Source organism: Rattus norvegicus, chromosome 18 (assembly GCF_021556685.1).
Source record: "Rattus norvegicus strain SHRSP/BbbUtx chromosome 18, alternate assembly SHRSP_T2T, whole genome shotgun sequence".
Lineage (NCBI taxonomy): Eukaryota > Metazoa > Chordata > Mammalia > Rodentia > Muridae > Rattus > Rattus norvegicus.
The window spans coordinates 17,734,276-17,806,364 of NC_141551.1; positions in this window are offsets into that span (position 1 = coordinate 17,734,276).

Genomic DNA, 72,089 nt, shown 5'->3' on the forward strand with positions numbered 1-72,089 from the left:
TTCTGAGAATTGAACCCATGGCATCAGGCTTGCATGGCAAAGCACTTTTACCCACTGATCCATCTTTCTGGCATTTCACCTTAGTCTATGAATCTCTCAATGAGCTTGCAGCTGGATGCTTCAGATAAGCTCTCTGCCTATTAATTTCCTAGGATCTTCCTACCTGACTCACCCCCATGCTAGTGTTACAGATGCATACTTCCAAGGTTCTTTTCTTTAACAGGTGTGTTGAGTAATCTAAGATCAGGTTCTCTTGCTTGTGCAGCACTACGCACTGAGCTATCTCCCAAGCTCTCAATTAAGTGTTTTTAATTTCAAAAGGAGAAAAGATAGAGGAAAATACTGAATAAGCTTTTGTCTGTTGTGTCTGACAGAAAGGAAAAGAGAAAAGTTAAATTTTGGCTATTCTTAGAAATGATGACCTGACTATTCTTAACCTAGGCAGGTTAGAGATGGTCCAGAGGAGGGGAGCAGTTCTGAAGATTTTCTGTGGTGTCTAAATCTTCTGTAAGTTTTCTTACCTTTTTGTTGGTTGTCTTTTTTTTTCAACATCGACCACAAAGCTTTTTTTTCAAGGAAAGAGTGGAAAGATATGTAGCTGAATTAAAATTGACAAAACTGGGCAACTCAGACAGGGCAGCCTCAGGAGCAACCTTTAACCACAAAAGAGATATTGAAGGCGATACAATCAATAGAGTGCCGTGGATGCAGGAGGAAGATGATGAAACCTATCAAATTTGATCACTTGGCAGGGCTGGTCAGTGTCAGCTTCTTAAACAAGGCTCACCAATGTCACCCTCCACTCAGAGTTTTCCGCAACCATGCTAATTATATTTGTGGGGTCACAATGTTTCAGTATTAGGAGGGAATACTGTAGGCTGTCTGGCTTGCACTGCCTTGAGCAATTGGGAACCTTTGGGTTGTGTCCTAGATGTGTATATTTTCTGAACTTCTTGGTTTTAGAACTTCCATTTCAAATGTCCATTTCAATCAGCCATTACTCGCCTCTCTGAAGGCATGTCCAATCATTCGTTAGTTTGGTCTGCTGTAATTTATCCAGTCTATAGTAAGTTTCAGCAAATCTGACCAAGGATCCTTACTACTTCTCCTTTCAAGAGGTAGAGTCTGTTTCCCCATCTTAGGCTCTGATGCGTTCTAAAAGCACAAGGAGATCCACAGACATGGTCCTTTAAGTCATGTCTGGGTCTAAATGTTGAGAGCATCCAGAATGGCTAGAAGAAAGTGAAGTTAGCCTCAAATACTGACACTCTGTGGTTAGGAAACAAAGGAGCTTAAAATAAAACTTTCATACAATACATTTTGTGAGTCATTTATTGTATAACACATGCCAGTGATCACATGACTTACAGACAAGTACAGGAAAGATTTTAGAAGAAAGGAGAGTGAAATCTCTCACCCTGAATCTCTGAGATTTTTCAAGAAGGACACCACAACAGTTTAAAAAGAGGTAATCTTCAAATACTCTTGGTAAACAGCCCCTGGTAGGTGGGGAGGAGTTCCACTTAGTCACACGTCTACTGTATAAGAAGAGAGAAATTAAGAACCCATGTATAAAGCAGGACATGGTAGCAGGCTCTTGCATTCCAATCATTGGTAGACAGAAACAGGCAGAGCCCTACAGCGTTCTAGACAGCCAGCCTAGCGAAGTGGATGTGCTTCAGGCTCGATGAGAGAGCATATCTGATAAAGCATGATAGAAACACCTGACATAGGCTTTTGGCTTGCAGGATCACAGGAACACATTTTGACACATCCACTTGCATGCATTCATATATCCACCACAACAAGTACATGTGCCCCACTACCTACACAAAATGCATCATATATATCATATATATGATATATATATCATATATATATAATCAAAAAAGATCATTGACTATTAAAAACACCATAACATTTAGGCAAAACTTATGGTAATGTGGAAATATTCAATGGCTCTTCAAAAATATCCATCCAACAAGTCATTCTGTAAGCAGGCAATAGTGGTTGGAAGAATAATAAAGTTAGAGTCAGCTTACAATTAAAGGAGCAGTCTCTGACACTGGGAAGGTATGCAATTCCGTGTAGTATTAGATATGCATTTTCAGCAGAGTGAATAACGTCAGTATAATCTTGGCCACACTTTTGAGACTACCTACATTCCCTTGCAAATGATCTGTGAATTATAATTTGGCTAGCTGACTCATTTGCCCACAACTTGAGCACATGCTTATCCATAAACACTGACATCTCATCTACTTAATAGTTCTATTTCTTATAGCAAATAAGTGACTCAGGCTTCTGGGTTTTACCGATTGTTCCTCTAAAGTTGATGAATGCATTTGGTGTGTTGTTAGCCTGGTGTACTGATCTGTGAATTTACCAAATCCCTTTTTTCCTTGAGCTTCAGTACAGATATTCAGCTGTTGATATTTGACCTCATGGGTATCATTTCTCTAAACTGCAGCCTATCCCAGAGCCCAGATGCTTAGGTCTATGATCCGTTTTATGTTTTTTAAGTAGCTAATTTAATGGTGGCTAACATTTCTTGAGGGTTCACTATTTATCAGGCCTAGCTGTAAGGGATTTATACGGACCCCATTAAAATTTAAGAATTTAACATGTAGAGAGGGTTTTTTTGTTTTTATTAAAGTCATAGAGGTAGAGAGAATAGAAATGGAAATGAGCCCCAAGTGGTGTGACTCACAGCATCTTTCTCTTTCTGTCACGTGATCATGTTTACCCAAGAAGCCATGGTCTTCATCATCTTATATCTTCTGTTTTCATCACTTTTCTGTTACTGTGATAAAATACACTGACAAAAGTGATTTGACAGAAAAAGGTTAATTTCAGCTCTCACCTTCTACGAGATGAAGTCCATTATGATGGGAAAAGTATGGAGGTATGCAGTTAGGCATGGGGCTGTGAACGAGAGTGGCTTGCTGGTCACATTTTAACTACATACAGGAAGCAGCAAGTGAACAGGAATTAGGGATGGACTACAAAAAATGCCTCAAGTCTCATCTCTGGTAATCTACTTTCTCCAATGAAGGTCAACCTTTTAAATAGTCCACAACCTTCTAAACAGCACAACTGAAGACCAAGGGTTCCAACACATAAGTCTAGAGAGGGCATTTCTCATTCAAACCATGTCTTCTATCTCACAAAAAAATCCAGAACATCTTCAGATATCTGTCAGTTTAAATCTGAAACCCTTGCATCTTTCAAGGGTCTCTGTAACTTGATCTCAACCTATGGATAAGACTTCTACTCCCAATGTTTCTCTGAAATCTAATAATGTTACTTTATGAAATACTTTACATTCCAGACATCATCCTCTGGGGTGATAATCAAAGATGAGTGAAAGTCTGTGTTACCTAAGTGTCAGAAGAAACACAAATTTGTAAAATATAACTAGCAAGACCATGCAGAGAGGAAATGATACTATGAATATTTACAGCAGATGACTTCACTTCTGAATTGGGGACAGAGGTGACAAAGGGGAGATAGAGTGTAAGGACATCTTGATGAGGACTGTGTTAGGACTGAGAGGAAGGATAAAACAATTCATTACAGATAAGAAGAACAATATAAGCAAAGACAAGATCTTAGAAGAGCTGTGGTTATTATGGGAGCAGAAAATGAGCGAGTCTGATAAGAGCAAAGAGGGTGACTGCAATTAAGGTGAAGAACATACATTGCTGTTCCGTGGTGGATAGGTTAGAGGGCTTCATTAGTAATGATTGGTCTGCTCTGAGATGAGCAGTATATACTATGATTTTAGTTGGACTTGTGAACTCTGGGGCTCTTCAATCATGTAGGTAAAGCAGTTAGAGAACACTAATTTTTTTGGCTTCCTGACAAATTTGATAGAGAATAGTGGGGTTCTAAGGCACTAATTTGTGTTTCCTAAGGTGCTTTCAGTAACCACCCTAAATTTCAGGTATGTTTCACTAACCACTTTAAATCCTTTTCAATGGACGGCATCTGGGCTCATACATGTTTGCATACAAGCATAGATACATTTTACATATTTGCAAAATCCAACACATTTTTAAAGACTGAGACTTTGTGATTATGCATATACCTTGGAAACACACTATACATACACACATGTACCTTGCATACATATTACACACACACACACACACACACACACACACACACACACACACTATATTTTTGAAAGTGTCTAGAAATCAGATTTCTAGAAGCAGAGTTAAAGATGGTTTGAGCCACCATAAAAATTCAGGGATCTTGACTAACTTTTCTAATGGAGCAGGAAGTGCTCTTAGCCACTGACCTTCTTTTCAGTCTCTTTTGGAACACTATCAATATATCACAGTTTTACGTTCCCTTCTTTGGGAATCTTCCATCTAAGTCAACATCACCGTCTATCTTCTCTTCCCATTAGGGAATATTACGTAGATAGAACTCAGACCTAGCAGTTGGGAAAATGATCTCCATCCTTTGTGGCTGACAAATAAAATGACCCCAGGTGAATTATAGATTGTCATCAGCATTTCACCTTGTGTTGAGTGAGGCTCATGGTGTTTGACTTGTTTCCTAAGATCATCAAAAGAATAACATTTGAAATGTAAAGAAAAGATACAATTAAAAAACCATTTTCTTAAAAAGTTAAAAAAACAGAATATATACACATATATACATATATATATATATATGAATATGTTGAACTGGTTTATACACTGGTTTATGTTTTTTATCAGAGTGCTGTCAGAACCATGACAGATTTGTAATTGCATAATTTATTTGTACCTTTGTATTTGGACACATGTGATCTGAAATAGAATATCTTTACAATTTCCTCTAATCTTAAGAGATATGATTAAAAAAAAGAACATGTTTTAAAAATTCAGAAGCACAGTCTAATCACTAGCTGACCTCAAAATAGCTGTTGATATGTTAGACTAAGAGTTATTACCACTGATCAGTGACTTTGGCCTTTTGTTTATTTTGAATTGAAACCAATGAGATGCAGAAGATATAAGAGGAAGTGATCTCATCTCTGTTCTGCCTAAAGGTAGGTCATATGTTTCCCTTTGCAGAGGTGCCTTTCTCCCTTGTGAACAATAGGAGTACAATTTTCCTTGTTAGGGATAAAGCAAGACTTCAGAACACGCTGAGATAAACAATCTTTATCCATAATACAGCGCATCTTTTACCATTTCCCAAATTATCAGCCTGTGGAGCTAACTGCCTTTGCAGGTGGGCATCACTTTTCTGGGTAGTTTCCAAGCAGATAAAAATATTATCACTAAAGAGGGATTATTCTCTTCATCAATTTAATTGACTTGCACAGATTCACTAATTCAAAAGGGCAGAAAGAGAACTTTTGCCTTTTCACTTGTATAGAGGTCTTAAAATGAGAATTCGGGTAACAAGGTGCTAATGTGGATTCAGGAAATGAATGTGTTATCTGAGTCAAATCCATTACCTTCTGTTTGCTTCTACTTCGTGGTCTTTGGAAGCCATATTTTAGAGTAAAGCGAGATTATTCTGCAGTTTATTCTGACAATCCTTTCCATACACACACACATCAACATGCTGATGATTGTAACAAAGAAGGAACACATGAAGCAGAGAGAGTGAAGGAGAGAGAGTAGTTTGAAACCTAGTGCACTCCTTACAGCAAAGAGTACAGATTCAGGCCGAGACAGTGGCAGAGGAAAACTGCAGGAGTGAGGGCTTCATCGTGACTTTCTTGGTAAGCTTATCTTTGGAGATCAGTAAGATGCTCTCTTGATTCATTCTGTCATTTGTCCACTCTGATTTTGGCATCTACCTTACTATCTGCCACTGTCTTAAAATTCCCTCCTGACTTCTCCATAAATTGGGGAATATTGTCCCTTACCACCATGAAACTCAGGATCTAGACAAAGCACCTTAAATGAAAGACCCTATCATCTTCTCTTTCAGGCTTTAAAATATAAATTTTCAAGAGGGCAATGGTTGAGGGGTGCAGAGAAAAATGGGAAGGAGGCACTGTACTCAGAAGAGAGTAGATACATGAATAGAAGCATTGAGGGTGGGAGAAGTCTGCTTAAAAGAGCTGTGTCTAGTTAAATGTGAGAGACAAATCTATTTTTTCTTATGTCTCTATTGGGACAGGGATATCTGTTTGTGGAGATAGTTGGTGAACTCCTGGAATCCCAAATATGTCTAAAGGAAACCTGTTTCCTTTATCAAATAAAATATTAAGAGGGCTTTAAAAAGCCAATGAGAAGTAGCCTGAAGAAGGTGATGAAAAATTAATTTTAATGCATGGGAGACTAAGTAATTTACTTATTCACATCTATCAATTTTAATATTTTAGTATTCAATGTGAATAGGGGTGCCTCCCAATAATAGTTTTAAGAGTTGCTTCTTTTTTTGGCTTACACACTCCTATTCCGATTTTTTTGGGGGGGATTATCATTTCTCCTAGTAACTTGATGGAACAGTTTGTGAAGATCTCAGGTCACCTAAAACAGGAATCTGCTAGCCTGATCAGCTTTAAAAGTCGTACGATTCCGCCAACAATGGAGGAGTGTTCCTCTTTCTCCACATCCTCTCCAGTGTCTGCTGTCACCTGAGTTTTTGATCTTAATCATTCTGAGTGGTGTGATGTACAATCACAGGGCTGTTGGGACTTGAATTTCCCTAATGACTAAGAATGTTGAACATTTCTTTGGGTACTTCTCAGCCACCCTATCTGCCTCAGCTGAGAATTCTTTGTTTAGTTTTGTATCCCATGTTTTTTTTTCTTTTTTTCGGAGCTGGGGACCGAACCCAGGGCCTTGTGCTTGCTAGGCAAGCGCTCTACCGCTGAGCTAAATCCCCAACCCATCCCATGTTTTTAATAGGGCTATTTGACTCTCTGGAGTCTACTTCTTGAGTTCTTTGTATATATTGGATATTAACCCTCTATGGGATGTAGGATTGGAAAAGATCTTTTCCCAGTTTGTTGGTTGTCATTTTGTCCTAACGACAGTATCCTTTGCCTTACAGAAGTGGTACAACCACTCTAGAAATCAGTCTGACGGTTCCTCAGAAAATTGGACATAGTACTACCTGAGGACCCAGCTATACCACTCCTGAGCATATACCCAAAAGGTGCTCCAATGTATAACAAGGACACATGTTCCACTATGTTCATAGCAGCCTTATTTATAATAGTCAGAAGCTGGAAAGAACCTAGATGTCCATCAATGGAGGAATGGATACAGGAAATGTGTTACATTTACACAATAAAGTACTACTCAGCTGTTAAAAACAATGGCTTCATGAAATTCTTATGAAAATGGATGGGATTAGAAAATATCATCCTGAGTGAGGTAACCCATTCACAAAAGAATACACATGACATGCTGTTATTGATAAGTGGATATATTAGCCCCAATGCTTGCAATACCCAAGATACAATTCATAGACCACATGAATGTTTCAGTCCTTCTTAGAAGGGGAAACGAAAGTACTCACAAGAAGAAATATGGAGACAAAGTGTGGAGCAGCAACTGAAGGAAATGCCATCCAGAGACTACCACACATGGGGATCCACCCCATATATAGCCACCAAACTCAGACAATATTGTGGATGCCAAGAGGTGCATGATGACAGGAGCCTGATATAGCTGTCTCCTGAGAGGCTCTGCCAGAGCCTGACAAATACAGGGGTGGATGCTTCCAATCAACCATTGAACTAAGAATGGGATCACCAATGGAGGAGTTAGAGAAAGGATTGAAGGAGCTGCAGGGGTTTGCAACCCCATAAGAAGAACAACAATATCAACCAAACAGACCCCCTGAACTCCCAGGAACTAAACCAGCATCCCAACAGTACACAGAGGATTGCCTTTTAGGGCATGAATGGGATGAGAGGCTCTTGGTTCTGTGAAGGCTTGATGATCCAGTATAGAGGAATGTCAGAATGGGGAGGTGGGAGGGAGTGGGTGGGTCAGTGGGAGAGCACCCTCATAGAAAGCAGGGGGAGATGGCAGGTTTCTGGAGGGAAGACCAGGAGAGGAGATAACATTTGAAATGTAAATAAAAAAAATCCAATAAAAGAAAAAATGTCAAAAAAGGGAAAAAGTTGTAAGATTATTAAATAATGAATGCAAGCAGTGGAGGAGACTGAATCAGCTTTGCAACAAGCTGGTTTCTGGAGAGGTTCCTGAATTCCGAGAGCCTCTCCAGTCTTGCAGACAGACCATTGTGTGGAGAGGGAAATTGAGTCATTTAGTCATTAGTTCCTCAGATATCAGCCTGAGAGGAGAAGCTGTCTGCCTTTTTCCACAATTTAGACACTTATCTTACAAATTCACCAAGCTTGGTGATTTCTGAACAATGCCAGCTGTTAGGGAGCCATTTCCCTGGCATTTTCCCCATAATTTGATTTGAAAGAAAAAGATTAAACTCAGTCCGACCCAGAACTGTCAGCCCAATGCCTTCAAAGAATTTGACAGGGATGGAGAGAGAGAGAGAAAGAGAGAGAGAGAGAGAGAGAGAGAGAGAGAGAGAGAGAGAGAGAGAGAGAGAGTTAGTTCTTGGGGTCTTTCAGATGAAGAAAACACCTTTACAAGGGGATTAAACAAAAAAGAAAGACAATAAGGCACATTCCACACAGTATGCAAAGGGTCTACCACAAAGAGGTCTTTTCTAAAAGATCATATTAAAGTGAGGGCTAATCTCATAATCTTTCTTCGTAAACAAATTTTGGATAATGTTAGGAAGGAAACAGGGACTGAGAAGATGACACAGAGGTATTGCCTTTGGTATGCAAGTGTAAGGAGTAAAGTTCAGATCTTTGTAAAGCCAGAAGCAGCTGTCATTGTCTGTAAATTCAGTTCTTCTACAGGAAGATGAGGGGTGGGAACATGAATTATTGGAGAGCTAGACTGTTGTGTACAACAGATGAGAGATGCTCTCAGTGAAGTTGGAAGGTAAGTACTGACACCCACGCTTGTGCTATTACTTCCACTGACCTCCACATATATGATCTGGTGTATGTTTACCTGTGGTCACTCATGGTAGTGTAAACACATCTAAATATAAACACATGCAGAAGGACACACACACACATACACACACACACACACACACACACAAATGATTTACATGAAGAAGACAAACTAGGCTCTCTTTGATTGGTAATTAGTTGGTATGCTTGTTTTTCTTTATTGATTGATTGACTGATAGACCTATCCATTCTCATGTCTCAGCCACCAGTATTTGCTGTTCTGCACCCCACCTACATTATGTCATCATTTTAAAGTGGTTATAACAGGTTTCTTCAGTGTGTGTATACCTCTTTCAATCTAACAATAAGTTATAACATTTATTTGTATAAAATCAAAGTATTTGGATTGTATGTTTATGAAATCCATGAAAAGACTTAGTTGGGATATTATTTTATTTGCAGGTTTGTTCAAATCATTGATTCCTGCAGACTTTACCTTTTCCAAAAGGTAATAGCTAGTTTACTGGATCATTATTTATATTTGGATCCTGTAACACTTGTCTCCACATAGTGCATGTCCCTACAGAAGATGTGCAGAAAAATGTGTTACAAAAGCAGATGCAATAGTTTGAGTTTTTTATTCGATACTGGAATTTTTAACATGCAACTTGATTCTAGAAGTCCAAACAGCCTAGTCTGGACCACACATTTTTGTATGCACCTTGTCAATGAAGAAAAAATGTACTGAAAGAAAAGAGTATATATATATATGGTTTTGGTGTGCATATGCTCTAGGGTGAATAGGAAAGAATACGGACGGGGTGAGCGATATGTGGTGTTCTGGTCAAATGCAGTCTGCCAGATTTCTGTATTAGTCACTTTCACAAAATGATCTGAAGAAGTTCTGTTAGGGTGGTCACTTGTGGGCATCAATTTGATTACTATGTGGTTACTACATTCCTTCTACTCCAGGATATGGCATCACCATCATGAATGACTGCCCTTAGTTAGCATGTGATACTGTGCTCTGAAATTCTGCTGTGTTTGTAATCCAAGTTGACTTAAGAGGAAAGATTAAAGATAAGTTATCACTGTACCTTCAGCCAGAGTATAAGAGGCAGACAAAGAGCAATGGCAGAGATAAAAACACTTTGACTCTGATTTCCATTATCTTTTGGACCCAAGTGAGGAATTTGTAGTTTCTGCAAAGGCAAATCTAAATACCTACCTCAATACACTGCTCCATCTCTCAGAGTATGAAAACGAATAGCCTGCTTGGACAGAGCCTCATAGCCCCTTTCTTTGGGTAACTTTGGGTTTTCAATGGACACTCATGGGGGAATAAAATTTCCTCTGCTCAGTCAACTTAATTTAGGAACAATTTTCAAATGTTTCTAATTTTCTTTGAGAAATAAGTCATTGTAATATCAAGAAGTCTATTAAATATTAAGAATAGTACTTTCTGTTTAGAAAGAACACAATCCTTCTCTTTAGAAAGGTAAAAACTTATACATAGATATTAACTTTCAAAGTTTATACCTCTCTCTCTCTCTCTCTCTCTCTCTCTCTCTCTCTCTCTCTTTGCCACCCGCCATGTGCACACATGCAGATATGCACACACAGAGATACATATGCACACACATATAACCACACTCACATAGAGGTACACACACACACACACACACAATGCACAAACATTGTACATACATGAAAACACACATATGCACACACACTCACAATAAGCACATACACATGCACAAACATGTAATGCACCCACACTACGTTCATACATGCTACCCACAATGCACACATACACATGCATATATATATATATGTATATATTATGTAACACACACACATACACACACACATATATATATATATACATATATATAACATAAAAAGCACTTACTGATTTCAATTTCCTCTCAGCTTCACAACTTTTTCAGCATTTCATCTCTTTTTTGTTCTAATAATTATGCCTCAAAATTCCTCCATTCATCATTGTGCCTATGATATACAGAAGATCAAATTGTCCTCATTAAAATTTTAATAATTTATCATCTTTGTAATTAATTCTCGTGTGATTTGGATATTATATTCTTCAGTATGTGATTTTTGTCATTTTCTGTTCTTTTAAATTCAGGTGCTATCTTTTAAATTCTTGTGCTCACACACACAACTCATATCCCAAGAACAACTTGGATAGTATGGAATGAATGCAGTCCTGTTATTGTTCATTTGACTTTATATTTTCTCAATGTAAATATTCAATTCAAAGCTGGGAAAGTGGCTGTCCCAGGACTTGATAGAAAGAAGCAGAAGGATATGGAGTTTGAAGCCATTTTGAATACAGTTCAAAACCAAAGTAAGATGATTCTGTCTAAAATGAAAAGCAAAAAGAACCATATATTTTCACTTTTTTAATTTAATTTTTTACTTATCCACTTGACATCCTGCTCACTGCCCTGCTCCCTTTCATCTCTCTCAAAATCATCTCCCTATCCCCCTCCCTGTCTCCTCTGAGTGGGTGGGAGAGCACTGGGAACCATCTCCCTCACCATGGCTTTTCAAGTCTCTGCAAGGCAAGGTGCTTCCTTTCCCACTGAGGCCAGACAAGGCAGCCCAGCTAGTAGAAGATATCCACATACAGGCAACAGCTTCTGGACTAGCCCCCATTCCAGTTGTTTGGGACTCACATGAAGGCTAAGCTGCACATCTGCTACATATGAGTGGGGAGGCCTAGGTTCAGTCTATGTGTGTTCTTTGGTTGGTGGTTCAGGCTTTGATTGCCCCAAGGGTCCAGGTTAGTTGACTCTGTTGGTCATTCTGTGGACTGTGGTCTCCAAAGGTGATTTTCATTACTTTATGCCAAAATGCCTCCCAATAATAAGGTGAAATGAATTTATAGTCCTTAACCTTTTAGAAGAATGGTGAAAGAGATGATCTGAAATAGAAAGATGCTAAAATGGAGCTTCAGGGATGCTGCATGTGTTTAGCTCCAAAATACTTGTTCAGCATCATGTAAAGATTAACGTCTTCTTCCTGGAGCCTCAGAGATTTAATGGCAGGTTACTCAAATCAGGACAACACATTGTAAATGTTTCCACATAACAGGAAATACATGTGCACACTCTGTCACTATCACACATAAACAATAGTAATGAAAAGATAGGTGTCGCATAATTAATTTTCTTTAATATTTAGTTGACTGCCTTGTTCTTGCAAGGACACAAGATGTCTTCCAGAGAATCACAAACTCTAGTATATAATAGGAATGACAGAAGAATGAACAACAGAAGATACTTTAATACATCTAAGAATTAAGTGTGTCTAAATGTGTGTCTATAAAAATATCTGTTCATATAGGTTAAAAATGTCTCAAACCAAAATGGCCTGATATCTACAAGCTATATAAATTTGTACTAGTTCTTTGGTGAATTTGGATAAGATTTTGTTTATGTTATATTTGTATATACACAAAAGATTGTCATTGTTCAGGGGAAACTAGCTGTCTAGGTAAACAAGGTCAACTAGAAATAATCAAAGTATATTCTTGAAAATGTATTTACCACTGTTGTATAGGACTTATATTTCTATCTTTTCATCTTTACTTTGGTCAATTGTACTACTACTCCTTGCCTCATCTTGCGTGTCTTATGGAATGTCTTATCACTCTCATACAAAACATTCCTTCAGAGGAATACAAAGCCAGCGTTCCATCCCCATGTCCCCTTCTTTGTGAATATCTTCATCACTTTCTCTTCCCATGAGTACCTTTTGTTGTCTTATGTCTTTGATGATCCTGCAAACATCCTCCTCTTTCCATGCCCTCCTCATCCCGTGCCCTCCTCATCCTGTGCTCTCAGAACTTTGTCCTTATATTTCAGCCTTTGTCATTTCTATCCCTCTGAGTTGCTATATCAACTCTCACCCCCTGGGGTTGACTCTCACTTAACTTTGACACATGTCTTCATTATAACTTTGAGAGAAGCTTCAGGGATCTGGAAAAGACCATGGAAGTGGCTCATAGTTTCTCAGATCAGTAACAATTGGGCGATGTAAATTTTACAGAAGGGATAGTTGTTATATCTTGAATGAGTACAGCTGTGATGATTATTCACATTCAGTGGCCAGAAGGAAAGCAGTGTAGGGACTAGGACTGAGAGCAATCCAGTTGATCCTGAGTAATTGGATAAGAGACACCTTAGTGTCTAAAAATCCAGATCCAAATCTACACAAATTTAAATCCAAGCGACCCACTCCAAGATTATAAAGCCATAGGCCTTTTCTTGAAAGACATGGCTTCTAGAACATGCTCCAAAAGGATGGTACAGTGTTAAATACAGACAATGTCTCATGCACATCTCAGAAGGACACAACAAGTCTTCATGTAAATAGCTATCGTGAAACTTCTGATCTTGGGTACAAGTTCCCAAAAGCAGATCCATGTTCTACTGCAGAGAATACTCACATCTTAATTCATTAGATGATTTGGAAAGATTGTTGTGAATGTTTTAGATTTCTGAGAGAAAATTCTGATCCTAATTTAAATTTACTTCAACTTTGTATTTTAAAAAACACATCTAAATGTTTATATCTGTTGATGTTACTGCGAAATTTTAGAATAATTTTGAGTGTATCATAAGTGACTATAAATTATAGTGACATGGGACCTTTGATAATTTAATGTTGTTTTCGATTATAGTGTGTAATTAAAAAACATTAAAGATATAAATGTACACGTACATATGATTTGTATGCATATGAGTATGCAAACATTTTATTACCTATCTCAATTTATAATATGTACATTATATATATATATATATATATATATATATATATATATATATATACACACTAAATTCTAAGAGTTTAAATCTTCCAACATCAAGACTTCAGTGTTATCATTTATAATAACACAAAATTTTGGGCAATTAAATGTATAGATAACCCAATGACTATGGGAGAGGCAGAACATGAAATCTCAACTTATTGAATCAAGAATTCGTGAAGAGGCTGCTACCACATATGGTTCTTACCAACAGGTTAATTAAGTGTAGATCTTCCTTCCAGCCTTCAGAAAGATAAAGTTAGAGAACACTGCCTTCTTCGATCTTAAAATGATGTTGATGACAAATTTAACCAGCACATAAGCAATCTCATGGCATTTCATTGTGGTAGATTATTTCTTGGGCTCTGGACTTACTGTGTCCTGGAAGATCCCACATAGCAATTTCTTGAGCACTGAATGACCTTGAGATACAGGGGAACAAACAGTTTGAGTGTTCAAAGTTCCCACTTGTCTTGGCATTATGCATTAAGAACTAGAGACCTCCAGAGGCATATCTCATTTGGCAGAGAAGAACGCTGGTTGTTGTTTTGCCTTGTACTTACACTGAAATGGGAATTGGATACTTAGAGTAGGCAGTGAAATAAGTACACACACACACACACACACACACACACACACACAAAGATGGGCAAGAGCCATGCCAAGATTAAATATTAGCTGCTGGAAATGAAGGTTGGGAGAGCCAAGCTTTGTATCAGCAAAGATAAGGCTAAATCAGGAAGGGGGAGGAAGTGTAAGAATCGAAAGTTAGTAGGAAACTATATGTCTTAGGTTCCACTAGAGCTCAAACACTGGGCAACAGTCTCAAAATGTGCGTCTCATTTCTGCTAAACCATAGAGCCTGCCTGAAGCCTTGCCCACAAAAGCTCAATGTGAAATTTCTCAAATCACAAGAGAAACAGGACTTTCTGCAAAGCTTTAATATACTGCTTAAGAGCAAGAATTAGCAAATGTTCTGCCGTGTAGAAAAGTAGAAAATATATTGTAGGCATTTTGGCTCATGTGATGCCTGTTACAACTTCTTGTTTTGGTTTTACTACCACAGGACAATATGTAAATAAGGGAATGTAGCCTTGTCCCAGTGACAAATGTTTATCAAACTCCTCTGTTCAAATTGGCCTGAAGACAAAGCTTGCTGTTCTGGAATTTACATCAGTCAGTATTTTCATTTTTCCCCAACATGGCAGCACTATCCATCTTGAAAATGAGGAAGACACATCTTTCAAAGTAGTATCTACATGTTTCTTTTAATCACCCACACTTCTATAGATACTGTTATGATCAGTCTACCATGTCCCCGCCAGCGGGGACCCAGTTATTCAGGGTCCCGAAGAGGCTTTCTACCTGTGGGCCAAAATGGGGGTGAAGAGAAGAAGGAGACCAAGCAAAAGTTCTGTTGTCAAGGTCTCGTTTATTGAGAGAAATGTACAGCATATAAAGCTCTGAGGCAGGAATAGAAGCGGGAACTGAAGCCTAGGATGGGGGAGTTTGGGAAGTGCCCAAGGATATAAGGTGAATCACTACACTGCAAGATATCCTCCTATAACAAAGAGGCAACAGTCTTCCGGGGACATGTTCTTTGAAAAGGTCGAACCCTTCTCAGGAATCTGCTCAGGGACATCCGGTGTTTTGCTCAGGCTGAAACATCCTGTGATTGCCCCCAGGGTCTTCCTGGGAGAGGCTTTAGTTCAACAATCTCATGTCTGTATGGCAGTCATTTCAAGGTTGAACCTCTGTGGCCATGCAGCCCAGAGTCACGTAGCCACCTTGAGCTATGCAGTCACAAAACGGCCAGGCCCAAATCCAATACGGCTCACTACATCTCCCCCGTTATTCTTTTTAAAAAGACCATTAGGTGGAAGTAGTGGTCTGAGAGAGATCAGACATGCCTCACAGAGTGCCCAGCTCGGCCATGGTGAGCCACTCTTGCAGTTAGGACTGCACCCCAATGGCTAGGAATGAACTTATGCTGTAACACACCGTTCTGGGCTATACATGTGTGTTTAGGGGGGAGAAACTGGGCAGAGGAGCATTTGACCGGCCTGTACATTTAAACAGGGTGTAGCCACCTCTGTCTTAGGATCGACCTCTCGAACCCCAGCCTTATCCGTCATAGGATCACCTTGTCGCCCACAAGGCACCATGTCTTAGATTGGTCAAGGGTCAGAGGAAGTTGTCCGTCACTGAAGAAGCTACATCAGGTCATCTTCTCATTCCTCTCACTTGAGCCCAGGAGCGAAAGAGCAGGGACCAGATGGCATTAATTTAAGAGATTGTGGAAGTTGAGCCTCTCCCGATAAGTAATGGGCACCTCATCTGGTTTTCCTCAGCTGCTACGGCCATACCACCAAGGGCCGTAGTCAAGCCGCTCTTGTAATAAAATTTAGAATTCCCAATTGTTAGCAACTACTCCAGAAAGTTCACCCACTGTGCTTGCCTAACAATAGATTGGGGGAGGGTAACTCCAGACACTGCAAACACAATGGCTGCAGCAGTAATGGCTGCTACAATAGCAGCGAAAGTGCCAAGGTCTTTCCCAGGACAGTTCAGGATCAGTCATTCTTCTCTGGAACAACCAGCAGGCAATGGAACCATGTCTGAGATCTGCACAAGCAGGGCAGAGTTCCCCAGTCCACAGCAGCTTCACGTAGATGGCATTCCTGTGAAGCTACAGACTGCAAAATGACAACACCAGTTAAGGCAGCAAGAGTCACCAGGGGAATGAGGTGGGCAGGGGTAACAGCTGGAGTCCAGTCTTCTCCAGAAAGCAGCAGTGCACAGAGGGTTGGAGCGCAGGCCACTGTGGGGCGGGACACACATAGTGGTATTCAATAGTTGTTGAGAATGGGTGCAGAAAATCATGGTGGAAACTGACTCAAAAAGGTTCCGGATTTTCCAGGGATCTTGCTAACATGCCTGCTCTAGTGTTAGAAATTTCACCTTTACAGGGTCAATTTCATCTATAAAAAACTTTCTTCATACTATATTCAAACTGATGAATACTTGTTCTTCTTTTATAGATTAGGGACCCATTTCCTAGCAACCTTTGAATACTCCAGAGAAGTTAAACAGCCTTTGTTGAGAGCACAATTGGGTTAAAAAAAGATATAGGAAGATGATTCTGTCAATAGTTATCAATAACATCTAAGAATGATTGCATAAAATGTTCTTTGTAGTGAGACAGAAGGTTTACTGGACCATAGGGTAGAAGGAACAACATGTTTTATGTACTTCATGCTGGATATAGGGGTCTCTCTATCCTCTCAATTTATCCTTCATCGAATGACATATTGTTCATGGGACTTAAGACCTGGGAATAGCTATTTGGGTAAACCAATTGAAGAGAAAAATATTTACAAGTTATTTGCACTTTTTCAATCATGATTACTATTTTTTATTGGGAGTTTTGTACCCTTTCATCATAAGAATTGGCTAATTGAAAATTTCATTAGGAGATGTCCTTACCCATCTGGAAAAACTTGTGAACAGAATGCTATTGCTAACAAAAAGCCAGGAGAGATGGGGTTTTGTCCTGTATCACATTTCTGACTTAGTTATAAAATATATTCCCATTATGGATCTCAACTTTCTCCTTCTATGAAATTATAGTTTGGAATTACACGATTACTACTTTGCAATCCAAGATAAGCTAATTTACACTGAAGTATTAATAACTGACAGTTGCTTAGTTTGTTAAGTTTCTCAAGTACAGTAGAAATTTGAAAGCCCTCACACCTCAAAGCTTCTTCAATATTTTCACTTAGGTGTTGCTGATCATGCAGAAAGCTTCCAGAATTCACTTTTAATCACATTTTAGAGATTTCAGATTCAACTGAAGTTGACAAAAACACTGACCAGGAATTTCAGCTAATAATGTGTAGATAATTATAGATAATGCTTCCTATAATTTTACTGGGGGAATCTTTGAGCTAAGAGGAAGGCTTTACATGGTGAGATGTGAAAGAAGGTTGGTGATGTGGAAGAAGGTGGTATAAACAATTGGTGTGGCCATGTTGAAAACACAAACTGAATATTAGAGAATTTTCTCTAGTCCCCTTTTATAACAATCACATCTCTTGCCTTTCACTTTCTTTCTTATTTAGTCAACCACACTTCCCTACAGTGGCTACTCTTGACAGAATACCCTGTATACCTCTATCTTCTGTTTTCATCTGTGTAATGTGCATACCATCATGTTTCTCTCCTTTTGTATATTTTACAACTAAAAATGTGTGCCTCAAAATGTGATGATCAAGTGAGTATAAATCTCTTAGTTTAATTCAGAAATTTGTATCCTGTTAACTTCCTGACATTCTTATCCTCTATAGAAAAGTTCTGGTAGAGTCTATGGGGTCTTGTATGCATAGAATCATATCTGCAAACAGAGATAGTTTGACTTCTTTGTTTTCCATTTAGTGTTATGCTTTCTGTGGACTTGTAGTAGTATATTGGCATTTTCATTTTGAGATACCTCCCCTGAGCCCCTTAGATTCTCCAGGATATTTGATGCAAACTCTAATCTAATGTCCAACCATATTTGCTTTTGAGCTCCCCCTTTCTGCCTCCCTCACTTCCATAGTCAAGTAGGTTTACTTCCTTTCTTTTTCTCTGAGAAAGTGTGTCATGTAGCTTTGGATAAATAAACTCAAACAAAGTCAAAGATGAACATGGACTTCTACTTCTTTTGCTGCCTCAGGTGTGAGGCACCAGATAGTTCATGCCATGAAATGCCAAGGGGTTTGATCCCTAGCCTTCAGGCTTGCTAGACAGACACTCTTCTCAGTTCTTGTGAACCTTTTTCATACTTGACTACTGTGTTTGTACCATGTGCCCCAAGTGAGTTTAGGATCTTCCTTGTAATGACCCTGAAAAGTAAACATTTAGAAGCTCATTTTGCAAATAAAAACTGGAAACCTCAAGAGGCTGGTGATTTGTTCAGGGTCACAAGACAAATCAAGCCAGGGTGAAGCCTGAATTTAACTCTGATTTGTCTAGATCTGAAGCTTGAACTTAGAAGTGTTCTGGGTGCCTGATAGAAACTCAGAGAGCTCAAATGAGTGTCATAAAAAGATGACAGGAAGGAGGGAAAGTCAAGGGAAGTTCATTTGTTGTGTTGGTTGGTGGTAAAGCTATTTTTCTTTCTGGAAGGAAGAGATGAAAATTCTGATATACAAATGCTCACCCACTAGGCACCCTACAGAATTCTCATCCATCAGCTGGCAAATGGACACATTTTAATGAGCACAATCGCAACCAAGCAAGTTCTGGCAACAAAATATGCCTCCACTAATGATATTCAATTGTTCTAAGAAGACAAAATGGTCTGAAGTGTAATGAGATGCCAAAGACAGAGGCGCACAAAACAGGCTGCTCATATTTAAGTCCTTATGTTTCTTGAAGTGAAAACTCATTTTAAGAAGATTATGGTGCATATATTATAAAATGGGATGATATTCTACATTCATGCCCCACTGGGGCCTTGACTGTATTAAAAAAATTAAAACAAAACCAACAACAACATTTTGTTCCCACACAAGTACTTTGCTAATAGGACATGTGACATGGTAGTCATTTGTTTGGGTTATTTTTATTGCAAGCTTTCTGGATGCGTTCACTCTTTTGATACACAGTATGTTTAGGGAATTTTTCTGCTAGGCTTTTAGGAGGTGTGAATACCCAGGAAACAAGGGGCAGACAGTCAGGGCCATGGAATTGAGCCCCAGCTGTTTGAAAGAAATTGGAGACAGGAAGAGGGAAATTTGGGTTCAGATAATGTGTTTTCTCTGCCTTCTGGTTAGAACAAAGGGATGTCTACTGAGGTAGGGAACTGATTTTTATTCTTTATCAAATTCTATTTAGCATGTTTACTAGTAACAAAGATTCATTCACTGCAAGCAAAAGTCTGTATTCTGATGAAATTCCTCTGAGAAATGTGAGCAAAACATACAGAGATGGAAATGCAGTTGAAGTGAACAGAATTATTCTCAAAGAAGAAGTTTCTGGTTATTCTTAAGGATGCAGGGACTTGGGTGAATACTGTTAATTCAGGCACTCAAATGTCCAGGAGAGAAAGAATGAGTGAAGCAAATAGTTGACCAGCAGGTGAAGAAAACATCCCACTTGATTGAAAAAGACAGTGACCATGAATTGGGAAGCAAGCAATCACTTTCTACATGCATGTTCAGGCTGTTCAGAGGGATAGGAGGATGGGGTGTGTGTGTGCTGGACAAAGACTACATAGCTAGGGATAGGTCCATGAAGTGGTGTGTCACAGCTGCAGTGGTGTGTCATAGCTGAAAGCAGGCCTTTCGAGACTTCTTAAGTTACCACAGGAGATAGAAGGAAAACAAAGAAATGCCTCTCTGTCTTATTCCTACCCTTGATCCTATTTATCCCATGAGGAACCTAGCTAGAAAGGTCCATCATATGTCTGGCCTAAATGAGCACATATGATAAAGGACAAGAAAGAAACTCAAAAGCAGAAGTCAATAATTGACTGGTTATTTATGCTCACATACCTCGAACCAAACCATATAAATTCCATGCTTCTGCTTAATAAAATTCACTTTCCCTTGACTCTCTTTGGATAAGATCCCTTTTTACCTCAGCCATGTGGGTATTCTATAATTAAAACACTGTATCAGTTATTTTTCTCATACCTGTGATAAAATACTTGAAAAAACAAAATGCAGTATAAGTAAGTGTGTGCTATAGCTCTTGATTTAAGAATACAGACCACCATGGTGGGGATATAGGGCACAGAGCAGGTGAGGCAGCTGGGGTCCATTATGCCTACGCCTGCTAACACAGGGATACAACCACCAACTTTCAGAATGGGTCTTGCATATTCAATTCTTTGAATGGATCCAGGGACATATCCAGGACTGTGTCTTTCTCACGATTAATTAAATGAGGTTGACAGTCAAAATCCAACCCATAAAAATTTAAAATTAAACCATGCACATTCTATATAACATGATAGGCAGAAAGAAGTAGAAAAGTGTGTGTGTGTGTGTGTGTGTGTGTGTGTGTGTGTGTGTAACAATAAGGGATGAGGACATCCCTGTGCCTACAACAGCTGTTGATGTGGTACATTATGACAAGGGAAGTGATGGTTCTTTGAGATTTCTTCTGTTGTCTGTTGCAGGTTTTCGTTTGCTTCATGCACCATCTTCACTGTGAAAATACTTTGTCTTTTAGGGCGATTCAAATGTTTGCTTCTGAAGGGCATCTGCAGTGCTAGGGCCACACCTATATTGATTGGATTGCTATGGCCTTCTATGACACTTTTATTTGATTTTGAGCTTCTTTGAGATAGTAAGAGATTCCCCAAGGTTGCAGGCACAGTATTTCCTTACTTCATCATGTAACAACCTTGTTTCACTTCAATAATCTAATTGGACAGTCAGTAACCTCTTCTATGTCTCTTGAATTAATGATGTGAGAAGTCCCAAATGACCAGGTAGTGAGTTCACCTTCCAGCTCCAAGAAAGTCTTCTGATGGTCATTATTAATAGCATTCTAGGTACTAAGAACCTTAGATGACTGTAGAGCAAGTTTATGGGATGAGAAACACCTTCCCAAGGATGGTGTTTATTACCCTAGCTATGGAGGAGGAAGCAGACATACAACTTTTGCCACTCAATTCTAAACTCATGAATTTCAGCTATGAAAGAAATAGTACCATATTGATCCTTCATTCAAACTACATATTGCTTTCTAAGCACAATCTTTCATTGGTGATTTCATTATATATTATCCAAGTACATAGGAAAGATATACATGATGCAAACAGATGAATGTTTGGAAATTGGTTCATTGCCACATTATCACATTAAAATAAGTCACTCTATTGGAATGTTTGTTGTTTTTAAGTTGTAGTGTGAAGGCATTTCTTAGTCATAAGTGATGGCACTTGCATAACAAATTTTATATCAGGAAAGAAAAGCCTTACTGAATATATATCTGCCATTTTAGAGGTATAGCACTATTTCAAATTCTGTAGGAAAGAGACAGGGATGGTTCCAATATTGCATAAGGTTCAGTGATTAGCTTAGTTGCTTATCATTGAAAGAAGCAAGTACTTGGTGATGTAATGAGGCATTCTTGATTTTGTATAATTTTCTTTTCTTCTGCTCTGTGTGTCTGGTTTGGGTCCATTGCAAAAAGGTAGGAGGGCAAGGAAGCTGGATTGTACTCACAGGAAGGGCCATCATGTATATGCAACCACTGGGAACATATGGCTACCCCATGGCAATCAATACCAGAATAAATATGTACTATTTTGGTATGACCCTCCAAGTGTGAGAAGAACAATTTTCTCTCTGAACTCCTTATAATTTATACTTAAATCTTTTGACTTCATATATATTGGAGTCCCAAACCACACACTGGTAGAGTATTTTGAATGGGTATAGGTTTGTATCTTTGGTCATATTTCCTTAAATGAAAGTTGGGCCTGCTTGGAAAATAGGACAAACCTGTCATTCAGGTTGCTGTGCAGGGACAAATGAGGCATGGAAAAGCAGTTGAAAACCCGGGAAGTACCAGGATACTGGAGCATCTGCTCCTGCAGTCCTCTTGAACTTGTAAATTCTCTTTTGGTATGTGGCTTCCATTTGCTCATGGAGTGATATGGCATATCTCTAAATAATTGTTTAGTAGGTGAGAAAGCACCCATTTCAGAATGAATTTAGTATCTATCTGCAATTAGATGTTATGTCTCCATCAGAGTCCATATTTTAAGTTGACATATTTTTGGTACAAATAGTATTCTCAGGAGGCTGCATTCTTTTATCCCATGGTCCCGGCACTCTACATTGGGTTGTGTCTTCTGACTCCCTCCAGCATTTCTTCTTTTATATTGTCTCATTTAAATGTTTTGTTTCAGAATATTTATTTCAATAATGATTTCCCCTTTACAAATTCCACACAAATCCTTCCTACTTCCCTGTCCATTCCATTTCAAGATATCTCTCTCTCTTTCTCTCTCTCTCTCTCTCTCTCTCTCTCTCTCTCTGTGTGTGTGTGTGTGTGTGTGTGTGTGTGTATGTGTGTGTCTGCCTGTCTGTCTATATCTCTGTCTACCTGTCTCTGTCTATCTTTGGTTTAACCTGATACTTAAGACTCCCTAGAATGACCATATCTACCACAATCTGAACCAGCTTCTGAGGCCTTCATAATGCAAAGCCAGTCAGTCATCTGTACAGTTGAGAATGATTCCTTCAAAATCCAAAAGAAGAAAACTATGTACACCTATTTCTGGCTATGTTGAATCAGGATACTTTTTTATATACTAGAATTATCATCAATGTGTCATGTACTTGCATTTTTATGGGTTTTCACCTTAACACTGCTACATTTAATGCTCATAAATCTTCTGATGTTCTTTAAAATTCATATTTGTCAAGATCAGTTCATTCAGTTCCATTAAAGTAGTAGACCAGTACCATGGTTTAGAGCTTCCAATATGGAGACATTTCCTATAGGCTAGAGGACGGACTCCTAGAGAACATTAGTAGGGAATATAAGATAAAATTTCTTCAACTCAGCTTTTTTTGTTTGTTTTGTTTTTTGCTTTTATGAAAAACAATTCTTATACCAAATAATGTATAGTTGATACCAGGAGATTTTTCTTACCCCTTTGTTTAAGCAAAGATACTACATCAGGAAAAAAAAGTTGCATTCTGAGCTACAGTCTGGCTTTTTTGCACTAATTCAAAGTAACCTGCCAATATGTAGTTATTTCTGGAGGGTAGAAAGAGTAGTTAGACGAAAGCACACTGGAATTCTGGCTTTCTGTAAGTTTCAGCTTTCTTAGTACAAATGCTGTTATCAGTCAAGATCAAAAACTACCACAAGGATGTGTGTACTTTCAAGCATGCTACTGGAATCATAGAGAAGTCATGGGAAACTGTTCTTTTTCCATGGCCTTTTTTATCTTTATTGCCTGAGGATCTGAACCCTGTGGGAAGTTACATGAGCAGAAGACCAGAAGTCTGCGCACTTCCCCAACTACGGTGTCCATTTAGCCAATTCCAGTGGTTTTACATAGAGCTTCCCAAGGTTTAAAAATGAGTAGTCACACCTAATTTCTTTTTAGGAAAAGTAAATAGAAAAGTGATTGACAGAGGAGACTTTAAAATTTCATTTATAGTCACCACCTGAGTCTTACAGAGAAGAAAGAAACACCAACCTGAGTAGGAAAGACACTAGCTCTGTCAGTAACTAGTAGTAATTCTTCGTACAGTGGGTTAGCAGTTGGAAAAAACCTAATCAGAAAAGTGATCACTTAGACAAAGAGGACAGTGAAAGTGGAGCACATGCCCTAAAAGATGTGTAAACTCTGTTATGAAAGTCTTGGGAAATTTCATTCCTCCAGTAAGGGGGTGAGAAGTACTCAATACTCAAATGAATCTCTATTAAATCATCAATAAATATTTTTGAAAGAATCTAATATTCTTTACAAGCATAAAAGTATAAATAAACGTATATTTATCCCCACTGTACCTTTCAGATAGGCATAAAACAAGAGAAAAAAAAAGCAACATCTGTGAGTGAGGATGTGAGGAAGGAGGAACACATCCGCACAGCTGGTGGGAGTGCATAATGGCTCAGTCACTGTGAAAATTAGAAAAACTGAAAATAGAGCTATATATGGCCCAAGCATGTTATTTCTTATCATGTAATAAAATTTTCTAAGTAAAATCTGGAGAAATGAATGGGCAGGTAAGAACACTGGCTACTCTTCAAGTGAACCAAATTCCATTCCCAGCACCAATATGAACGCCTACAATAATCTATAACTCCACTTTAGTGGATCTGACACTATTTGCCAGTCTCTACAGACTTTATGCATCTAAGAAGTCCATAGGCATACATATTGACAAAATTCTCATGTACACCGAAAAGATTTTGTAGCAACATACCTCAGGGATATTTCCACATCCATGTTCATTGCTTTGCCATTCACTACTGTTAAGAGATGTAAACAGCCTCAGTGTCCATCAATGGATGAACAGATATAGAAAATATGGCACTTACAAAATGAAATTTTATTTAGCTGTGAAGACAAATAAAATCACAATATTTCCAGGAAAGTGGAACCCAAAGAAATCATTTCTTTAAGCAAAATAACCCAGAATCAAAAAGAATTAAAAACTTTTACCTAAATGTTTCCTAGACTTTAATTTGCATATGTGTGTACATGTTTATAATGATAAAACTAGAAAGGAGATTACAGAGATAAAGGTGAAATTTGTGATTAAAGAATAACTTTAATAGAGTTTGATAGAGTGACTGTCAGTACAGAGGACCCTATCCAGGAAAGAAAGGGGACACTACGGGGGGTTTTAGGGTAGAGAAATAAAATGGTGAGTGAATATCAGCAAAATCTCTGTATAATAATTTCTACCATGGACCCATTTTTTATTCTAATGTAAAAGTAGAACAAATTGATATTCATAATATTTAATCACATGAGATGGTTAAGATATAAACTATATCAGTAAGGAGAGACCTCAAGAAAGAGGTTACAATGGTATAGGAATTTAAGGATAGGCATTATTGAATTTAAAGGATAGGATGTTTTAGGCAATCACCTATACAACAGCAAGTATGAGCATGTCCTGACTTAATGCACAACTCTCGTATGCAAAAAGTGTTTGAAAAGTAGATATTCTGTGTCACACATGCTAGTTAGTTCTGCCTTTGCTTTAGCTTCATTTTTTCAGGACAATGTTGGCAATTGTTGCTCAACACACACCCAGGAGCCTAGAAATCACCAAAATCTACATATCACTTAGTGAAAGTGAGAGGGTATTAGATGGAGAAAGGGCATGTCTCTTTTGTGTGAACATAGACATCCATCTTGCCACTCTGCTTTTCGGAGTTCCTCTTTTAATTTCCAGAACACTCCTTAATAAATCCACTGGTGCAGGTGGTCATCTACACTTCTTTAAGCTTCTGCAGAACAGTAAATTTTGCAAATAATTCATTTACTATGCCAGATGGAGATGGAGACTTTCAGAAAGCTTTATGTAGTACTACTGATCAAGAGTTAGTAATTGCATTGTTTGTAACTTGCCCTCATTTACTTATCACCCTGTTCTGGTGGTAAAGCAAGTGTTGAACTATAGCACACTTAATTTTTTCATGTTTTGTCACTATCGCTTTAATAATTTTTCTTTTGTAAAATGATGTGTTCATTTTCTGAGGATATGGATGTTAAGTTCTTGTGAGTGTATTTATTTTCTTTGGTTTTGTTGCAGCCATGCCTCAAAATAACAATCTCTAATATAAAAACAATTGAAGTATAACATATAACACAGTGTTTGATGCATATATGAAATCTTCTATGTATCTGGTTCTGCACTGTCTTACAAATTTATATAATGTAATGTATAATATGAATCTCCTGTTGTGTACATGTATGTTTTTATATGTATGCTTGTATATTTAATGCATGTATATATTTTATATACTTCTTAGTATCAGCTATATTAATCTTTTATTATTTCAATTTCTCTTTCCTGTCTTTTTGTCATACTTGTCAGTTTTGTTTGTCTTTTTCCAGTCAGATCTATTTCGTTGGAGTGACAGTACTGACAGAGAACAGACCAGAGACTTTGTTTGCAGGGAGTGAAGTGTTAGACCCTGTCTATCACGGTGGGGACTGGATCTGCCTTAAAAGCCACTGGGAATAAGGAGTCCTGATCAAATACTGTATGGACTCGTAGTCATAACTGGCATGCAAAGTCATGTCTCTAAGCCAAACTGTGCCTTACCTCTCCCATCTGACACCATCACTCTTGGGTATTTAGGAGCAAACCATGGCTCTTTAAAAGACATACTATATCTGACATTTTCATCCTGTGCTCCTGTATTACCCAGTCACTATTCATCACCCCTGTTTATATCTTTATCTTCCTTCTTAGTTTTCACTATGAAATTTGCTAATTCAATGCTCATCTACCATTTTAAGAATTGACAACATTGATAAAGCTCTGGCTATGGGAGCAATAAGGATCTGAGTTCTAGAATTAAGCACTCATCCAGTAAATAGCTGGATGCTGTAGTGCATACCTACAATTCATGTGCAAGCAAAAACAGACAAAGGAGAATCCTTGAGGAGTCCTGACCAGGCTAATCAAATTGGTAAACTACAAATTCAATGAGTGACTGTGTCTTTAAACGAGAGATGAAAGGAAATTAGAGATGATATCTGACTTTAATCTCTGGCCTCCATACATGAGTACACACACAAGCATACACAAACCACACACACACACACACACACACGCACATGCACACACACATACATGAATAATAACAGAATTCTCAATGTGTGTATGGTATATGGGCATATGTATATGTTTGTGCATGTGCATGCATGTGTATATGTGGTATGTGTGTGTCTCTCGGTGTGAGTATGTGTGTGTGTGTGTGTGTGTGTATGTGTGTGTGTAGGTACATATGTGTAGACTTCCTGAGATTGAATACACAATCCACACCACAGTTCCTTGAGAAGCCAGAGTCTTCACAAGTTTGAAGATGCCGTTATTTCTGTAGTGTGAAATAGATCCAAAAATCTTTTACCTGAAACTGTTGATGCCACATAGGCAAATATCCATGAATAAGCAGTGAAAATATTCAAAATTCACCCTATGTAAGTATCCTAATGTTTGATTCATCTGGCTTTGCTATCAAGTGAGTGTAAGTCTACACTGGTGGTTTTCATGTGCTGAGCTGGGTCTTTTGTTACTTTCCAAGAAAGAATTCAGTTCCCTATTACCATATATACTTGGCGATATATCAGAATAGATATTATTGGACTTTTTTTTTGCTAGGTAGGTTACAGAGTAATGGGTTTTATAATGGCACATTCATATTTATCTTTCCTCATTTTTTCATACCAGATTTATAATTCCTCCTTAAAATAATGGTTTTAGTTAACACTATTAAACTTTCTTTTGGATTTTGATGTGTGGGATTCTTCACTTTATTTGTGTGGGGGTGTGTATATGTATGTGCACACACATCTTAATCTAAATGTGATTATGATTTAGGCACACTAATACCTCCTTGAATGAAAATGATGCGATCTGAGAAATGTCTTGTTAGATATTTCCACTCTTTGAGCTTCAAGTCTACTTCACTGATGCACAGATACCTGGGATTCTCTGTATTGTGACCATCCACTACTGGAAATGTTCTCTGTTATTACATCTTTAAATTTACCCATAAAGAGTTCACTGGTAGCTTTTGGTACTGTTTCTCTGAAGGTATCAACATTTTTTTTCATTTTTCAAATCTCTTCTGCATTGCTGCCAACATTCCTTATTTTAATATCAGCCTCATCATAGGAATTATGGGTATTTGGGCCCTTTTATTGCCTTGATATTTTTGTCTGTGTCCACATCTTTGGCACATCTGTGCTCTTTTATTAATGTTGAGTGGCACATTCAAGTGTGCAACAATTAGTGGGTAAATCGGGAGGAGATCTCAATGATGGGAAAGTTTACACCAATGAAAAGTTCTTGTACATTGAGTCTGTTCTTTAGCCTCTCAACCTCCAAATTTCTGTTCAACATAAGATGCTTACTCAGGCTATGTGTCCCTAGAGTTTCCAATTGGAAAATTAAGTTAGGTCATACAGTACCTAGAACACTGTAGAGAAATAGTTGTCCTCACTCTGATTTCCACTGTCACAAATGTGGCCTTCACAACTTATACCAAGGTTTACAAGATTTACCAAGATTACATTGGTCCACTTAAGTTTGAACCTCAGTGATTTTTCTATTGGGTCTAGGAAGACTTTTGCCCACTATGTGACACTCAGCTGAGTCTACAAACAGGCTAGAACTGGATTGGAAAGCTGAGGTAACATATGTTTCTCATTTAGATAAACAGACACCCATATTTTACCACATTTGACCCTAAAACAGCTTGCTCTCTCTATGAACAGAATTTGGAATGAGCATCTCCTTTACATACTGAACATTTCTGCATGAGAAGTGATATACACATCTAAAGGAGCCAAAATAAAATTGGAGCAGACCAGGATGAAGGGTCAACAGTTTGTGGGATGGTTATATAAGCTTATCTGTATTTGGAGCACACCTTAGTGTTGAAACTTGTGTGTGTATCACTCTGTAGAACACTTGCCTACATATATGATACTCTGAGTTTCACCCACAGTGCACAAAACAAACAGAACCAAACCACAGAACCAACCGCATTAAATAAGGAATGTCATTCCATTTTACTACTGGCACAGGCTTAGTGACAAGATGTCTTGTCCATATAAGAGGCCATTCATCACACGGTGAAAATGTCTCTTTGGTAAGGTAAGACCTTAGCAAGTTGCTTTCAGAGGATTTTGTGGAGTTTCTGAGAATAGACACAGTCATTATTTATGCTTCACAGCTAGAGCAAAGCTTGGGTTGATTGGGGACAAACAGGACAGGAGATGGAAGTGCTCTTCCTCTGAAACTGCATTAAGTGTTTTGGTCTACTTATCCTAATCATTTTAGTTTACATTAGGTTGCAACTTTATTTTCTTGCTCTGGAAGGAATACATAAAGTTCTGTTTCCATTTTTATTAATCAGAAAATATAAATACTAATTGTATTACAGTTAGTTTGTTTGGGTATGAAGTTAGTTCTCACATGTAAGACCCTATAATATAGGTGACAAAAGGGAAGATTAGGGTAGTTTCCTCAGAAACAGGAATTCTTGAGGCTTAATGGAGGGGATACAATCTGTGAGCCTCCCTTGAGCAAGTCTCAGCTGTTTAGATTTGAACATACAGTATGATACTGGACTTTGACCCATTCAACTACAGGACCTGAATAGTGGTTAAATGACTGTTAACAGAATACAGAGCTGAAAGTTGGTTGCTATTAGAGTAAAAATCTCAGTCTTTCAAGGTCTGTAAAGAACTGTGATGGAATTTAGCTGGGAACTGCAGTGAATTTGTAGATTACTTTTGGTAAAATGGCCATTTTTATTGCTATTCTTACTAATTCATGAGCATGGAAGATCTTTCTATTTCTGATATTATCGTTAATTTATGTCTTCAGAGACTTGAAGTTCTTTTTTATTTTCTTTTATTGGATTTTTTAATTTACATTTGGAATATATTCCCTGTCCCAGTTTCCTGTCCAAAAGCCCCTATCCCATTCCCCTTCCCTTCTTCTATAATGTTGTTCCCTTCCCAATCCACTTCCCCTTCCCGCCTCCCCCTGATATTCCTCTACACCTGAGGTCCAACCTTGGCAGGACCAAGGGATTCTTCTCCCATTGGTGCCAACAAGGCCATCCTTTGCTACATAAGCAGCTAGAGCCATGGGTCAGTCTATGGATAGTGGTTCAGTTCCTGGGAGCTCTGGTTTGTTGGCATTGTTCTTCTTACAGGGTTGCGAGCCCCTTCAGCTCTTTCAGTCCTTTCTCTAATTCCTCCAATGGGGATCCTGTTCTCAGTTCAGTGGTTTGTTGCTAGCATTCTCCTCTGTATTTGACATGCTCTGGCTGTGTCTCTCGAGAGACATTATTTTTTTTTTTTTTTGGTTCTTTTTTTCGGAGCTGGGGACCGAACCCAGGGCCTTGCGCTTCCTAGGCAAGCGCTCTACCACTGAGCTAAATCCCCAACCCCGAGAGACATTATATCTGGTTCCTGTCAGCATATGTTTTTTTACCTTCATCAATCTTATCTAGTTTTGGTGGCTGTATATATATATGGGCCACATGTGGGGCAGGTTCTGCAAAGTCATTGCTTCAGTCTCTGCTCCAAACTTTGCCTCCATATCCTGTCCTATGAATATTTTTGTTCTCTCTTTTAAGAAAAAGTGAAGCATCACATTTTGGTCATCCTTCTTGAGCTTTATGTGGTCTGTGGATTGTATCTTGGAGAACTCAAGCTTTTGGGCTAATATCCACTAATCAGTGACTGCATACCATGTGTATTTTTCTGTGACTGGGTTACCTCACTCAGCATATTTTCTACTTCTATCCATTTGCCTATGACTTTCATGAAGTCATTGTTTTTGATAGCTGAGTAGTACTCCATTGTGTAGATGTACCACACTTTTGTATCCATTCTTCTGTTGAGGAACATCTTGGTTATTTCCAGCATCTGGCTATTATAAATAAGGCTGCTATGCCCAGGGAGCATGTGTCTTTGTTATATCTTGGGGCATCTTTTGGGTATATGACCAGGAGATGTATAACTGGGTCCTCAGGTAGTAGACTGTCCAATTTTCTGAGGAACCTCCAGACTGATTTCCAGAGTGGTTGTACCAGTTTGCAATTCCACCAACAATGGAGGAGTGTTCCTCTTTCCCCACATCCTCACCACTATCTGTTGTGACTTGAGTTTTTGATCTTATCCATTCTGACTAGTGGGAGGTAGAATCTCAGGGTTGTTTTGATTTGCATTTTCCTGATGACTAAAGATGTTTGTTGAGCATTTCTTTAGGTACTTCTCAGCCATTGGATATGCCTCAGCTGAGAACTCTTTGTTTAGCTCTGTACTCCATTTTTAATAGGGTTATTTGGTCTAACTTCTTGAGTTCTTTGTATAATTGAATAGTAGCCCTCTATTGGATGTAGGATTGGTAAAGATGTTTTCCCAATCTGTTGGTGGCCATTTTGTCCTAAATGACAGTGTCCTTTGCTTTACAGAAGCTTTACAGTTTTATGAGGTCCCATTTGTCGATTCTTGATCTTAGAGCATAAGCCATTGTTATTTTGTTGAGGAAATTTTCTCCAGTGCCCATGTGTTTGAGAATCTTCCCCGCTTTTTCTTCTATTAGTTTGAGTGTATCTGGTTTGATGTGGGGGTTCTTGGTCCACTTTGTCTTAACCTTTGTACAGGGTGATAAGCATGGATCGATCTGCATTCTTCTATATGCTGACTTCTAGTTGAACCAGCACCATTTGTTGAAAATGCTATCTTTTTTTTGCATTGGATGCTTTTAGCTCCTTTTTCCAAAGATTAATGACCATAGGTGTGTGTGTTCATTTCTGGTCTTCAATCTTATTCCACTAATCTATCTGCCTGTCTCAGTACCAATACCACAAAGTTTTTATGACTATTGCTCTGTAATACTGCTTGAAGTCAGGGATGGTGATTCTCCCAGAAGTTATTTTATTGTTGAGTATAGTTTTTGCTATCCTGGGTTTTTTGTAATCCCAAATGAATTTGCAAATTGCTCTAACTCTATGAAGAATTGAGTTGGAGTTTCTTATCATACAGGTTTTTCATTTGCCTGGTTACAGTTATACTAAGATATTTTATATTGTTTGTCACTATTGTGAAGGTAGTTATTTCCCTAATTCCTTTCTCAATCCATTTATCATTTGCATAAATGGTGGCTACTGATTTCCTTGAGTTAATTTTTGTATCCAGTCACTTTTCTGAAGTCGACTACCAGCTGTGGGAATTCCGTGGTAGAACTTTTTGGGTCATTTATATAGCCTGCCTTATCATCTGTGCATCAAAGTATTACTTTGATGAAGAGAGTAGACAGCTTTTTCTTGTCATTGATTTTATTGTAATTGTTTTTAGTTTTTCTCCATTTAATTTGATATTTGCTATCGGCTTGCTGTATATTTCCTTCATTGTGTTTAGGTATATGCCTTTTATCCCTAATCTATCCAAGACTTTGTCAATAGGATAAAACATCAGACAGATTTTTTACAGAAAGGGAAAAGAGCTTTACCCATATCTGACAGAGTACTACTGTCCAAAATACATTAAGAACTCAAGAAGTTAGACCCCAACAAACCAAATGATCCAATTAAAAATGGGGTACAGAGTTGAACAGAAGTCTCAAGAGAGGAATCTCTAATGGCCACAAAACACTAAAAGAGAGGTCAGCATGTAGAAGAATACAAATCGATCCATTCTTATCACCCTGTACAAAGCTTAAGTCTAAGTGGATCAAGGATCTCCACATCATACCAGATACACTCAAACTAATAGAAGAAAAATTGGGTAAGAGTCTCGAACGCGGGCACTGGGGAAAATTTCCTGAACAAAATACCAATGGCTTATGCTCTAAGCTCAAGAATTGACAAATGGGACCTCATAAAACCACAAAGCTTCTGTAAGACAAAAGACACTGTCATTAGGACAAAACAGCCACTAATAGATTGGGAAAAGATCTTTACCAATCCTACATCTGATAGAGGGCTAATATCCAAAATATACAATGAACTCAAGAAGTTAGATTCCAGAAAGCCAAATAACCCTATAATTAAAAATGGGGTACAGAACTAAATAAAACATTCTCAGCTAAGGATTATTGAATGGCCAAAAAGCACCTAAAGCCAGAAGATGGAAAGAATCCAGATGCCCTTCAACGGAGGAATGGATTAAAAAAATGTGGTACATCTACACAATTGAGTACTACTCAGCTATCAAATCAATGACTTCGTGAAATTCATAGGCAAATGGAATGAACTAGAAAATATCATCCTGAGTGAGGTAACTCATCACAGAAAAACACACTTGGTATGCACTCATTGATAAGTGGATATTAGTCAAAAAGCTTGAATTACCCAAGATGCAATCCACTGACCACAGGAAGCTCAAGAAGAAGGATGAGAAGGATGACCAAAATGCAGATGCTCCCACTCCTTAAAAAGGGAAAAATATCTATAGGAAGGGATATGGAAGCAAAGTTTAGACCAGCAACTCAAGGAACGGCCATTCAGAGCCTGCCCCACATGTGGTCCATATATATACAGCCACCAAAACTAGATAAGATTGATGAAGCTAAAAAATGCATGCTGAAAGGGACTGGAGAGATCTCTCCTGAGAGACACATCCAGAGCATGTCCAATACAGAAGTCAATGCTAGCAACAAACCACTGAACTGAAAACAGAGCCCCCTTGGGAGGAATTAGAGGAAGGATTGAAAGAGTCTAAGGAGCTTGCAACTCCATAAAAACAACAATGCCAACCAACCAGAGCTTTCAGGGACTAAACCACTACTGAAAGACTATACATGATCTGACCCAGGGCTCCAACTGCATGTGTAACAGAGAATAGCCTTGTTGGGGAACCAGTGGAAGGGAATTCCTTGTTCTTGCCAAGGTTGGACAGCCGGTACAGGGGAATATGGGAGAGGGGCAGTAAGGCGGAAGTATGGGGGGAATACCCGTATGAGGGAGGGGGAGGGGAAAGGCTGGGAGCTTATGGACAGGAAACTGGGAAGGGGAACAACATTTGAAAAGTAAGTAAAGAAATATCAAATAAAAAAAGAAATGTTCAATATTTTTATTCATCAGGAAAGTACAAAACAAAATGACCCTCAGATTATACCTTATGAGAATGGCTAAGATCAAAAACTCAATTAACAACACATTGTTGAGAATGTGGAGCAAGAGGAGCACTCCTCAACTGCTGATGGGAGTGCATACTTGTACAATCACTCTTGAAATCAATTTGACAGTTTCTCAGAAAATTGGGAATAGTTTTACCCCAGTCCCCCACCATACCTCTCTTGGGTATATACTCAAAAGATGCTTTTCCATACCACAAAGATGTTTGCTCAACTGTGCTCTTACCAGCTCTATTTGAACTAGCCAGTAACTGGAAACCACCCAGATGTCCTTCACCTGAAAAGTAGATGATAAAAATTTGGTTCATGGGCTGGAGAGATGGCTCAGTGGTTAAGAGCACCGACTGCTCTTCCAGAGGTCCTGAGTTCAATTCCCAGCAACCACATGGTGGCTCACAACCATCTGTAATGGGATCTGGTGCCCTCTTCTGGTGTGTCTGAAGAGAGAGACAGTGTACTCACATACATAAAATAAATCTTTAAAAAAAATTGGGTTCATTTACACAATGAAATACTACTCAGGTATTCAAAACAAGGGCATCATGAAATTTGTAGGCAAATGAATTGAACTAAAGAATACTATTCTTAATGAGGTAGTCCAAACCCTAAAGACAGGCATGGTATATACTCTCATAAGTGCATATTAGTGATAAAGTACAAGAAAACCATGCAGCAATCTACAGGCCCAAAGAAGCTAAGAAGGGTCCACAGGAGGCTGCTTCAATCATCCAAAACTGAAGGATGAAGGGAAATGGGTGGGATAAGGGATGGAGTGAGGAACAGGAAACAAGGGATCAGGTACAGGGAGAGACTAGAAGAGAGAAGAAAATGAGTAGCATGTAGGTTGGGGGAGGGAGACATCTCTGGGAAGTTCCAGAGACCTTTGATGGTCTAGGCTCCAGGAAATCTATGAGGGGGACTGTAGTTGAGACTGCTAGAAGTAGAAGATAAGAAGTCTGAAGAAGCAACATCCTGTAACCCTGCATGGCTCCCAATAGAGGAAGAAAACCTTTGACCCAAAATGTGTCCTGCCTACAATATGTACAAGGAAAAAAAATGGAGCAGAGACAAAGGGAATGGCCAACCAATTACTGGCTCAAATCAAGGCCCATCTCATTGGTAAGAACCATTCCATGACACTATTGGTGATACTCTGCGATGCTTGCAAATGGGAGCCTAGCATAACTGTCTTCTGAGAAGCTCTACCTGGTCAATAATTGAAACAGATGCAGAGACAAATAGCCAAACATTAGAGGAGCTTGGGGAGTCTTGTGGAAGAGTTGGAGAAAATACTGAGAGACCCAAAAGGGATAGGGACTCCATAAGAAAACCCACAGAGTCAACCTGCCTCTTCCCCTGGAGGCTCTCAGAGACTGAACCACCAACCAAAGGGCAAGCATCTATTCCCCTCCAGCTCCTGCACACATATGTAGTAGATGTGCAGCTTGGGCTTCATGTGGGTCGACCAACAACTATAGAGGGTCTGTCCCTAATTCTTTTGCTTGCCTGCAAACATGGTTCCCTAACTAGGACTCTTTTGTCTTCTCTCCGTGGTAAAAGATGTGCCTCATCCTGCAACGACTTTATGTGACAGGGTGAGTTGATATCCAGGGGTTGCCTTCCTCTTCTCAGAGGAGTAGGGAACTGGGGGAAGGGTTTTGGGGTGACTGGAGAGAAAAGAGGGGTCTGGGATCAAGGTGTAAATTAAATATATTATTGGAGAAGAATAAATCTCAGATTCTACATGAAAGCAGACACATCACAGATTTATGGTTATCTCCATGTTCTTTTTCTCTTTTTTTCTCTCACACAAGACAGCTCTAACATCTCAGCTACTTCTACAAACCACTTAGGTCTTAAGAGTTCTGCCAAAGATTTTGTTTGTATCCCATTCAGACTCCCATTTACTGAGGTAAGACTATTGCCTATTGTCCTGACGTGATTACTGGTCATCATAGAGGAGAGGTTTCTCTATTGACCTGCGGAGTTCCTGATTCAGTAGCCATGACAATTAGATAGGCAGGAGAATTTGTTTTCTTTTTTTTTTTTTTTCTTTGGTTCTTTTTTTCGGAGCTGGGGACCGAACCCAGGGCCTTGCGCTTCCTAGGTAAGCGCTCTACCACTGAGCTAAATCCCCAGCCCGAGAATTTGTTAATAGATCTATGTTGACAGTAATGGAACTACCAATATTCTCTATCAGGAAGAGAGAGGAGAGTCATAGACCAGAGATTCTAGCCATCATTTTTTTTAGTTCTCTTTCAATTGTATGAACAAGGGATGTGAAAAATTAACTGAAGTCAGACTCCATGCTGCCTCTTCTATGAGGTTTTCATCCATACTATTTTGGAAGCTGTTCTGGAGTCATCCATTTACACAATACATTCATTCAAACTGTCTTAGTCACTTCTTTATTGCTGTGGAGAGACACTATGATCAAAAGAACTTATAGAAGAAAGTTTATTGGAGGTTTACCTACAGTTTTAGATTAGATACATGAGTATTAGATCTAGCAGGCAGGCATGTGTGGTATTGGAGCAGTAGCTGAGAGCTTATACCTGCTTTACAATCACAAGGCACAAATAGAGCTAACTGGAAGTCATGTGTGGTTTTATAACTTCCAATATATTTTCCCCAACACTGCTATACCTATTGGTCCTTCCCAAGAGTTCAACTGGAGACCATGCTGTCAAAGATATGAGCCTGTGGGAGGCATTCCTACTCAAACCACTACATTCAGCAAGTTGGACTTTGTAGAATCATTTCTTCATTCTGCCATTGATGAACAATGTTGGAAAAATCCACCTTTGTTTATATCTTGAAAGAAAATAAGTGACATCACTCTACTTGATTTTCTGTGTTCTAGAAATGTAGTTCCTCAGATTGAAGGTACTGGAGTTTGTCGAACTTTGAGGATGAGGTTGCTGTGAGGATATCACTCTTGAACCTGAAATTTCAATTGACAGGACCGAGAGAACCATTTTATGTTTATTGAGACTTCAACTCACCTATCATGGGTGTTTCCTGGTTATCTAAAGCCAACTTTCATTTGACCACAGAGGGAATTGTGCACAACATGGCCTGAGAAAGAAATATGAGGCACTAGGATCATCGCCCTGACTCTCATCTACCTCCCATCTCCTTACACATAGATGTATTTAGGGAAAATATATTTAGATGCCTGGAGCTTCAATTGTTGAGGACTCCCACATCGATCTCTGAGGGGAGTCTCTCCATTACCTGGCAAAATGGAAGAAAATGAGAAGAGAAGAAAGATAAGATAATTCTACACAATGGATGGAGTTCTCTGTATGCAAGGAGCAGGAGGCTCCCTTATGCTTTGCCAACAGGGGTCCTGGGCATACCTATGATGGGTTGCTGTAGACTCAGACTCTTGCCTTTGATTTCTAGCCTGAATTTCCTTTTCACATAAGCACGACTTACATCACCAGAAATATCTTAATGTCTATTTTTGCACAATATTCTGAATTGAAATAACTTTAAATGACATTTTGTTAAGGTCCTTATTGTCCAGTGAAAAACAAGTCTTCAATTCTTGTAAAGATTATAATAATACTTAAAGGAGGGTGCTTTTTGAAAGGGTTATTAGAATGAAAAAGATGTACCCTGGCCAAAGTAAATTCATAAGATGTCTTTGAGAGTTAGTAATATGTCTCAATTTAACTGGCTCACATGGTGCCCAGATATTTGGTGACATGTTAAGTTTTGTGTATCTATGAGAGTATTTATGGAAGAACTAACATTTGAGTCTGGAGACTAAGGAGAGATAATGGCCATCTCATCTGTGAGGGGGTCTTATCCAATCTGTTAAGGGCCTGAGTATAGTGAAGACGCCTTGTAAGAGAACATTTGCTCTACTCCACTGTGAGGGGGTCTTATCCAATCTGTTAAGGGCCTGAGTATAGTGAAGACGCCTTGTAAGAGAACATTTGCTCTACTCCACTGTTTCTCTAGAGCATCATTGTTTCCATTCCTGGGACTACTGACTGCAGACTCTTCCCTAACTCTCTCTCTCTCTCTCTCTCTCTCTCTCTCTCTCTCTCTCTCTCTCTCTCTGTGTGTGTGTGTGTGTGTGTTTCTTATTTCCTGGAACGTTTTCACTAATACATATGCAATCTTAATTTACTTGAATATGGTAACAAACACTGCAGACTCTTTTTCTTAAAAAATATTTGTAATTTTTTGGGTTTTGTTCATTTTTATTTCTTTATTTAATTTTATTTACCTCAAAGCACTTGAATCCAAGAAGTCTATGATAAATGCAAATAATTTTCTGGAGAGGATTTCCTTCAAGATGTATAAATGATCACCATTTTCTCTGTTTCCACAGAATGTGTAAGTGTCTAGGGGCAGGGGTAACAGAAAGTGGCAGAAAGTGGGAGAGTAGGGGAATGGGTAGGCAGGGAGAAAGAGAGAGAGAGAGAGAGAGAGAGAGAGGGAGAGGGAGAGGGAGAGGGAGAGGGAGTAGTAAAAGTAGTAGAGGGAAGAAGAAAAGAAAGAAGAAGGGAAAGAAGAAAGAAGAAATAGAAAATAAAGAAATAAAGAAATCTGGTGTTTTTTGTAAAGGTACTCTACTTCTATTCAGAACTTCTGCTTTATGACTTTGGGGATCAAATAAGAATTTCTATTTTATGACCTTATTTAGTGAGGGACACAGTTCAGTCCACAGTAAGGGATGACGGTGGTAAAAGAACTGAAACCAATGGCTCAGAACAGTCTGGAAAGGATTTTTATCTCATACTAAGGATTTTTAATGTTTGTCTTGTCAATGATGAAGGATTTTTTTTAACTGTTAAAGAGAGATGATAAAAGATGTCACGTGACTTACTTTGATTTCTTATTAAACATATGTTGACTAACCATTCTTCAACTATATGACAAATTTAAAAAAAAATAAGTACTTATAATCACTGGGAGCACTGAGACACAATCAAAGTCATGCCATAGTCTCCGTAGCATTATAACATCCTTGTAGTCCATTTACTTGGATGGAAAAAAGTCTTCATGCTCTTCCGTGTAGCATACTAGATTGTTTGGAAGTGCGTGTTATTGGTTGCACATTGTGTAATTTTGGTTTCTACTGGGAATAGTATTTATATTGGTGCAACCTTCAGAGATACCAGGAACACAGCTACAGCATTTGCAGCACAATTTGGCTCTGCTGTGTCTTTATACAGCAGTGAATGAGGAGGGCATGACTTCAAATACACATTAACATTTGGCACTTGGTGGGGACTTCACAAATGTTTGAATTTAAAAAAACCAATGACCCCCATAGGCTCATTTATTTCAATGGTTGATTCTTAATTTAATGCTTGATTGGTTATATTGTTTGGGGAGGTTGTAGAAATTTTCGGAGGTGGAGCCTTTCTACAGGAAGTATGTCACATGGACTGGGGTTTGAGAGTTTATAACTTACCTTACTGCTGGTTCATTGTCTGCTTTGTATTTGCAGCTGAAGATTTAATCTCTCAGCTTTCTGTGCAGGCCATCTGCAGTTATACCTCCCCTGGACATACATTCTCTCTCTCTCTCTCTCTCTCTCTCTCTCTCTCTGGAATATTAAGCCGAATCAACTTTCCATTATCTATAAATTGTTCTTGCTCATAGTATTTTATCATAACCATCCTGAAAGTAACTAACATACAATGTATGAAATATTTTAAGCATTGAGAAACATAAGGGAATTCTTAATATGAATATATTAGTTTTTTTAGTTTCCATGATTCACTAATTATTTGCTTATTTTATATATATGACATCATTTTAAAAAATCTGACAGGACCAAGAGAGAGTAAGAATCTACATCCGTGAATCTAGAGGAGAAAGTTCATCAATAAAGAGTAAGGGCTGATCTTGTAGAGGACATGGATTCCATTATGAGCGTTCATGTGGTGGCTCACAGACAATTTTACCTCCAGTTTTATGTCCTCCTTGGGTTTCTGCAGGCACTGCACTCACATAATGCACATATATACAGGCAGACAGAACAGTTACATACATACACATATACATACACATTTAAAATAATCTCTAGCAAGAAAATCATCTTAGAATGAAGTATTCGGGATACAATGGTAGCATTTGAATATTTTTATTTTCTCTCCAGTTGGCATCACAGAGGTAAAGAATTATCAAAAAAATGAAATAGCAAGTTATTTAGGAGTTTAAAAAAGAAGTTTCTTCACTTATAACACCTAGATTTGAATATAATTCAGTCAGAGAAACATGGTGGTATTCTTGCTATTCCTGGAAGTTATGTAATTACCTTGATATTTCTTTGGACCATTAAATATGAAAAAATATTCTTGTTTTCTCTTTTGGGGACTGCTTTTAGCATCATGAATATCAGCTTTCATCTTGACTGCTGCTTAACAGAATTTGATTTTAAAAAAATGGTAAACTAATTACAAAGGAAATGCAGTCCTGTGAAGCTTTAAGAAAAACACATTATTTTGTTTTAGGGTTCAGTTACTATACATTCATTTATCATCTTTATAAGAGATGTGCAGGCGATGATGAATAGAGCCTGGTTTTGAATCAGGAAATGTAAATTATCCTTCCTCTTTCTTTCCTGCCCTCCCTCCCAGTTCAGACACATAAGAAATTCTGGTGAATTCAATGTTAGGTGATGAGCGAAGAACTCCAGGATGATATAACACCAGGAAAGCAATGGCGAGATGAGCATTGCATCAGTAAGGATGCCATGCGGAGAAGGCAGTGAAAGCCACCAATCACAGTGGAGACAGAGAAAACTAACGGAATGTGAGATAGCGAGTCTAACCCTGGTGTGCTGTCTGGCTTGGAAAACTAAGGGAGGTGTAGGCAGATCTACCCTTTCAGTGTCCTAGAGTCTACTATAATATCAAGTCCCCTTTATCTTGGGAAAAGAAGCAAGAGCGCATCTTAAACTTTCCACCATCAAGGGGCTGTTAGTGAGATGTAAGGTTTGGGCCTCATCTCCTTCCCATACAAGCAATATTAATCCTCCAAAGTTCTCTTAGTTATTTGCTTCACTGGAAAACCTCTTAAGTTGCTTCACATGACAACTTGACCTTAATTACTATAAATATTTCCCTTTCTATGTTTTAAATTTTATTTTCATTTGTCACAATTTTATATATCAATATGATCCATTTTGAACATGTTTACTCTCCCTTTGTCCTTCCTTTTTCTCCTCCCGCTCCTAATGACACTTTCTTCCTCTCACCAGATCTGTGCTTTCATGTAATTCTTTTATGACCCACTGCCTACATTTACTTGGGGTTCTTAGGATGTTTATAAGTATTTATAAGTGTGTGTGTGTGTGTGTGTGTGTGTGTGTGTTGTGTTGTGGGATGTTATTTCTGGAGCACAGGCTACTTACCAGTAAAATCACTAAGGAAAATGAGCCCCCAATTCCCTAGCAACCATTATTTATCAACAATTCCTCATGGAGTGGTGCATCCCCCTGACCCTCCATGATAAGATGTTAACAAGCTCCACCTTGTGCAAGTCTTATGCAACTAGTCACATCTGCTAGGGGTTGATGGCCGCAACGACCCTGTCATATCCGGAAGACATATTCTGGCAACAGTCATTCTTATCTTCCTGGGTCAACAGTCTTTCTGACTCTTTTTTTCACAGTGTTTCCTCGTGGAAGCAGGTGATGTAGGGTTTCTGTTTGGGATCTGATTCTTGGAAACAGCACAAGAAACAAGATTCTATTGACAGACATAATGACTTTCAACATTTGGACAGGTAAGGGCGTGGGAAGTGGGCTCCCAACAGGACAAAAGACTTTCCAGTGCAGACTAGGTATGAGCAGAGACAGAGAGAGGTGCAAGGTTGTACTACACATGCATAGGAAGGATGGTTTCAAGAAAGTAGGACTCAGAGTTCTCATCCCAAGAAAAATCTGAGTGCACATTGTACTTATCATTTGGCATAGAAAAACAAAGCTCCCTGTTGAGAGAAAACAGTAATATGGATGTTAGCTTTATTGGGGCAGAAAGTTTTGCATGTTCATTTCCATTTTCAGGGGTTTTATGATATTTACACTAACTTGCATATGCTGTGCTTAAATTATTTACACGCATTCTGTAGATTGAATTTAAGTCTGTAATTCGTTTATGTTCTGGTGGCATTTACGGGTAAAGACATTACCCATAGACATTATTCACAGATAAAGTTATGTTTACACCGTTAATTCCTATATTCTTTATAAATTAAATCAATTTGATATTCATGCAGTAATGTTACACATATCCTATCTAGAAACAAAACTGAAGTGCAGCTACTCACCAAAGCCTTGGAAAAAATAAATACGGCAAAAGATGATACCCTGCCACTTTAAATGAAGTCCATTCCCACCAACATATTAAAAGTCTAAATATTTTATTGTCTGGGCACAATCTCATTTTTATTGCCCCAATCACAGCTCATTGGGTAGGATATGCTGGGTAGAAGAGTAAGATGGTCAGCTAATGGCTTCCCTGCTGTTAAAATTAACTAATTGTTAAAGTAATAACCAAGGACCCTCATGGCCAATTTTAATAGTCATTGGCAATCTGGGAAATTATTTTGCTCCTCTAATTTCAGTCAGTCCTTCTATTGGCCATTTGCACCTCTCTCTGTGGTCTTAAATGTCCTCTTGATGAGAAATATTTCAATGAGAATCTGCAGGAAGCTCTGACCAGTCCCTCTGAGTTGCAAGTGGAGCTCATTTTTCCTCCTGTGAACAGGAAAATATCTTAGGATATAGTCACTGATCTGCAGAAGGAGGTGAATGGGTGACCAAACTTCTCTTCCAGCCTTGTTTGTCCTTTGTGCTGTGGGCCTCCAAAATCAGTGAGATCAGTGAGAGTCACATCTTCCTCCCACTATATAATGTTCATAATCTGGCTTCTGCATTTAACATCCACATCCCTATATGGATATCAAACTTCACAATGATGGCTTTGTCAGAAACTCAGCTACTTTATATCCCAGGACAGCATTGGTCCCGACATTGATTTTCTCTTCTCCAAGGGCCTTGTCTGAGTGGTTGCAACACATACCACTTTGATTTTGCGTTTTTCTTTCTTCTTTACATGATAACTTCTTGCAGGATTGTAAGTTCTTCATTCTCAGGTAAACTTTATATTTACCCCTACCAAAATATGTTCCATTTTCTCCTGTATTCCTCAGTACCAGAAATTGGGTTCAATACTTTCTAGATTCTTAGTCAACACATTCTAAATATAATTAGTTGTGGTGATTTCAACGTTGTATTTGCTATTACATAGGTAGCCTATGAGGTTGTCTTATGTCCACCATGCCTTCAGAGACAAAGGTAAGTGTTATTTACTGAGACTAAATTTTAGTGAATTTAGTTATTAGTGTATCATTAATATGAACTTCATAGATTTGGAAATCCATCGATGTAGAATTTTTAAAGGCTCCAGATAAATAACAGTAAAAGTTTGCTCTGAAGGATTGCAATTAGTTTTTAAATCATTTTTTCATTTTTTTTTTCGGAGCTGGGGACCGAACCCAGGGCCTTGCGCTTCCTAGGTAAGCGCTCTACCACTGAGCTAAATCCCCAGCCCCCATTTTTTCATTTTTTGAGACTATAATAAATTACATTATTTACCTATTCCTTCTCTTCCCTCAAAACACTCTCATCAAACAAATTCTTTGCTTTCTTTCAAACTCATGGTTTTTTTTTTACTTCATAGATTGTTGTTGTGTGTTCATGTGCAACACCTATACATCCTTTAAATACATAATTCAACCTTCTCAATGTGTGTATATTGGTATCGGAATTTGCATTTCTTATAGGATAAGCAATTAGTGTCTTTCCCGGGGAAGACTATTTCTCTCATCTCCAGTGTTCCATAGATGTCTTTATTTCTTTTTGTAGGGTTGAGGCCCTGTGGACTTTCTCCCCCTCAAAATTAGCATGTTTATTATAGTTGGGTTAGTTCAACTCATGCTTGGGTACTCTCAGTGATGAGACTGTACAGATATAGCTTCTGATATTTTTAGGTAACACAACTTTACAGAAAACTTCCTATTCCCTGGCTTCTACACTCTTTTTACCTCTTCTTCTGTAATAAGTCCTGAGCCTTAGGGGCAAGTGTTCTGGATATTATCCACTGATACTGGGCTCTGTAAATGTACAGGTGACTGGTTGTGGTTCTATGTAATGAGATGTTAGAAATAGACATTTCTTTGATAAGAGGTGAGGACTACACTTACCTGTGGGTATAAGGACAAATATTTAGATTGTAATTAGAGATTATGTTGCTTTAGTAGCAGAAATGTAATTCTTGAGGAAGGTGTGTGTGTGTGTGTGTGTGTGTGTGTGTGTGTGTGTGTGTGTGTGTGCTGTATTGCAAACATGTTCGAAAGATGACATGAAGAAATGGCTTTACTACAGAAAGACACCTATAAGCCATACATGAATTATACATTAACTTACTATTCACTCTGACAATTAAGAGGACTTCTTTTAGACATTTATGAGTTTCAATACTTGCAAAGTATTTGATATAGATGCTAATTTGTAAAAAAAAACTTTTGTCTTATTAATTGTCAGTGTTTTCTTTTGTGTTCACTGACACATGATTATTATCAATTTCAGTCTACATTTACAACAATGTGGTACTGACACTAACTCTTAAGCTACCTAATTAGAACAAGAGACTAAACATGACTATAGATAAGCAATTCTATGTGAACCATGGCACAGCCCCATAAGACATTCTAAGGAAGCTTTCTATGATTGTATATGTTTTCCTCATTTGATTTGGCTAAAAATCAGTTCATGGACTAGAACATGTAATGTCTTCTCTTGCCAGCATCCTATCTGTAAACATAACTATAATATCTATCAGATTCACTTCCTTAGGGGTCAAGACAGGAGTGGCAGTTCTTTCTAGCTGATAATTATCTGGGAAAGAAGAATGATACCAAATTATCTTCCTAAGAGTCAAACATATGTCTATGACTTCAGGGGACTTTTGCAACCTATTCTGGTTGTTCACATATCTTTTCTTCTACCTTAACTCCATGCTTTGTTACTGTTAAAAGCAACTGAGCTTGATGAACAGTCTTGTATGTATTCCCTCTTGTCACCTCCTCGTGCTCACGCAGGGAGGTAGAGATTAAAAGCAGAAAGCTGGGAGTCAGCCAGACATGCCTTCAACCCCAACACAGACAATTATTAGCTATATAATCTTGAAATTCTTAGCACCCTCTCTAAGCCTGAGGTTATTCATGTTAAACATGAGGATAATAGATATACCTTCTTCACCGGGATGCTATGGGGATTCTATGGAGTAATACAGCAATGCATTTAGCGTAGCACATTACACAGAGTAACAATAGACATTTAATTAATACTAGATATGATTCCCAGGCTATTACAATGAGGACTACTCAAACAAGTGACACTTTGGCACATAGCAGGCACTCAAAAAGAATCTGGGCAGTGAGGCAGTGACTCCCTGAAAGAATTGGCATCTATAGTGCCCCACGTTTTGGAAGAAAGAAAAATGATTAAAAAAAGAATAAAACCTGCCACCTGCTAGGGACTCTGAGGATAAGGAAGCACTTCCCAGGAAGAATCCCAGGAAGAATCATGACTGTCTTTCCCCCAACAGTCCGGGTGTGCAGTATGAGCTTGGAGGGGGTAGATACAGGGAAAGAGAATCTCACTGTGACACAGAGGGCACCTAACAGTGCCCGGATTCTGTGTCCAGGAATGAGATCCCAAGCTGTCGAAAATAAAATGGTGCACAAGTCAGTCCTGAGATGACCACCCTGTGAACTATGTAAATCTCAAATCAAACTCTTCTGCTTCTAGAACCTTAGGGGGAAGTTACTTGATTCTAAAGAGCACTGGTCAACAATTCTGGATCAGGGAAGGTTTTTTTTAGGGATATATATTCATAATATCCATATATGTATATATTTATGTACACAATTGTGTGTGTGTTTGTGTGTGTGTGTGTGTGTGTGTGTGTGTGTGTGTGTGCTCTCCTGCATGTGAGCATGTGGTTATATGAGTGAACCCACTTGGTTTCAAGGACTTGCTCAATTTGCTTCTCTGTGAGCTCCCAGGGGTTTCTCCTATCCTCTGTGCCTCACAGTCCTATAATGCTTATGCCTTCTAGTTGGCAACGGTTTCATCTGTAGCTCTGTCCTCTGTAGTTTGTTCCATCAAATAGATCCTTGTGCCTCCTCTCTCCTCTTCTCCTCTGCCACTCTTCTGGTCTTTTGGAGACAAGTTTTAGTATTGTAACCCAAGGTAGCTCTGAACTGACCCTGGCAGTAACAGTCAGCCTTCTCTTCCTATTAGTAGCATTTTCCCTCCACCTGCCCAACCACCCAGCACTCACAGGGCAGGAATTCTTAGTATGTACTCATTTTAGCACAGGCAAAGATGGCTTTAAACAAGTAAACAAACCCAAAAAGGAAGTGTCGCAAAGACTGTGCTGTGCCTGGTGGTGTTTCCTCCTCCTGGAAGGTAAAGCTAACTTTGGGTGTTGCGGAGGAAGGTGGCCCATCTGGTTCTGTGACATTTTTTTTCTGGAAATATCATTAAAAGGGAAGTGAGAAAAGTGTTATGAACTGAACAGTCATGATCCCCTCTCGCATCTGAAAAGCAGAATTCTGGAGTAATGAGCAGAAATCAAGACTGTGCTTGTCCTGCTTAAACTGAGGCAAAATAGGTTTTGCTTAAAAAATCTGCATAGGGGATTTAAATCCAGTATTCCTGTTTTTAGCAATAGAAAAATAGTCTCTATTTTCTCACAGGATGTCAGCGTTGATCACTAATCCCTAGGGGGAAAAATCTTAGGAGTATCTCAGATTGGCAAGGGACTGCAGGGCTGGAATGGTTACATGAGAGAGAGGGTCGCTCATTCTTAGAACGATGAACTATTTTAAAATAAAAAGACAAGTCCCAGAAGCTCTTGCCACCAATTCCTTCTGTGATTTTCCCAACAGCATATCCCAGCGACACTTCTTCTGCAGGTCAGCAGTTTTCAGGCTACCCCTCTCCGGGCCAATGGCATTAATGTGCGTTTGTCAATACTGAATTTCATTTGCTGCAGAGCGGCTTAGAGAGGGTTGCGCATCGCATCGTGTTGCATTTTCCTTGCCTCTGGAACTGGAGTCCCCAGCTCTCCCCAGCTTTGTGCTGTCAGCACAACATAACGCGTTTACAATCGGTCTCTTCATCTAAGGTAATTACCTCCAAGAGAAATGGCAGGGATAAGAACCTAACAAGAGGCGCTGGATGTCGTCTCGTGCTGGGTGGCTGTCCTGAAAGTATATCGGACTTGTCAAATTGGTTCAAATTAAATTGACACGGTGCTCTTCCAGGCGCCAGCACGTTATTATACATCTCAGGGCCCCTTTGGGCAGTAAACATCTTCAGAGTTAAGACGGAATGTACCAGGAAATGGACTCATAGGAGCTACCGGGGAGGACAGCCAGGGTCCCCAGTAGGATGCCTTAAAACTGGATATGAACGTACTGAAGGTTATTACTGCAGCTCCATTTTGGTCTTCTCTCAGCAATTTCTACTTCCTGCTCATGACAGAGCTGTACCCAGGCCTCAGTAAGAAGGCGTTGTTAGTACCATGTTTCCTGCTGTCTCTGATTTTATGTATTTATTTACTGTAACATTTATGAGCACTGTCTGGGGAAGCCGCTGGTTTCAGCGGCAGCAGTGTGGATTGAAGGGAAACAGGAGAATGCTCAGACTTTCTCTGAATGGCCTGGTGACCTTGGCCAAGTCACTTAACCTCCACACTCTGGGGTCTTCTCCTAGAACCAAGCAGGGATGCAAATGGGGCTTGGATCACCTTACTGGGGTGTCAGGAGGAATAACTAATTAATGACTGTAAAGCACTTTGCAAACAGAAAGTGCTGTACAAAATGCTTAATATTAATAATAAAATGCACTCGCTGCAAGCCTCTAGGCGTATGTACAGAAATAACGGCAGCAATTAAAGTAACATGCTAACAAAACTCATTAACCCCCAAACCCCTTTCTGATTGTAATTGGCTGTTGGAGCTTCACTGCTTTCTTAAAGCTGCCAGGTACTGAGAGGGGGAAGGCTGCAGTTGGTGTTCTTGTGGAGAACCTCTATTTCACTAGCCTGGCACATGAACCCTTCCCTGCTCTTTGAGCCAATGTCCCTGAGAAGAATCCTCTCCCAAGAACGTTGTGACATTCTAGACCTCCCTCATGTGACCATGCTTCTCTCTGTGTTTTGATGTTTTTCCTATATGACCTTTTTAACCAAAATGACCAAGGCTACAAACGTTATAGAGAAATGAATTACAACAGCAAGGTACTGGTATATGAAATGAAGGGGTCTGCATTTACACTGAAGCATGGTCCATGCCACAACTTATCTTAATTTACTTGGATAGATTAGGAATCACCTAGAAGCACGACTCCAGAAGAACAGACACATGCTGGATGTAAATGATAGCATCTCAGGAGATGAGATTGAGTCTTAGAATAACAAAGAAAGAAAGAAAGAAAGAAAGAAAGAAAGAAAGAAGAGAAAAGAAAAGAAAAGTGAGGCGAGACAATAAACTGAATATAACACTCAACCCTTTCTCCTTCCTAACAGAGGACAAGATGTGATCAGTCATCTGACACAGCTATCACCGTGCCCTCCCTGCCATTGTATCCTGAATAATAAATCCTGAGGTCACAGAAATGCTCTCTCTTTAAAGTTTCTTTCTCTCATGTATGTCATCACAACAGCGGGAAGAGTCACTGGGACAGCAGACAAGAAGCTGAGCACCTCTCTGGTGCAGGTAGAGACAGAGATGCACAGTATGTGTGTAACAATAAGCCATTGGGGTCGTGTTTCCTACTGAGTCTCATTAGTACAGTAATAACAGTAGGTTTTAGCATAGGGACTATGATCTCTCTAGCAACATGTTCTTGGCTATGATAACAGTGCTGGATATAAAGTTTCAAGTTCTACAGTATGCCTGAAATCTAATCAAAAGTGGTTGGTTATTTCTCTTAAGTCCATGAACTATTATATCAGTAGGCATGTCTTTGGTCATTATTGTAGGTCACAGTGTTCAAAACTGAGTAAGACTGGTGATTATTTTTCTTCTCCGATAGCATGCATATCCACTTTTAGCATTATGAAGGTTACCAGTAGGGAGAAAGCTTAAAGATGAGTACCAGCATTATTTCTCCGTAAATTACCATTCAAGTATTTGGTGCCTCCAGCAAGAAGGTCTTATTGTCAAGTTCTAGATCAATATCATTGACAATATCTTGTAATGTTTGGGAATCTGAGAGATCTCAGAGGCCAATCACTTCAAAAGAAGTAGCCTATTCCCGACTCTGACCATTTTATTTGCTAGCTTATGTTGTGTGTTGCCTAGTAAGAACATTTTAGTCACATTATTGGTAAATATAAATACTGTGTGTGTGTGTTTGTGTGTGTGTGTGTGTGTGTTTGTGTGTGTGTGTGTTTGTGTACATTGGAGGAAGATTCTGTAGGGTGGAATTCAGGAAAACATGCACAGCTGGTGACGTCTAAGTGTGCAAGGAAATCACTGGATTGAATAGTTGGTAAGATAAGAATACAAAATAATATTATTTTGTCTTTTTTCTTTGTAATTATGAATTATGTAATTATGAAAGAAACCTCTTTACTTTACTTTACTAAACTGTTACTTTGCCCCTCGTTTCTCTTTAACTTTTAAATTTCATATCTCACCTTGCCTAGAGTACTGTCTTATGTCAGAAATTCTGTGCTGCAATAGCATCTTTTACAGAAAAATAGAAGTGGAGCACAAACAGAATTCCTGAGGCATGAGGAGTCAAAATGTAATCTGATTTCTCCATGGGTGCAATATTGTAATACAGGGTTGTGTTATGAACCTCTGACTTGATAATCCAAATAGATTTGATAAAAACATGGCCCTATTTACTATGAGGAAAATACTACACATAATGGAATAGAGGAAATGTAGCCCAGCTTTTACTAGCTGTCACATAAAGCAACGAAGCAAGTCAAGAAAACTTACATATTCTACCTAACTTGATTACTCAAAACTTTGAAGAGAAGCTGCCTTGGCAGTAAATAGGCTAGAGATTTAGAAGAAATAGTCCTCTATGTTCTAGGCAGAAGAGGACAATTTTGAAAGGCGAAAGGCTGGAGGTGATTTTGTGTTGTAGACATGTGAAAGTTAAGGAGGTGTGGTGTCTTTGAGGACAATGCATACTTGCTGGGAGGAGAGAAGTCAAAGTGGAAGGAAACAGCTAGTTGTACACAGACCCAGTGCTGAGTGATCCTTGGGTGGCCAGAGAAGGCTGTGGTATGAACTTAAAGAGCAGGCAGAAGCTGACTACAGCTATCCTAAGATCTATCCCAGAGAAGTCGTGTGGTGAAGATCACCTTTGATTTGGGACAATCCTTCCAGAGATGATTTCCTCCTGTGGCGAGCAGAGCAGTCGTGGGCAAGTAGTTTGTGAGATTGTAGGTCTGGAGATGATTTCAGAAGAAAAAAAAATCCCCAAATTACAAGAACAAAAAGCAAAGAAAGAAATGACATTGAGGGACAGAAGCCTCTATTTCACAGGCAAATAAAATCTCTCTGACCAGGAAATTGATACTCTGCTTCTGATAGTGTTGTTCCTTGAAGTCTGGTGACAGCTTTTGGAAGAGATGGCAGGAGAGGGTATTACTGCACATCCTATGATCCAGCCTGTGAGAAATGTGCAGTATTCCCTCTGAAAACCTCTTCACATGGGTCAGCTCATTTTATCTGCAAAGCAGACCCTTCAGTTTGACTGTTGGTGGAATCATTCGGTCTCTCTTGGGTGATGAGTTTCATGATGTCAGATGTCCAAACAAGGCTTAGAAACCCAATGGCTGGGAATTTGCCTTGGATGGCATTCCTTTTCATTAAAGCCAGCATCCTCTATGGGTTTTATCCCAAAGGTGTAGGGAGATCCCCAGTGTCCATTTATCTTTTGCAACTTCAATCCTTTGATGAAAAGCTGCCCTACCCCTGCTCTTGAGGAGTTCACAGTCCAATTAGGGAATCACACTGACACAGGGGGAAACAAGTCACAGAATATCAGATGTATTGCTAGATCCTTGTGCTTATTGTCTTTAAAATTAGCTATTGCACTTCAAGAAATACCGAACCAGACTCTCAGTGTTTAAAGCATGGGGGGTGGAACACCAAACAGGCAGAGAGCACTCTTCACGAGTTGGGCGGGATGACAGGAGAGCCTGTGCTGCTGACACAGCACAGCTGTCAATGATCAGAGAACTGTGTTTCCATTTGGAAGTGATTAAGGTCTTATTGCTCCTGTCTTAGATATGAGAGACTTGAAATGCATCCATTCAATGTGACTAAGGTTGAATGACAACTCTATGCATGTAGTTAGCAAAGTTCATCGGGAAGGAAAGAAGAGCACTGCCTTTCAGGAAAGTTGAACTGTAAGAACTGAGGACCTTGATTGAATTTGATAGCTCTTAATGGGAAACTGTACTGAACTAGCAAAAAAAATATGGAATGGCATTTGGTAAAAAGAATAAAACCTAAATTTAGTTTTAAAAAGCCCTCAAAATTAATCTTGCCCATTTTGTGCAGCTAATAGCCAAAATTATTTTACATGAAGACAGTGTCAGAAATACCAGAGTAGGATTTTAGATGTAGAATTATAGCAAGGTAGTTGAGGAAGCTCATTTTCTTCCCTGCTCCAAAATAACTGCAGAAATCATGTCTTAGAATCAGTTGATTTTTTCCCATAAATGATGAAGCAAGGTAGATTTCTGTATGAATGTGCTGCCCGAGAGTCATCAGGAAAATGTGTATGGCCTGAAGGAGAGAAGCATCCTGGGCTCTGCCCAGAACAGCCAGTTGCAGTCTCAAGTGCTAAGTGGCTGGAATAGAGGTTGGTCAGGGAAAAGGAAGGACTGTGAAAGAATGTAGGACTATAGACAGCATTTTAGGGCTTCCAGAATTTGGTCTTGACAGGGTTTTGTGAAACATGGGGAGAGTTGTATATTAGTGATGAAGGCCTGTTATCAGTTTACTTTCTTGTGTGACCAAATTCTAGGAGGAAAAAAAAAAAAGCTGTAAGAGGAGGAAGTGTTTACTTGTGCTGCTACAGGCTCAGGCCATGTTCAGTTAATTCCATTTGCTCAACACAGCAGCATCTTGGCAGATGAATGTGGTAGAGGGCTGCTGTTTATGATGGCAGGAAGAAGACACACACACACACACACACACACACACACACACACACACGCGCGCGCGCGCGCGCGCGCGCGCGCGCAGAGAGGGAGAGAGAAAGAGAGAGAGAGAGAGACAGACAGACAGACAGAGAGACAGACAGACAGAGATTGCTCCCAGTGTCTTACTTCTTCCAGGTAACCTCCATTTCTGAAAACTTCCACAAGTGCATGAATAGCTGAAAACCATGCATGTAAAATAAGAAGGGCATTTCACAGTTAAATGAAAACAAGATATGAGCTACATCTCTCCACTGCCCAAATATGTTCATGTAAAGATACCCCGTGAATAACTTTTAGGTTCTTATGCTTAGTTGACATCTTCATTTTCTTCCAGGTTTAATTACTTTTAAAAACAACAACTGCAAGTCAGGAGTGGTATTCATTATCTAGTTTTCAGAAGTCATCATGGCTTCCTAGGGTAGTGACCATAACTGCTGGATTTGGATAAATGAGATGGTCGTGAGCTCCAAGTAAGACCTACCATTTTGCTTCTTGAAATTAAAAAAACCTGTAAAACTGTTCTCTCTACTTCATCTGTGAGGATTTCCTGAGAAGCAAGAAGGGCAAAGGCCCATTGTGGCTTACTGAAAAGTGCATATGGTATTCCTCCTGCGGAGAACAAATATGGAACAGGAGAAAGGCGAAGCTGCAGGCACGCCATTTGCATTTGATATGTAAATTCTAGATACATATTGATTTACATGTATAATTTAGTAACTGAAAGGAAAAAAATAAAGAAGAAAGAAACCCAGATAGTTAAGTAAATACGAATCCCCACCTCCTGAGAGCTGAAGGCTGGCTTGTGGCTGTGCTTGCAAATGGCACGGGATGGCAATGAATCCCTGGCTTGTACTTGTTTACAAACTGAGGACTGCTGCTAGGTTAAATACCACCTTTCCCAGGAGGCACACTGACGGTGCAGCTTGAGCAATATGCATTGGTCTCCAGGGCAGAAGGCCCTTTTCCTCCACCATGCTTCTCTCTGCTTTCCTTGATGGATTCTGGCTGCTTGCTGACACACTCCAGCATTTACAAACACCCATTTCCTGTGTTTAGATCCATGCATGGGAACCTTGGATATGGAACTTTTCACCACCCTTGGGAGACATCTATTGACCCTCTGTAGTAGTATCTTTAGTATCCAAATTTACTTCTTCCCTTCAGTAATCACTAATTCCTTCTCTCCTGTCCCCTGAAGTCATTGCACATGAAGAGAAAAATCCCTCACTGTTGTCTGGAAAGCTAAATTCTCTCCACTGTACTCAGGCCAGTCCATTGTCATTTAAAGGATGCCTTTCCATCCATCAGAACCTGCTTAGGCCTCAAGTGCAGCTTGGGATTGGTTACCTTTGGGAAGCTTTACTGAGAACTGTAGCTACAGAGTTCTCCCCACAGCTTTCTGGTGCCTGTGTTTTTGAGTGCAATTCACAGTTATAGTCCCATACAATTGAGGAGGCTCTGAAGTAATTTTCTAAGAGATACTCTTAGTTCCTCAAGGAGAATGCTTAATGAGTGAAAAAACCTGTTACTTTTCTGCAGCACACCACGTGGCTAAGGAGTGGACATATAATGAATCCAGTGGCTGCTTCTGCCATGAGCTGAAGGAATAGAATACTTTTCAGATTTAATTCTGTGATTATTATGTCAGGATTTGCAGTCTGTAAACTTAATCAAGATGGCGGTTGAGGTATAGCTTAGGTGAGCAGTGCAGTGTACAACCAGATAGGGACCATGGGGGACAAGAATACTCTGTGGTTCTTTCCTTACTGTGCTGTTCCTCATAGAGTCTCCAATTCTTCATGAGGAGCAGCAGCAGGTACATACCACTCTAGTAGGAAATGCTTTGCCGTGTGTGAGTAACCCCAGTAATCAAACAATGCTCAGCAGTGCCCTTGATCTTCTCACTGAAAACAACAGTGTCTCTGACTTCATTTCACCTCTTAAATTGGGACAAGCAAAAACTATTTCTAGTTTTTGCCAAAATTTCACTAGAGTAACATTTATGTGATTTTTTCCCTAATCACTCACACTGAGATATATCGATATGATCAAGGCTAAATGGGTCATAGAATATTTGCATCTCTTTAGTAGATCAAACAGATTCTCAATACTTAGAAAGAATCTGGAATTTTCATAGTCTGTTCTTTGTTATAAACAAATCTTTATAGCACAGTACATATTATATATCATTATACTATATATTAAATTATTTTAGGATTATGTATTATAGATTATAAATGCATAATGCAACATGTTGTATTGTCTATGTACTGTACATTATAATCTATGTACTGTATTATTAAATACATATTAAATTATGTCTTATACAACAAAACATCTTATATCTGTCTCTCTCACTGTATTAAGTGATAAACTGATTCTTTAATTTTTATTTGCATTTCTCTGTTTTTGGTGGTGGTGGTGGTGGTGGTGGTGGTGGTGGTGTGTGTGTGTGTGTGTGTGTGTGAGTGTGTGTGTGTGTGTTAATGTGGAGATCAAAAGACAACTTTCGGTAGTCGATTCTCTCCTCATACCTTGTGTGTCCAAAGTAGCTAGCTTAGGTTGTCAGACATGGGAGCATGCACCTTTCCTTCCCGAGCTAACTTGATATCTCCGAACAGAATTCATGTACTCATAAAAATCAACAAAGTCCCGTTTTAGAAATAGGGCAACTAATACAATGAAGTGAGAAGTTTATTTAAGGCCACACAACTGTTGTGGAGCGAAGTTGGGACTCAAACCCAGATGCTCTAGTTATAGAGTTTGCGCTTTATACTAACCTGGATTTTACCAAGTTGAAAGTCAATCTGTCCTGGACTAATTGACTTAAAGATGAACAGAATTTTTGTGAATTTCTACCAGTTCAAGAATGCTCTTCTGAGTATTAACCATCCACAACTGGCTCTGATTGAATTCCTGTGCTTGGCTGACACTTGGACATCTGCCCTTTCTAGGTACAGGCTGAAGAGCTTCCCCTCTCTGGGACACATTTAATCCAGCACATCTGAGTCAATCCTCCAGTTCTCTGTCCCAGTGGGGAGCATTTCAGACTGACTGTACTTTTGTATTTTCAGGAAGTTTTGCATTGTCACGTTATTCAAACTCATGACCTCTTGTGCACCTCTGCTTCCAGCTACACTGAGGCTAAATTCCTGTGACAAGATTGGAACCTATCATGGTCCCACTGTCCCCAAGAAAGCCCATCCACTTGCTATCAGTCAGCATCATGACTCCCACCCTAACTTCTGCATGTTTAGCTTTTCCACCTGCTTTTTCGAGGGTCAGCACAAGTTCAATGACTCCTATGTACTCCCACCATGGATAGCTGTGCTAACTTTTCCTCATCCGCATTAGCACATATCTCTGTCTCTACCTGAGGATGCAATCTTAGAATATTCATTAATTTTAATGTTTTATACTTGTCTCCCCAAGTAGGTTAAATAGGTCTTGATAGGATTTTGCTTTTCCTCTCTATGTTTTTTTAAATTTTTTATTATATATTTCTTTACTTACATTTCAAAGGTTACTCCCCTTCCTGATTTTCTGTCCATAATCCCCCATTCCCTCCCCTCCCCCTCCCCCATATGGGTATTCCCCTTATACATCCCCCTTATTGCCCTCCCCCATATTCCCCTGCACTGGGGGGGGTCCAGCCTTGGCAAGACCAAGGGCTTTCCCTTCCACTGGTGCCCCAACATGTCGATCCATGGCCATTTTCCAGCAGTGTTCATATTCTTCCTTTTATGATGGGGACCAATCCTTGTTGTTCTCTTCAGTGAAAGCTGAGACATATCCCAATATCCTTTACTGATTCCATAGGACCTGTTACCTTGAAAATAAGAGTGTCTGAGAGGAGGTAAAGCTACATCTCATACACAGCAAAATGGTCTTGCTTCCCTTAGAGAAAACTAAATCTACACATGGCAAGTCCCGGGCAAGAGAAAGGCAATAGAGCAAGACTCTTTCTAAATAAGTAAGCAAAATAAAAATAATAAATGATTACATATCTATCCTGGCTTTGGAATGCATTGTGCTGGGAGACAATATTAGAGACATGACTGTGTCATTGAGATGGGAACTAAGGAGGCTTGGAGAAATGGCTCAGTGTTTAAGAGTCCTGGGTACCCTTCCATAGATCCTGAATTCAATTCCCAGCAACCATATGGTGGCTCACAACCATTTGTAATGGAATCTGATGCACTCTTCTGGTGTGTCTGAAGAGAGTGACAGTGTACTCTTACACATTAAAAAAAAGATGGAGACTGAGATATCTGCTAAGCTTAAGCTTATATGACCAGGAATTCCACATGTAAGAAGATAAGTACACATTAAAACCCTGCTCTGCACTGGGTGATGATGGTGGGGTGACTTATTGTCCATCACCTTGATGTATCCAGTATATGACATCTCTCTTAATCATAAAGTGCATAGGCTGAGTACATGTCAGGGGTATCACCCTTGCTGTATAAAACTTCTGGTGATCCAAATAGTTAAAGGAGTTACTTGAGAAAAGACCAAGCTGCAACAAATTATTGTAAGACATCCTACCTGTCCCTTAAATCACTTTAATTTTAGAGGTGGCACAATGTAGATGAAAAAAGCCATGAATGCTATATGCACTGGAATATGTAACCCAGAAAACAACTATTAATTCAAAGTGTGGAGGTGCTGCTGCTCCTTGTTTTTCTGCAATCATAATCAGTCACTTTTTAAAAAGGTAAAAATGTATTGAATGTCTTCTCTCTAGGCAACATGAGTATAGCTTATTGTACGGCTTCATTTTTTAAAATTCTTCTCCCATAGTGTACATCCTGCCCACAGTTTACTCCTCTTCCTCTACTACTCCAAGCCCCTTATTTTCTTCACCTCTTCCCCAGAAATCCTTCTGCCTTTAAAAAGATCCATTTGCCTTTAAAAAGAAGCAGAAGCAGAAGCAGAAGCAGAAGCAGAAGCAGAAGCAGAAGCAGAAGCAGAAGCATTAGCAGCAGCAGCAGCAGCAGCAGCAGCAGCAGCAGCAGCAGCAGAAGAAGAAGAAGAAGAAGAAGAAGAAGAAGAAGAAGAAGAAGAAGAAGAAGAAGAAGAAGAAGAAGAAGAAGAAGAAGAAGAAGAAGGCGGCCTTTTTTCCTGGGATGTCAACCAAACAAGGCATAACAAGTTACAATTAGACTAGGCACAAACCCTGATATAATGGCTGGGCAAGGCAAACAAGTAGGATCACAAAGGTTCTAGAAGCAGGCATAAGCGTCACAGAAACCCAATCTTATTATTAGGAATCCCACAAAAACATTAAGCTAACAGACATAACATATATGTAGAGGACCTAGCATAGATCCATGTAGGAACCAAAATTGCCACTTCAGTCTATGTGACCCCTATAAGCCCTGCTTAGTTGATTCTGTGGGAGGTGTTTTCCTGGTATTTTTAATCCCTCTAGGTCTTACAATCTTTCCTACATGACTTCTACAGGGTTCATTGAGTCCTGAGCTGAGGGACCTAGTGGAAATCTTTAATTTGTGTTCTTTCTGTGCCTAGCCTAATGTTTGGCTGTTGGCCTCTGTATTTGCTCCCATCAGCTGCCAGAGGGAACTTCTCTGATTAAACCAGTCACCAATCTATGAGTATAACAGAGTGTCATCATTAAAAATAATTTCTAAATGAAAGGATTTTATTTGACAAATGAAAGAAACTATTTTTGTTTAAGAATTCATTTAATTAAAACATGTGTCCATGTGTGCATGTGTACGTGTGTGTGTGTGTGTGTGTGTGTGTGTGTGTGTGTGTCTGTAGTTGCACATATCATAATACCTACATGAAAAGTCAGAGGAGAACTTTTGGCAGGTGGTTCTCTTCCTCTATTTTTGGGTACTGTGGATTGAACTCAAGTTGTCAGGTTTGACATGCAGTGTCTTTAGTCTCCAGTCTTCTCACTAGCCCTTAAGGTTTAATTAAAAATTATTAAAAACCATGTGAGCATAATTTTTATATATTTTATAATGAACTGTGTATTATGAGTGAATAACTACATAATACCGATATTGACCAATTTTATTTCTTACATCTATGGGTGCTAGAGTTCACATATTTTCTGTGTTACCTTTTCATCTACTGTTCATCTTTATTTGGTACCTTTTTGGAATTATATTAATATTAATATTCGTGACAAAAATGCCTGGCTGTTTAGTTAGAGCTGCTCTGTTATTACTTATAGTTTACAGTGACAGGTAAGTTAATGAAGAGTCCTAGTTAATGAGTTGTGACCCATGGTAGCACCAATAGACACACAATGCTCCTTACCAGTTATTTACTTCACGGGGTCTTGCAGATGATACTTTTTGATTTTCTGAACTTCAAACTGTTGTTTTTGGACAAATCCAGTAAAACATGTGAAATTGCGTCTTACATAAGGGACCTCACTCAGTCCCACAACCATTCTTGAGAAGTTAATTTTTATGTTAAGCTGCAAGACAGTACTTGTACTACCAGAGCTAAGAGGACATTTTATATTTTATTTTCAGAAAGATTTCTATGTTCTTAAGATCTAGTACAGCAGCCATGGGAACCCAGCACAACACACTTTGATCATATGATCTTATAAAATTTCTTCTAAGAGAAGCTGTATAAGAATAAATGTTCTAGAAATCTAAAGCTAAAGAAGTATCATTATGTTTCATTATGTTTGCATACAATGGACTCCATGAAGTCTGTACCATGCATGTCAGCCTTATTAGAATGTGGTCCTCATGACATTGTGACCCTCATGTTTTATATCAAAGGTTCTCAACCTGTGGGTTTTTTGTGTTACTTTAACTAGGGTCACATATCAGATATTCTCATATCAGATATTTCCATCATTATGATTCAAAATAGTAACAATGAAATAATTTTATGATTGGTGGTTAGCATAGCATGGGGAACTGTATTAAAGAGTTACTTCATTAGGAAGTTTGAGAATATGGAAACAGTGAGAGACTCGCAACTCCTCAAAGCCATTTAGGATTGCACCTCACAGACAGTAGTTGATTTCAAGAATTTAATTGAAGGGAATATAATTACCAAAACATTCACTCATTCACCCAAAAGTTCATAAGAAGTTATATGATAAAACCATGTGTGAGAAATATAGATCAAAACCAATAAATACTAGTTATAAACAGCCTTCAGACCAGTAGGCTAAGTCAAATGATCAGAAATCATAAGCCTATGTGAGGTAAAACTTAGAGGCTTTATTTAAGAGACAGTTAGGTCTGAATTACTGTCAAGGACAGTTTTACACTTTTGAGGGAATCAATAGATGATAACACATATTTCTGAATTTTACCTCATGTTAATTGTGTGACTGTGTCTATAATCATGAATTTTGTAAGGGGACAGCATCTGAGAGCATGGTATAATATTTATTTTAAGTTTATTTGGACCCTCTGTCTTTTCCCAATTAATTTTGTGAATAGATTATATGAATATAATTGAGGAAAATATAATTTTAGAGCTCTAGCTAAACCATGGATCTAGGCATAGCCCCGGAAGGCAGAACAGACAAAGTCATTCCCACCATGCCCTCTAACTATCACCATCTTCTCTTCTTTTTTTCTCTGTTGAACTGAGGTGGCAATGGCAGGCCAGTGCCCACCCTCCTCTATAAGCCAGGCCACCATTTCTTAAAAGATATTTGAGGTCCCTGCTACTACCCAAAGCCATGCATATGACTACGTTCTGTGCTGCTGCCTGAAGCCATGTTGAAGTCTGTGACCTGTCCTGCCACTGAAGGCCATGCAGAGGTCCACATTAAGTGCTGACACGAGAGACAAGTGGCTGCCCATGGTTCTTGTAGCTAGATACTATGTAGAAGTCCATGATCTGATATCTGATTATAAAGGACAAGGAAACTTCCTCTCTAGTGATATAGATAACTGTAGACTTGAAGTTGAGACAGAGAGACATAGAAGGCTTCTGTGACAACTTCTGTCCTCAACTACCCAAAAGTAACAACTTAAAAGGAAGCCACTGAAGAGAACTCTTAAAAACTGTGATAAAGATACTGCTGTGTATCTTTCTAAATCAGAGTGCTACTCAAGTGGTGGGGCTGTGGAAGACCTCACTTGTCTTTAAATGCTTCAGTGAGCATATAAACAACACATATTGGAATTTTTAAAAGTAGTTTTTGGGGGAAGGCCACAAGTGTTAAGTGGAACAGACCTGGGAGGACAGAGAATTAGTGGTGATAGGAATGCATTATATGAAATTCCTAAATAATCAATAAAATATTATATTAATAACTAAAAGAAATGTGTAAAGATACTTGGGCCACACATGATGATAAAGACACAAGTGATTGAACTTAACGTATTAGGGATCTCAGAAAGGTTGAAATAAGCTGGGTGGTGGTGGTGCAAGCCTTCAATCCTAGCACTTAAGAAGCAAAGGGAGGTGAATCGCTGTGACTTCAAGACCAACTTGGTCTACACATGGATTTCTAGGACAGCCAAGGCTACCCAGAAAACCCCTGTTTCAAAACAGAGAGATATAAATAATCTGGGATACGCCTCATACACGTGCTCATAAGTTCTTTCTTGTTTCTCTGCCTACTTCTACCTGCTCAGCTTTATTTAAAAAAGTATAGCTATAAGCAAAAGAGAGTAAATCTCTCCTTTTGTGGTAAACATTGTAGGGTTACAGGCCCACAACACCTCTGGCACTGTGCTGAGTGACGTCATTAAGCACCTACTAATGGAGAAGCTAGAAGTAAGCCAAAGATGCTGTGTTCTGGTTGGTGAATGCATTCTCCTTAGGAACCTAGGACAACTCTTTTTATTTTACTCATTCATGGTACCTCCCCACATCATAACCACCCAAGGACCATAATTAGTTCATGGCTTTCTAACTTTTACCATCACCTGGTTTACAGTGGTTGAGAGTAGATGATTACCCCTCAATTTAGAAAACAGTGGCCCAGAGAAATCCTATAAGTTGCCACAGAGTGCCTCAATACAGTAGATTTCCCCTCAGAATTAAGAATAATTTTCCTTTGTCTCATACTGAAGAGTTTCAGGTCCTTCAGGATTTATGAAGAATTGGAGGATCATAGTCACCACGAGTGCATTTGTGAACCTTACAGCAGTGCTCTGACCAGAGGGTCATTGTTCCATTCTTAGCATATATATTTCTCATTTTTCCTTTCAGGTAACCACTTTAACTAACAAAATCTAGGAATCTTACATCAGAATTATCAATGAAAAATAAATGTGTTTACCACTTTATTTATTTATTTATTTATTTATTTATTTGCTTCAACATGTTGAATATCTTCTATATGCATAAGCAATAGAGAGATTAAACAGGTGATTGCGGTGACTCTCCTTTAGGCAAATTTCTGGGAAACAGGAAAAGATGATCTTAACCATTGTGGAGCCTAGAGTAACAACACTGAAGATGGCGTGTAAGATATAGTCTACATTCAGGAAGCATATACTGGGAAAAACATGGCATATAATATGCATCAAAGTGTGGGCACACTATCATGCTTACTTAGAAATCAGCATCACAGCTGACTGGCAGGGAAGTTCCAACAAGGGGGAGCCTTGTGCATGCGTGGAAGACAGATGGATCAGAATGAAGCAGAAGGCAAGGAAGGGGCCTTTCAGAGGAGGAATGACAAGCCTTGATGAGGAATCTGTGATATTTCCTTACAATAAGACACAGGGCAGAGCATAGAGGCTGCTCTGCTCACACAATGTAGGAAATTGAAACAACTCTAATGTCCTTCAACTGATGAAGAGATGATGAAAGTGAGTTACATATACACAATATAATTCTTTTTAGCTGTAGAGAACAATGCAATCATAAAATTTCTAAGTAAATAGATGGAACTGGAAAATACCATTCTGAGTAAAGTAACCTAGATACAGAAAGATGATATTCTGAATTACTCAAGTAGCGCAGAGTTCTGAGGTACCATAGGGTATTTCAATAAATTTATTCATTATTTTCTTAAAGCACATAGTGGATTTTTGTACTATTCTAATTTTAGTAGAAGAGCTTACCTCTTCTGTTCAAGTGTTACTCAGTACATGGTAAGAAAATAATCATTATTCACCGTTTTCCACATTACTACCTGGTAACTTCTACTCTTGAGTTCCCTGAGGTTCAGTGTTTCATTTTTACATATGAACAAAGTCCTGCCATATTTGTCCTTTGGAGGCTGACTTATTTGAATTAGTGTAATGGCCTTGAGTTCTACCCATGTTATTGCTGGTGACTTGTTTTCATTCTGTAATTCAGAGTCCACTTACAAAATCAATGAAGATATGTGCAAACCATACATGTGAAGGGGACCAGCTCAGAACAAAAGAACCAAATAATTTAACTGGAAAATGGTTAGTAAGCATAAGCACACATCTCTCAGAAGGCAGATAAATGTGCAGGAAGTTCAAGGAAAATATTCAGAATAAATGACCACTACTGAAATAAAACCCAAAAGGATGATGAGCTATTACATTACTCCAATTAAAATGACTAATAAAAAAAGCCACAAACATACTAACCAGAACATGGAGAGACAGGTCACCTATATATTGTTAGTAGGAATATAAATTTACTTAGATATCATATAAACACAATAGAATGTACAACACACAAGAAATTAAATCACAATGTCACAGACATGCTCTCACTCCATATCTCGTTTAGAACAGTTCACAATGCACACAGAAATTGAAATATATCAGACATCTATCAGCTGAAAATTGGACAAAAATGCTTATTTATAATTAAATAGCATTCAGTCATAACAATGGAAAAATTCATTGTTTTTCCATTTTTTTCTTTATTTGCTTTTGAGATAGGACTTCACCATGCAACTCTGGATGGCCTAAGACTAACTGTAAAGACTGACTTTGAAATTGACTAATGTCCCTGGCTTTGTCAGCTGCGTGCTGAGATGCCAGGTATGAGCCTTTCTTGCTCTGCTTTCCTTTCTTGAAATTGCTATTACTCCAGTCGTTTGTTCTCTCTACCTTTCACACTCCTAGGACACCTCTGTACCTAGCAATATTTCTGTAATAAAATTATTAGTCTGTCTAAAGTTTGTCCTGAGGTAAGTCAGTTTAAAGAGATACATCCTGAGAAACTTCTATTTTAAACCAACTCACAAGCTGTAAGAAAACCCCTCTTGATAACACGGGATTGTGTTTCCTAGAGACCCTGTGTATGCTGAGATGATTGGCAGGCATTATCTCTGAGCTGCATATAGGCAAAAACTCTTGGAAAAGTCATTCTTTGAAAAAGGGTTTTGTTATCAGATTTGAAGAGCCTATCTGCCAGTTCGTGTCAATCAGGATTTTGCATTGGGTTCCAACTCAGTCATTTTAGATTCCTATTCTTCTTGTATCACATCCTGGTGATGCCTCACTCTAGCCAATGTAGAGGCACCTATGATGTAAATATGCCAACTATAGGCTGATAAGCGGCCAAGGTCCTTTACTGTTGATTATTCAAGACATTTTGTCTTTATTTTATCTTTAGTTCCTGGTGTGTGTGTGTGTGTGTGTGTGTGTGTGTGTGTGTGTGTGTGTGTGTGTGTGCTTGAAAGCTACAAGTCAGTCTCAGGCAAGGCCCCTCACAACATCATTCATCTGTTTTCGAAGACAGAGTTTTTCACTTGTCTGAAATTCATTAATTATGAAATTCTGGCTACCCAGCAAGCTCTAAAAATACCCAGTACCCAGCCTTTTCTTCCCAGTATGGTGACACTATATGTGACACTATGCCTGTTAATTTTTAAGCCAAGTTCTGGCTATAGAAAGCAGACCCAGTTGCATGAGAAGCAATTCATTGACTGTTACGTCTTTTCATTCCCCCACCTTATTTAGTATTTTAAAGTTCTTAATCAAAAACCTTTTCTTTATTTTCACGTGTTTCGGTAACATAATTTTAAAACGATTTCATCTGTATTTATTCCGGGGTACTTTCTTTGAAATGTTAACTCTACCAGAAGACAGAACACAGAAGTGATAATGTCAGCTTTAACGTGTCTACAGAATATGTCCTGAACAATGCTGAAAGCAAGTGTGTGGCCTGGACACTTACATTCTGCTCTTTTCCGTAAACCTATTCTGGGACCTAAAGGAAACACATTTGTGAACGGGCATCCAGATGGACTCTAATTCCAGAATAACCATAGGGAGGCCTGAATACTCCAAAGCCACAGGATTACACCTTGTCTTGAACAGATGGCACAGCAGAGACCTGGGAATTCCTGAAAGGCAACCAAAAAGAACATGTTGTCTTAGTGTAAATGTGTTAAATATCAGCATTGTTATAGAGAGTCTCTTCAGAAGCATATTTCAATATTGACAAGATGCAGAATGATTAGAACCCCAGAGTTCCTCATGCTGAAGCGCAAATGGGTAGTTGTCCTTTGAGGGGAATGTACAAGCCTTGGACAGGTACAGGGCACAGGAGCTAAATAGTACAAGCATAAAGTAAGCCCCAACTCCTCTAGGATCATAGAATAATGACTGTCTTATTCCTTAAGCGAGCTGGAGGCTTTAATGGCTTAACCTCATTGCTTTCTGATGTCCATCCTTGATGTTGCACTAGGAGAACAGACAGAGGAAAGGCCAGGGAACAAGGCATCATCCTCGCTGCTTTGTACAAAGTGTAATTGAGTCTTAATTGGAGATAAGTAGCTGCTGAAATATTGCTCACCAATCTGCAAAAATCGAGTGTTCATATTTGCTTCTCTGCAACATTTTCAGGTTGATATGATTTCCTACTTTTCTCATCTCATACATTGGTCCTAACCCTCACTACCCTTCAATTTTCCAAGATCTTGAAAAACATGTGAAATAATTCTCCTCACTACCAACTCCTTAACTCCCTTTTTCCTCCTCATTTATGGATTTTTCCATGATTAGAAACATTTTCTTGGCCCTGATAATATAGATTGTCTCACATGTGTTTGTTATTTATTAGACACATTATGTTTTGAGTCCAAGAATATGAAAAAAATATTTTCAATGATAATAATCTTGGTTGTCAACTTGACATGCCTATGAAGAGGAAGCCTCAGAGGACAAGTTGCCTTGGCCAATATTCCCACTGGGCACATTTGTGGTACATTTTCTTGATTTCTAATTGATGTGCAAGGGTCAATCCCTCTGTTGCCAGTATCTCCAACAGTCACATATATGGACTCAGGGTATATAATAAAGGTAGCTGACAGGTTCCTGAAGGCAAGGAAATTGTATTTCTCCATGGTTTTTATCACATGTTCCAGTTCTTGACTTCTTTCCATGATAGAGGGTATTGCATAAGGAGAAATAAACACATTTCTACCCCAAAGAGTTTAAAACACACACACACACACACACACACACACACACACACACACCAAGAAAAAATATAATTCCTTTTCGTGTTCTCTAAAGTCCAGAGTCCAAACCAAAAGATAAATTGACTGTATTTTGTTTTCTTTTCTCTGATTTTATTCCACTGTTTTGATCAAATATCTCAAGATATGTTGTATGTAGTCATCTCACTGTTCTTGAGTAACATTTATTTGAAACTTAGATCACTCTTAATACTATAGGCCCTCAAGCCAAAAAGAAAAAAAAAACAATTGAATATGTGTGTGCTCCTAGTCTAACAGTATTTAGTGCCATCCTTGTGAGAAAGGAAGGGTTAATAAAAAAAAATACTACATTTGAATTATTTCATTTACATGTATGTGTGCAGTACCTGTGAAGGTGCATTGTTCACATGGGTATGTGTGTATGCCAGAGAGGGAATATCCTCTTTTGTTGTGTTCCACATTATTTATTGAGACAGTCTCCCATGAAACCTGGGAGACTGTTTTAGTGAGAGTGACTGGCCATGGAGCCCCCACGATCATCTTATCTCTGCCTCTGATACTGAGGCAATAGAAATGAACCTCCAAGCCCAGCTATTCCCTGCAGGCCCTGGACATCTAAAAAAGGTTCATGTGTTTGGGTAGTCATCTCCACATGCCCTCTCATCACTGGTTCTTATAAATGTTTCATCTCAGAAGTCCTCTTTTCTCCGTCAATAGTTGACTGTCTACACACAGAGAAGGATGGTTAATGACTACCTTGGACCAGGTTTTGCTCAGATTATGCAAGAATTTTAATATCTGTAAAGACTATTATTCTCATTCACCATTTCCTAGAGGGTGATGAAGGCTTAACTAAGCAATAAAACTGGAAGAGAATATGAATGAACTAGAATTCAGAACACAAACACCTTCATGGACCACTACCCCAAACACACACACACACACACACACACACACACACACACACACACACACACACACACAATCTGAAAGTAGTTAAACAAAGATTTATGGTTGTTTTTTTTCCAAAATTGCTTTTCTTACTGATTGAATTTGTTCTTTTTTAATTTTATCCTGCTTGGTCTTGTTTTCCTTTTTGTTTGTTTTTGATGGAAGTTAAGAACTTACATACAGAAAGAAAGACTAGAGACACTGGAAAGCTCCAAGGCCTGTAGAAGCTGCTTTTCCAGACTTTCTCATTGGAAATTGTACACAGTGCCAGTTGCGCACAATGCAGAAGCTGTCCCCCAGCATCGAGTTTTACTTACATCTATGCTTTGTGGGTCACCTTTTCTCAGTAGTGACATCATAACCACAGGAAAACACTTTTGTAGGCCAGATTTAGATAGCCACATGGAAATTTCAACTGACTCAGACATTTAATGGAAATGTTCATCAAATGCCTCTGACATGGTAAGTTGTGGCAATTTTTTATCTTGAATCAAGTGCTGTTACTAATTAGGCAAATTTTAAAATTTTTATGAAGTTCTCAGCCTGGTACATGTCCCTTCCAGGAATAATTTTCTGCTTTTAGAGGAGTGACTCTTATGTGACTTTTTGGTACAGTCTGACCTTACTTGCCTATTCAAATTGAAATTACTTGGGGGACTGTGTACAAGGAATTCATTTACTGAATCATGTCTCAGAAAATATTTAGTGAATGTCCTTCTCTTGCCCCCTGCAAACTTCATCCAGCCTGGGATGTTGCAGTTTTACAGACCACATGAAACCCAAGAAGAAGAAAGACAAAAGTGTGGATGCTTCAGTCCTTCTTAGAAGGGGGAACAAAATACTCACAGGAGGAAATACGGAGACAAAGTGTAGAGCAGAGACTGAAGGAAAGAACATCTGGAGACTGTTTCACTTGGGGACAAATTCCATATACAGACACCAAACCCAGACAATATTGCTGATGCTAAGAAGTGCATGATGACAGAAGACTGACATAGCTGTCTCCTGAGAGGCTCTGCCAGAGCCTGACAAATACAGAGGTGAATGCTCGCAGTCAACCATTGGACTGAGAATGGGGTCCATAATGGGGGAGTTAGAGAAAGGATTGAGGTAGCTGAGAGGATTTGCAACCCCATAGGAAGAACAACAACTTCAACCAACCAGAATCCCTAGAGCTCCCATGAACTAAATCATGAACCGGAGTACACATGGAGAGACCCATGGCTCTAGCTGCATATGTAGCAGAAGATGAGTTTTGTTGGGCATCAATGGAAGGAGAGGCCCTTGGTCCTGTGAATGCTAGATATCCCAGTTTAGGGGAATGCAAAGGCAGGAAGTTGGGACGGAATGGATGGGTAGGAGAGCTCCCTCATGGAGGTAGGGTGTTTGGGGATGGGATCGTGGTGGGGGGTTCTGCAGGTGAAACTGGGAATGGGCATAACATTTGAAATGTGAATAAAGAATATATGTAATAAAAGAAAAGAAAAAAGCATAAAAAGAGTTAAGAAAACTTTTTCCCCAGGGTTTCTGAAATTAAAAAATGCAACAGATATCCCAGTTATTAAACTCATATAGAAGGTTTGAATAAGTCCATTCTTAGGGTTTTTGTGTTAATCATGAAGATTTATCTCATACCAGCAAATGACAGAATTTGGCCTACCTGAATGAGAAATGGAGCTGTGTTATGGTGTGGTCCATATAACCACATGGAGGATGCTAGAACAGTGACGACGCGATATTCTGTTAACCTGCTACCTGCTATAGACAGAGGGATCATCTGGAACTAACTTGCTTTCTACCTCACACGTTATTGATTTCTGGTTACAGGTGATGAGTGGCTGGAATTATTTTAAAGTATTTATGTGTATATGAATTTCTATTGAGAAAAATCATCAGTGTTATTTCCCCAAACTGGCTGCAATTTCCTTTGAGGAAATACTGACTAATATAGTACATGAGAATTGTGAGGAATTTGCTCTTTAGTGACTGTCCTGATACTAATAAAAGAAATGTCACTTTCAGAACACCAGGGTCATCAATTATCCTCGGAAACACTAGAACTATAGGTTTTGTACTTTATTGGAATAGGCAAAAAGGATCCCCCTTACAAGACATAAAGAGAATGTGGTAGAGGGGTGCTTATTTAACCCTTGCCTACTTTTATTCTTTAGTAATTTTCTTTCTCAATTTTCCATTGGCAAAAGACAATATGGAACTGAGTCCACTTTTCCTCTCATGGCTTCTATGTAGTTTGGAGATCAGAAATATTATTCCTAGGCTCCAGCAGAAGCCTATATAATGGAATTCAAAGGGCCATTTTTGCTTCGAGAGCACGTAATTTTTAATTAAAAATTATTTTACTGCTTTTGTTAAGTATGTAAAATTTACTAAGTGATTTCTCACAAATATTTATTAATATTAAGTTGCTTCTGGCACACAGCAGTAAATAGGAAGCAATTGCTTCACTCTGCATCTGTAATTAGAGTGACTAAGTAATTATATTTTTTCTTTAAGTGCAGTGGACACTCTCACATCTTTCTAAGTTTTGATTCATTTCTGTTTCCATTAGTGAATGTTCCATAGAGGCCAAGATAAGGGGCATGCATCAGTGAGAAAGAAAGTTGCTTCTCTTACTGAGACTGTGACAAATACAAACAAACAGTATGTGTCATGTGCACACTTCCATGTGGCCCGTTCTTGTCAGAATGCTATTCTTCCTTCATCTATTGGTGCTGTACCATGCCATTAGTAAATGTATGTTATTAAAACACTTAAGAACGTATATATCTTGACTGCAATGCTTCGTCTTATGCAGTTAGAGTGAATTTAAATTGAAGCCCAGAGTGTTGTCTCTGTTCACTACATTAGTTCTGCTCTGTCCTTGCCTTACCCTTTGTCTGCCTCTCCCATAGACAAAATCCAGTATTTTGTAATCCTATTGATCACTAACAAATGGCCTTTAGGAACTCCCAGTGTACAAACTTCATGACATATGCAAGGGCTTCCATGAATTTGGGTTTCCAATCCTCACCCACTGGGGAGCTCAGCATCAGATGGAGATAAAAGGAGAACAGAAGAGGAATGCATGCGAAACAACACGCCCTGGGAATCTCTGTTATTCTTCCCATCATACAGAGGAAGTGTTGGTCATGCACAATGACAGTGAGTGGCTGTGCAGCAATGCTGAGGAAACTTTTCTTGGGACTGTCTCAGACCATAAAGAGAGAAGACAGGAGTCCAGCCTAAGTGTCATATTCTGAAAAGGAAGCCTGCCATTCTTGCTTGAAGCAGCAAAATCGGGGTGAGCTCACCTGGTTGCTGTTAGAAACAAGTTTGTAAAAGGAAGAAGTTTAGGCTAAACAAAGAATGACAGCACGGCTCTCATTTATCTGGATCAGATATTTTATCTACATGAAATGGCACCCTCAGGTAGAACAGTGCATTCTTTTAAAATGGAGGATTTTTTTTTTAACATTGAACAGTGAACTCTGTAAGTTGGGAAATGATGAAGTAAGCATCACCTCTTCCTGGGCTTCCTGCTTACAAGTCAGGGTATGGCGTGAGTGGGAGGGCCTTAGTGGATGGACTCCATCTGTTGTGGGCCTGGAAATGGGGAAGATGGACGTTTGAAGGGAGGACTATTTGGGAGGACAACAACTTAGAGAGGAGAAAGAACAGAGGACAAGCCTTGAGAGATAAACTCGGCAGTAGCGATTAGGCCTTTGTGAGAAAACTTTTCAAGGCCAGATCAGGAACTCAGGAAAAATCCTGAAGGCTTGAGAGGGCTGGGCCGCATGTCTTGCAGTTTCCTGTTCTTACCATCCCAGGCAAAGGTTCAGGTTTTATGTATCTGTGGACATGTGCTCAGAAGAACCTTGCTTCAGTAGGCGAGGCAACCAACCTTTGACCCTTCAAAATGCCACTGTGCACTTGCATTCAATTTCCTGTGAGTAAGCCTAAAAACATCAAGATGCTTCATGCACCATATCTCAAAGTTCTAGGATGCATCTCCCTGGTCAACTGAAGAAAAGCAGTCAGCATTGTGGAAATGCCATGATATATTCAACAGATGCTATAAAGTCACACGGTGTAACAGATCTCATTTGGGAGGTTTATTGGGGGAAGGGATACAGAGGCTGCCTCTGGGTGAAGGTAAAAAGAGTGGGGAAATTATGTGTTAGTAACTGTCCTGTACATGGTCCCTATAGTTTTGATGACAAAACAAAAGAGTAAAAGAGAATAGAGGAAGTGTATATTTCACACTACAGTTTAAAGTTCTTTCTGGTGGGCAAGGTATGGAAGCAGGAGCTTGAGGTGGCTGGTCAGTTCCCTTTCTGTGTTTTTCCCTTTTTTATTCAGCCCGGTACTCCCCTGCATCAAGATGGGTTGTCCCCATGCTGTTTAACATTTCTCAAAACCCAGACATATGCCCAGAGTTGGAAATACTTGATTCTGAACCAAGTGACACCGATAAGGAAATTTAACCATCATGAATAACCAACAATGATATACCTACAATGTTCACCCTGACATCAACAGCTAATCCCGAGAGAACTACCTTACTTGAAGATGAACCTTGAAACGTAATGCATATAGAATTATCTTTTTAGAAAACAATAATATAAACAGTGAAAGAAAAAATATGATGCTCCAAGAGAACAGAACGAGACTTCCAGGGAAAGAAAATTCCACAAAGCTACTCAACTGGGAGTTTAGAGACTATGGTCCACTGTGTCATGAAAGAAAACCAAATGGAAAATAAAGATGTTTCTCCATGATCAAAACACAAAGTAAACTAAGGCAGAGCTGTCGGAGGTCCTTTCCTTGATAGCATAAGAATAGGGTAGAGAATCAGAGATCACATGACATGGCGTAGAACATAAAAAGAAAATGAAAAATCATATTAAAATGAAGTCTGTACATGAGCATCAAGGTTGGGGAGAAACATAAGGAACACATGTGTCGTGGCTATGATTGGTTGTCAACTTGACTACATCTGGAATTAATAAAAAACCCAGGGCACTGGGTACAGATGTCAGGTAGCTTTTGTTACTTGGTTCATCTAAGCTAAGAAGACCCTCTTCCAAACCATATTTTTGAGGTTGAAAGACTCATGTTTAAACTGGACCACACCTTCTTATGGCAGCCTATGTAAGGAACAAGATAGAGAAGAGCTGTTTACCTTGCAGGCAAGTTCATTATTTCTCTGGCATTAGAGAATATTTTAGGATTCCAGCTTATACTGAAGCTCAACTGAGACATCCAGCTTTGTAGACTGAACAACAACTGTATTCTTAGACTTTTTACTGGTAGACAACCATTTTTAGATTAGCTG